Here is a 72,089-nt window from a genome sequence, read left to right as displayed (position 1 = left end):
ACAAAAAATCATTGTTGGAAGGGATTTAACATAAAAAAATCATATCAATTTGATATGGAACATTTTCTACCAAAAAATTCATATCAACGCAAAAGCATAAAAATCATCAAGCTTGTATGACAAAAAAGAAATAATAAAGAATAACGTCAGATGAAAAGGGCATTAAAGTTCAAGAGCCATAACTTCTTCGATTACATTTTCCATCACTTGTTTTTTATCATTTCTCCCGTCTACTCAACATTTATGTATCTCGTATATGCAGCAGCAGCAGCATAAAGAAAAATTGAAGGAAGAAGAAAACAAGAAAAGGGAAAAATGCGGAAGAGTGGCGGATGGAAAAAAGAAGAAAAATAAGACATTTTTTAGGGACAGTTTTACTACAAAATTGGCAGCTTAATAAAGCACTTTGTCTGGTCAGTCAATTAGGCTGTTAATAGAGACAGTAAAAGATTTGGTATTGGCAATTGACAAAGGACAACTAACTATGAAACCAGTTTTAGAATCAAACTGAGATATGCCATGAGTTACAGCCTGGATTAGGTTTAGCCTGTAAATTCGGTTAGTCAGTTGGTTGCCGTTAAATACTCGTTAACCAGACATCGTAGAAAGTCCAAAATAGTTTTGTTAGATGAGTTTTATTGAGTTATTGACGTATCACGCAGTCTTAAATCTTGAAATCATTCCTAAATTCGATAATTAATGATTTTAATTCCTATTTCATGTGTAAACATAACTGAAGTTGGCTGGGAATGAAAAATTTGAACTGGGAAATTTACCTGAAGTTGACTGAAATTGAAAATTTGAACAAGGGAATTTGAAATTCAAAAAACCGTTACAAATATGATTTTTGATTTGGAAGATTTTCAAAATTTTAAAAACCGCTACAAAATTTGAATTATCAAAAATCGTTAATATCTCAATTTCTGATAATTGAGACAAAAATGCGCATAAGTCCCTCGACAATACGAATTCTTTCAACATTATTTTTTAGTTTGTGTCCCTCGAAGGAATGCTGGAAGATAGAAAGAATCATAAAAAATATCTTTTATTTTTATGATTATGTATCATTATTATTGTCACACATGAATATCGTATTAGAATATGAAATGAATTTCTCTTGTTTGCCATCTCTCATCCTGTGACTTGATAGACATTTATGTACGTATGTATATTTTTATATTTTTTTATTGAGGGTGAATTTCATATTCTTATGCAATTTCTTGATTGTGCAAGCTCATTTATGATGATGATTTGTGATGGAGGGGTTGATTTATTTTCTGGCGATTTACTTTTGTCGTCCTGCAACTTTTTTAACTCACTCTGCAGGACACGATGTGTGTGTGTTTTTTATCATTTTGGATAAACGCATGCCAGAGATTATTGGTAGATTATGTCACATTTTTTCACTTCTTAACTTACATCCACGTTTATTTAAATGCCCTCAATTCCTCTAATATTTATATCCAAATGCTATCATAATGAGATGACATTTAAGACGGAAGTTAAATGGACATAAATTTTCCACAACATTTTTTCCTCCTTGTTTTTTTGTGAAAACGCCATAGGACATGCATGCGTGAGTGTGAGTAAATGTAACAATTATTATTAATTGACATATTTAGATGCGGCTGCCTCTCATTTGCCACCAACTCATACAAATAATAACGCATCATCACGATGTTGTTGTAGTGGGCTGCTTAATAGCCTTTTTTATTGTCCCTTAAGGATAGAATTGTCTACATAAGAACATATATGCAACCTTACTATCACTTCAAGTGTTGATCACATAAAAACATCAATACAAAAGAAGAGAAAATGTGAAATAATTTGAGTAGAAATGTTAAGACATTTGATGATAAGACGCATTTGAGGAAGAGGTAAAGGAGCTGTTCAGATTGACTTCTATAATTTAAATAATCCCAATATCTTGAGTTCTTGAACCATCCTCAAATAATTTTATGGTCTATTCAGTGTCACACAGCATAAGATTTTGGCACAGTCCTAGTAAACAGGATATTACCAACAGTTTAATGAAATAAGTCTCAAAAATTATTATTAAGTCCATAAAAGTTATAACATACATTTAAGATTTGAAAGTATTATTAAATTAACGGAAGTTCAAAATTCAAATTTTAAGTTCAAAAAACTGTTTGTGAATGATTGTAACCAAAACATAGAAAAAGGGATCTTCCTTAAATGATTGTTCCTCCGAACAGACCAACGTGTTTGCTAGAGCACCGCTACCTCACCGTACTTACAGCACGCAAATTTGTCCTGAAAGTTGATTTTGACTCATTTTAATGCCGTAAAATACGGTTTTTCGCATTGTGCTTCTCGGGTCCTATGAATAGAGTAAAACCAATGCTGGTACCTGTCCTGGTATCATCAAGAGACTCCAACTATATTCATTGATTTGTCTTTAAAGCAGCGATAAGAACAACATTTAAAACTTTGCAAATTTTGAAAAGTACGTCCTAGACTGCTTAGTCATATGAGTTCCAATGCTATTATGACATCAATGCACTTCCAAAAAACGTGATTCTAAGTATTAATCCATTCCTATAAGTTGGACAAATTGCCCCAAAAGTACAAAATATCACCAAAAATATAAAGACACAAGAAAACGCACGAAAAGAAAAAGAAAATGTGGAAATAAGTATGAGATGGAGGTAACAGCACTTCTAATGTACATTAATAGTGGGCAATTAAGTGTCTATATGTTTTTTTCTGGCCAAAGAGAGAATGAAGAAGGAGAAAAATCGTCTTTGAGATAAGAAGTCATAGAGTGTTATATTAACCAATTCTCAATGGGTCTATATATGGGCAGTAAGGGATGGAGGAAAAATTGTGGAAAACCTTGAAAATATTTCATGTTGATGATAACATGTAACGGTCATAGAGAGGTATAATCCAAAATATGAAATTGGAAAATCCTGGGAAATATGAGTTATGTATGGCAGCACAGAAAGCGCATATAAATTGCCGCATTTATTTCATTTTCGGGTCTACAAAGATAAATTTCGCAATCGCCTTTTCTCATGCTATTATTTCTCGACTCACTCTCATCTAAATTTATCCCTTGAGGATGCACGAAAAGGAAAATTTCAAAATAATTTTCCGCAATTTTTGGCTTTGGGATTCCTTCGGTGTAAATGGACAGGCACAGAGTGGAAAATGAAAATCTATGAATTTATGCCTGTGTATGACATAAATTATCGTATATTCCCTGAACAATATTTCAACATCAGTTGATGGTTTAAAGTCGAATAGCTGCTTGTAATTAACTGTCTATCCACAATCGATGGATGGACATTTAAACCATTTTGTCAAAGATGCGTTCACGTACTTTCTATTTTTTTATACTATTAATCCAATGAAAAACAAACATTGGGACAATGAATATGGTCACATAATGTGTATGTATGGCAATAGCAATAGCTGATTGTGGAGCGCGATATAAATAAAAATGAATTTTATTGGGAGAAGCTCTCTACAATTTTGCACGATTTATTGTGAAATAAATAAAAATTATGGCCGTTTCCTAATAATTCCGCTTGTGTAGAGGAAAAAAAAGGAGAAAATATGGCAACTAATAAATATATAACAATAATAATAATATTTATTCGAGGATTTGGTTAGCAAAATTTATTGTTCAGCACTCGGCTTGAGATAGGATTTTTTTTATTGGTCAATTGGAATTTTCATTTCCGAAAAGAGCGAAGGTCCAAATTTTTTTATATCTTTTTCTGTTTCGTGGGAGCTGCTTCCCTTCCTTCTCCTTACTCTTCATTTCAAATGACAGATACTTCCATCCACGCTTCTTATATTGATACATTTCGTGTATATGCGAAATTCTACCCTCGTCAACAAAAATTTTCTTCTTTTTTTACTTCCTTCGCTTTTTCTGCTGTTTAAATTTATTTCTTTAAAAGCGTAATTAATTAAATCGAATCTTGAAAGCATGCTAAAGTATTCAGTTCATTTCATTTCAAGGATTTCCTTCATCTCTTCTTCGTTTTTAACTAAGCGATAATTTCAATTATAGAATATTGCTTAGTTTGACTAAATGGTAGGCTGGGTATGTAGTTTGAGATTTTGGACTTCTTGTTTTGAAGGCCAATTCTGGTTACAGAGACCTAAAACAGACACAGAGAACGTTTTTAATCGTACTTCCAACTGGTATTAATGTACACTTGAAAGCATGCTATTTGTCTATTAGGAGACCATTCAGGATCAATTTCGACTCGTGTACCTTATTACTTGAGGTTTGAGAGGCTTAGGGAAGGAGATTACCCTAAAATCTTCTCTACATGCTCTTGTACATTGGATGAAATTCAAGTCAATGAGCTTCCTTTCACAATTGTTGAAATTGATTAATGCGCTATCCCAAAATCTAGGCTTAACACGAGACTTGATCTAAGCAAAAATTTGATTTCAAATCGGACAATGGTCAAAAGTCATTCTGGTCTCTGATTTGATTTTCCTTTCGACTAAACAATTTCACCTCCTGGGGATTTAAATTTAATTGGAATTTTAACCTGCCGTTCCATTCAAAAAAATTGAATAGCAGCAAAATGTGTTATGCACTTAACTATGGCTTCTAAAAGGTTTTACGCATTACTATTTGTCAAACATTTAGAATTATTAGAAGCACCTACAGTTGCAAACATGTTACAAAGATGAACATATCATACATCTCTATTTAATGTCTATTAGAGACGATGACTAATCATTTCTACATGTCATTAATCGTTTGAAAGATATTCGAAAGATAAATCATTAATAATTGTCCATTCAGGTCAATGTTCGAGTCGACTATCATTCATTCCATTAAATTGGACTTCTATTCTAGATCCACTCAAGTCCATTGTAAACGATTTTTGTGTTTCAATTTTAATTAATTTGATCCTTCAAGCGATTGTTGTAAAAATGCGCCATATTACCTTATCTATTACATGATTATCGAACAAAAATTTGCTTTCAAATAGGACGTACCGTCCATTTGTTACATTCTTCTCTATATTTTCCTTTCTAATTTAATTGGGGATCAATTCTGATTGGAATTTTAAATTTTCCGTTCCATTCAAAAAAATAAAATAGCAGCAAAATGTGCTTATCACACATAACATCGCTTCTAATGCCCTCGCTTACATGGCAAAATTTTAACAAAAAAAGATGAAAATTCTCATCTTTTTTTACGCAACATTGGACGTTCTTCCGTTTCCTTTTATTTGTGTTGTGATGAAATAATTTGAAAGATTTTAAATGTAAGAAAATTCTTTCAAGTTTGTATATGCTCGAGTCCATCATTCATCTCCATCAAATTGGCTTCTTTTTTACCCTCCAAGTGGATTGCTATTCTTCATACGATTTTTGTGTTTCAATTTTAATTAATTTGATCCTTCAAGCGTTCTCTCGACGATGAAAAAAGATAAAAAATAAAGTTGGAGGAACGAGAAAGAATTTCAATTTGATTAGATTCCTTCCTCTTTTTTATTTTGCTTATTTTCAAGTGTCCTTCTAAACGATTCTGCTTTTCCTATTTTTATACCTTCACAATATATATACATTCATCTACCATAAAATTGTGATCATGTGAAAATATTTTTTAATTAAATAAAGAAATTTTCTTCTATACTGAATATTGATTGTCAAATCATTGTTGATATTGAATGAAAAATATATCAACTTTACAAACATTTTTCCTCTACTTCTTTTTTACTTTTGGACGAAATTGAAAATGAAATGAAATCGGAGAATAGAAAATGAAAAATTTGAGTTGAATGACTGCTTACTGTTTTGGATTTAAATGACGCATTTGAAAGAGATTAAGACTAGGACAAGCTATAGGGGTTGTTATATTCTTGGATATTATGTTTCATTCAGTATGTTCATTTTATACTCAAAAATGTGTTACGTTAAGAGGCAGAAAGAATTCAACTATAATTTTTCGAGTTATTTAAATAAATCCAAATCCCTTACCTGCTAGACAATGGATTTTTTAAAATTTTCCTGCAAAAAAATTCCAGTTTTGGATTTTTCGAACGAAATTATAAATTAGGAATGTTGGCCGAAAATGTCTATTCAAAACGCTTCATTTTTTGACGGAAAAATTAGCAAAAAAATTCTCTGGACTGAAATTTGCAGGAACATTTTTATAACTCTGCCTTGTCATCTAGCTAAGAGCAAATTTTCGACTCACATATTCTTCCATAATTTTTTCCAAAATGATGCTAGAGTTGGTTGGTTGGATGACCCATGATTCATTGACCCTATAACCATTGGTTCGAAACTCACTATGAGCTGCAGATTCTTGACATTGAGCAATTTGCTTACCACATATCCATATGATTATGTCTATGATAAGTGATATTGCAACGCCAAAATGCAACCCGAAAGACACATGGCTTAAACCAGTTGGAACATACAATAGTTTATAGTTTCGAGTCGAATTCGGCAAAATTTAGTCTCAGGAAAGAATCACGATGGGTGTCTCATGTTGCTTATGTCTACAGAAAGTCTTGCACATATGTTGAAGATTATTTCCACAGTTAATCCTCTGTTAATTAATGGATGTTGATGAAATGCAATTGATGAACAGGTTTCTAGTAAACATTTGAATTTTTGTATTATGTCTGTATCCCTACATCTACATAAACTATTTCATAAGCCAAGAAATTTGTTGATGTATATCCCTGTAAAAATTCATAAATTAAATGTCTACAAAGACAAAGTGTGATGCATACGCACTTGAAAAACAAATCCAAATCCTCAAAATGATCACAAAATTTTTTGATTTTTTTTATTCATTGAAAAATGGCAACAGAAAATAATCTGAAAGTGAATAAAATTGAGTAGAAAATGAAAATAAAAAATTCATCCCTTTATTTTGTAATCAAATAACCATAACCACTCGAAATGGAGTGAGACGAAGAAGAATGAAATAGAAATATTGCAGAAAGGGGATTGAAGAAGTGATTTAAAAAAATGCCATGCGAAATAAAAAATTCACAACAATAGCAGTAAATTTATCACAGAAAAAATGCGACTGGAAATACATTATGATAATAAAAGGAACATAATTTGATTTGTGTATAGACAGAACAGAACAAAAAAAAATTGAGAGTAAAACTCAATTTAATGTTTTTCAATGGATGTCAAATGTTGCGTGGCTATAAAAAATTGTCGAGCAACGGACCGATACATGCGGATTTATTTACTCATGTTAGCAAAGTTGTAATTTTACAATGTTTATTTAAAAGGAATGATTTTTTAGGGAAATAACATATTTTTGGATTGGAAATTGTCATGTTTTTGTTACAAAATATTGCTTATGGCAGAACCTTTTGTATACATACATGTATTTGGGGTTGACATAAGAATCCCGTATATTATGAAAATTTAAGATAAATTCATCTTGTAGATGTATGTGCAAGTCTCGCTGATGATATATTCATTCATACATAATTTATGAGCAATATTTTCATCTGCAAAACTTTTCCATCTATGCATAACTTTCCCTGATGCTGTTTCTTCATCTTCTTGTTTTTCTGCTTCCATTCTCTATCGTCTCTAAGGTTGCAGTTGGCTTTATCACACTTGTCTGCTAATTTTATTCTTGAATATAGAATGAATATTTTTCGCTTATTCTTTCTATACGTGTATTCGTTCCTTCATATACATAAATATATATTTACATCTCCAGGTCTCACTCCTTCATAAAAGTGTAATTCTCAAATATCTCCTAGGTTATTTGTATGGAAAACATGAGTCTTCGTTTTTCTTTCTATAATACAAACATAAATATGAAAAACTTTTCTTTCATGCTATTTTTCCCATTCCATATCCATGCAAAAAAAAAACCATAAAAGAAGCGCAGACACACATGAAAATGGAAATATTCATTTCTATTCGGTGGCAGCAAAACTATTTTCAGTTGCATTAATGGAGAGAACATTGGGGATTAAATTCAATTATGGCTGACTGTGTCTGAATACGAGTTCGACATCAACTCGTAGTTGCTTCAAACAATAAAAATTTACATCTAAGATTTAATTTCAACTGCCATTTAAAATTCAAATTTTATTTTCTTAAGTTAATTGAAGTCAACTTCATGTTGAACGGTTTTTTTTAATCCGAACTCCAAGGAAAGTAAAGGTTTTAAGACATTTTACGTGATTTTTAATTAAATTTAATGCTCAAGATAATTTAAGGAAGCAAGACTAAGGCATAAAGGTCAAAGCAACGAGAAAAAGAATAAAATAACTAAGAAATTTGATGAAAAATGACAAAAACTGAGAATTTTCACTTCACTAATTGTCGGAATAAACTAAGATCCAGCGAAGAACTAAGGAATAAGTGAAATGTACAATAGGGCTGTTAAAAACTCAAATAAATTGAGGAGCTTAGACCTAAGTAACTTAAGTAAGGTGAGTTTTATTAATTTTCCATGTTCAAAGTGAAGAATTCCTGAGCTGATAAAATCTAAATTGTTAACTGTTTGACTATCACTATAAATAAGATCTCCGTCCTAAAACGTGAACCAACCTAATTGTAATAATAAGACTCTTAAGTTCTAATTTTATCCTCAATTTTTAATCCCCAATTAAATTCTCGACAAAGAAAATCGGACATCCGATTTCAGTGACTTTCCTACTCATTTTCATTCGATTCCTTTTCTAAATATGATAAAGGGAGAAGAAATCTCAACACATATGGACTGGAGGCATCATAATTGCTTTTTGTGTCCATACATTTATATATGCTGAATACTTTTTATGTGTACAAAAAGTACGATAGAATGAGTCGAAAGATCCATAAATAATAACTCTAGATAATGTGTAATATTATTTTTATGCAGCATTTATATATTCTTTCCTTCTCGTCTCTCTTTCTCTTTTTATTCAGCTGCGTATCTGCTACGACATGATAAGTTTTAATTTTATTCATCCACCCTCTCATTATACCATAAACTCACTCTTTAGTATCACACTCGCCTCATTCAATGGTATACATAGATATGTACTAAGGGATTGTTATTTTGGTGCCTGCATTCGAGATAAAAACGTGCAGAATCTTGACATGAAAGACACTTGAGACGGTCATTTTCATTTTTTCTAGTTGCAATATAATTCCACTTTTATAGTACTTGAGAGATACCTGAACATGCACATAAAAAGGCACATGGATGAAGAAAAAAATAAAAATCTTATCTAGAGGTGTTCAGCATAAGATATAATGAGCTGGGGAATATGAGATGAGTATGAGAAGTGAATTATTAAGAAATCCCTAAAAAAATTTATTCTATTCACTAATGTTTGTTGCTTATCTAATGCTCTAATGCCTCACAATGGCACCAATTTCCATTCAACGCTCATTTCATAAAAGATAAATAATAATTGCGAATTTCGAATAATAAACGTAAACATAAAAATCACTATTGCAATGGAAATGTGCTGTTGTTGTTTTGTTACTGTACATAATATAAAAATAGCTGTAAGGGGTTGAAACGGGTGAAAGGAGAAAAATTGCATTTATCATTCACAGAATGTATGCTACATCCGAACACTACGATATAATATTTGATTATTGTAAAAGAGGAAAAATGAGTAAAAGGGATAAAAATGATGATGATGATGTGCTTTATATTGTATAGGTATACGATAAATAGATAAAAACGAGGGACGAATACAATTGAAATGGAAGGGTGAATAACGGAATTGTGCGTGCGTTTAACTTTCCAATCATTTTCCATTTTTCATGTGCTTATAAAAAAAGTCTCCATTTTCCAGCATGATTTGAATAATTTTTTTGGGTTTGAGTTTTTTAAATTTAAATTTTCAAAATGGTGGTGAAAATGTGAAGATGTACAGGGTAGTGTGTGGTGAAAGATTTCAATGCTTTGTGTAGGTGGAAGTCGTGGATAGAGTTATTGAGGTGGTTTTGGAGACTTAATAAGGAATGTCACTTTTGGTGCATTCTTTTTTAAAAATTCCTATAATTTCACTTTGGTCGGCTAAGTATAAGGATGAGGTATAATATCTCAGCAACCTGATATTTTAAGGAGCTCGGATTTGAAGCATTAACTTCGTGACATCGAGTTACTTGCTATCGATTGAATTGACAGCTCAAATCCATTGTTAGATGCTTTAATTAATGGTTTTTCTGATTTAAGAAATTTGAATTTTCTCTACGAAATTATTGTGGACTTAGAACTGATTGGCATTCTACTGGATCTTATTTAGAAGGTTGAGGAACAGAATTGTATCTTGCATTAAAATATTTGAACTTGCTGATTGGATACTTATTTGTTGTTGGTCATTTTTAAATGACTTTTTACAAATATCCATAGACAAGCAGCATGCTTATGTGTACGCTCACGAAATTGAGTATACAACTTAACTTCGCTTTTTTAGGTGAGTAGGCTCACTGTCAGTTAAGGGATGCTAAGAAGTAAAATATTAATAGTCGATAAAAAAACCCAAAACCTCATCATTTTTAAAATTTTATTTTAGTCAATTGGACTCAATATCGAGAACAGGCAACATTCTACCATCCAATCATCCCACTACCTCAACATCAATTTTAGACTAAATAAATAATTTAAAAAAATATTCTTTAAATAATTTAAGAAGTACGCCTACACTAAGCACCTATACTAAACTTCCTGTTCTTGTTTTCATACATAAATGAAAATAAATGTCCATAAAGGAAGGGAAAAATCTGACAGTGAATGTTCCCTTTTTACATTAGAAATTGATGGACATTTTTCCAAATTTTTCTTAAGAATATGTACATTCTCCCCTCACAAACTTCATCTTCCTTTTATTTGATATTTTATTTTTACTTAATGCCTAAACCCATCAATGTTATGTTTTTATCGCATACAATTTTTTAAAGAAAAAACAAAAATTTAGCTATACAACCTCCCTGTCGAAAATGCTTATAGATAAAAAAGAAGCATAGAAGTAAAAAAACATTGAATAATTGATGAAAAAGGACACGAGTCGAAGAATGTATAATATAATGGTCATGAACTTTAAGACGATTTTCATGTTATTTTCTCATTTTTTTTGAATGATGTTTCGGTAGTAAATTTTTTTATCGTGGGGGAACCGGCTTAGAATTGAAATAAAAAAATGCGAAAATAAATTCTCTTTGAAAATAAGAATTGCAAAAAGTGTCAAATTATTTTTAAACCCCTCAACATTCCTACTTTAAACAAAAAATTATTTTCAAAGCACGTCAGCAAAGTTCGATGTACGCGACTATCCCTTTTATTCTGCACGAGCATGTAAAAAGAAGTGAAATAAAATGAAATAATAATGTGAAAAAAGAGAAAAATTTTTTTAAGGGTCAGCAAAATAAGTTGAAATTGTAAAAGAAAAAAAAAATCAAAAAAAGGCTCGCATTCGCCTTATCAACTTCGAAACATACATAATCTTGTGTATTGTATAAAATTTTCCTTTAAGCATCCTTATTTTATTGAGTTTGAGTTTTGAGATGATCTTTTTTAAAAACTTCAAATTGTCCACTAGGGTCATATTGATGGGTTTCTGATTGACTGTACTAGGGACTGTTCATACATCCATCATCTAGCGTTCAGATTTGAATTATGTTAAGATGATACTTTGGATTATTAGATCCTAAAGAAAAATCAGCAACAAAGTAGTGGTTAGAGCAGTGGTGTGCAACCTTTTATCTTTTCTGAACATCTTAATGGTAAGCCTGGACCGAAACCGCACACGACATACGGTTAATAGTATTTCCAAGAATTTTTGGCGGCACACTAGTGTGCTATGGCACAGGTTGCCCAATACTAGTTTAGAGTATCGGCCAATCAATCTTAACAACCCGAATTCAATTCCAGGAAAATTCAAGTTCAAGTCTAGTTGAATTTGGGTGGTTTTTCGATGTTCTAGCCACGTCTATTCGATTTGTGTACAAAAATTGTTGTTGGGCAAATTACATACTCTGGGTCATGTAAATTACAGAGTTGAGGATCCTATAATTACCTCTTATAGAGACCTATCGTCTTCTAAAATTGTTAAATCATGAAATACATAAATAAAGACTCATTTGTTGCTGTCTTTAAATCTATTTGTGATGATCTTTGCTCTCATAATTTCCCAAAATTGCAATCTTCATACCACAAAATGCGTCTTAGTCCATCAAATCATGATTAGTAATTTACTGAACTTTTTGCTATATTATATGAATTTCGAATGAACATTTTCAATTTCATTTAATTTGATGTGTATGTATGTACATATAAGCGTGTATACATGTGCGTATGTCGACTTCTTTATCAAGAAGAAAAAAAAAGATTTCATTTTTTAAATGTGGGTGGAAAGTTTTTCGTCCTCTTACTCCGCTTAGCTCTCGGCTTTTTTTATATTTTTTTTTTGAGTCGAATGTGTCCATTATTTAGTGAATAAAAAATTCTCCTTCCGATTATTTGTTCAATGTTAAAAAATTTCTGATGAGTTCAAGAAATGTTAGAATGAGAAAACATTTCAGTAACAATGTCTACATCTATATCCACAACACACAACGTCCTTAATTTCTGTTCACATTTGAGATAACAATAATAGACTACAAAATTGACATATACCAAATATCTGTGTGGATATTGAAAAATTTGCGATTTTTTTTTCATTTCATCAATGTATTTCAGTTGATTGAAAATCAAGGAAGTTAGGAAGAAGGAGAAATGGAAAATTTTTGCTTCAAGTCTGTTTCATATGAGATAAGAAAAGAATCTCGAATATATATCTTTGGAGATGAGGAAAGCCATCCATTTAATTTTGGAATTGAATAAACATTTTCCTCTCATTTTATTCACGAGCAAATAGCAAATATTGTCCATCTCAATATTATTTTCTCTTACATATGTACATAGTTCTGTATGTCCTTTTTTTGCTGTAATATTGAATGACTATATTCAATATTTGACGCAGCAAAAATAAAAATGAATTTTTTTTGTGATTCTTTTATGGAATGAAAATTTTTTGAAGACTTAAATTATTCACTTATGAATTTTTTGGGTAATTCACTCGTCCTACAGATCATGTCCTCCATTAAATGGCTTTGAAACTGGATCTTTTGCTGGTTGCAACTTGTCAATTTGCAATATCAAGTACAATACTGCCTCTATCAACAGCTTCTTTCCTAAAATATGCAAATTGACTTTCGATCCTTACTTTACTTCTTCTCAAGTTGTATTACCAGTTTCCAATGTCATTCGTGATACAAGATCATATTTCATACATGTTAATGTAAAGTAGACATTTCATTTGAGATAATAAAAAAATAAAATGTTTTCATATTTATAAATCAGATTTTTAAGTACTATAATTAAAAATTATATTATAGATATTTTCAATTCATATTTACTAAGTGTTTCACTTAACGATAGTCGTAAAATTAATTATGCTATGCTCATATAATATAATAAGTATTGACTGAATTCATTAAGATCATGAAATGTTAGAAATTCAATCCGGTGTTATTGCAAACTTAAACTAATTAATTGAATGAATAAAAGCTCATTGCAAATGTACGCATTTTTGAAATTTAAATAGCAATTTATGCCATAAATATTGTTTAAAAAAATGTCTAACTAAAATACAACAAAAAAGCCTTGAATTAAATGCTCAAAAACGTGTTTATCATTATAGAAAATTCATAATTAACACACAGTAACTTGTTTTTCCTCTCAGCTTTGTCTCCATCTCACTCCTCATTCGTGCATAAATTTTGTTTTTGTTCAATTTACATTTTGTCATTTATTGAAGGTTTGTAGCAATTGTGAATTCACAATCAGAGGAGAGAAGTCAGTTGTACATGTGAGAGTTGTATGCCCGAGCGACATAAATGAAGAAGGCTGTGCTGAGGAGATTTTAAGGATTTTGGTGTCCTTAAGGCTGCCTTAAGTATGCGGCTTCCATTTCGTATTAATAAAAGAGGATCAGTGGCACACTCCGCGGCAGAGACTTCTTAATTTATGTCGCTCGGGCACATAACTCTCATGTTTAACTCACTTGACTTGTCTGACTCTCATGTGGAGCCTTGTGTCGCTCGGGGTGTGATTCGATGTCGAAAAATAAAATTGCAAATTTTACAAATAACTTTCTGCTTGAATAGCATTTCTCAATGAAATGACAACATCAATGTCGATATATCTGACACAAAAAAAAATTGCAATATCTTCCCTACTCGGGATTCCAATTCTTGATACTATTGATGATATTTTTAGAGAAATTTTCCATTTTTTTCTGCTTCTTCTTTTCTCATCATCTTCTTGTAATGATTGCTATCTAAGAAATTCGAAATGTTATGTTTATACATATATAGATATTTTTGTAGTTAGATGTGGAAATAAAATCACAAATACAGGAAAATCCCGGATTGTTTCTATTTTCTTAATAAATGTGATACAATTGGCTTTTGTACATATGGAAACAGAAGCTCAATTTGAAAATTTCATGAATAAATTAAGATATTTTGAACTTTCATAAATCTTATTAACGAGATCAAGACAGTTATGAAGGAAGGGGGAATTATTGTAATTCTTACTAAAAATCAGAGTTTGAACCATAACTTGAAGTCGATTCAATTTTTATATGATGTCAACTTGAGTCGACATTTCCATAACTAATCGACAATTTTCATAACTAATCCAAGAATTTTCGTTTTGAGATCTTATGAACCTGGCATGATACACTCAGTAAACTCTCAGGATTCACCATTATATCAATTCGAAGGGTAATCTTGTAGATGTTGTTCCCATTTTTCCCTATATACGTCATGTTCCTGACCAGTTTCTCAACCCAACATTGCCCAGTGCTTCAATCAGTTGAAGTATCTAAACTTTTTAAAAATTTAAATTTGAAAATTGCATGATTCGAACCGACGACCTTTCTCAAAATTTGGTTAATACACCTTGTGACAAAGTCCTTGGCAAGACAACACCAGACCCGACCTTCAATAAACGCCTGGCGTTTGCATTAGATCTTCTTGCTTCCCTCAGTATACAATGAAAATTGAAAAATGCCTCAAAAAACTCACTCTAGCTGACGACATTTCACTGTGAATATTTTTGCTTCCTTCATTTCTGTACAATGTCTGGAAAAAATCCTTTTCTACAATATTCTTATATTTAGAACTATAATAATGAAAGCAGCAAAAAAAGAAAAATTTGAATGGTATAATTGAACGAAAAGTCAGAAGCATGAACGACATGATGAGAAGGACAACGACAAATTTTTGCTTTTCTTTTCCTCTATTGTTATTCAAGTTTTCTTAGTTTTTCTTCCATCTGCCTTCCTATAATAATATTATTTCACTCACTCTAGCATAGATATTTTTTTTTCATAAAAATAAAATTATTCTCAATTTTTGCTGACGTTAAGCAAAGTTTTTTTTGCAAAATGTTAAATGGGATCCCTTACAGAATGACATAGAGTGAGCACAAAAAAAAAGAAAAATCTCCATGATGGCAATTTTAATAAGATTGGAAAAATTTCTCATTTATATTTATTCAACGATTCAATAAATACAAATAATAACGACTCAATTTCATATTTTTTTTTGTCTTGCTCTTTTACTCTCATATATGTATTATGTATTAAATAAAACATAATATTACTCATAAATGAAAGAAAATTTTTTTATGTTGTATTGGAATAGATGGAATAAAAAGTAAATTTTTATTACGGCTAATGGTCAGCATAAATGGTATTAACTTTAAAATGATATCAGTTATGACTTCATTACATTATCAAGTAATCTAAGTCAGCATAAATGATAGAGGATTTACGTCTTTATAATTTTTTTCTAAGTTTCACTTACTTACTAACTTACTTCCTTGGCTGGGGCGCACGGGGGCTCATTGCCGCGTTTAGAGAACGTCTGTAGACAGCTCTATCTTTCGATAACTTCTGCCAGTTCGGGATATTGAGAGCCAGTTAGGGATGTGGTCGTCTGTCTCATGATCTTCCCATCTAAAGCGATTCATGTTTGACTTGTGGGATTTTGCTTAAAATTTGGTTCAAAATTGAATTAAACTTGAGGTGGAAATTTGAAGCATGATGAGCTGTGCTCTACCGACTAAAATGTGCTGCTTATGGGTTAGTGGGTGCTGCTATTATTAGGATATTTATATGTAAATTTGAAAACCTCTCCGGGAATTGACACTTGACTCAAATTCAGTACTCAATTTGTTCAATATCTTGTAAAGAATTTACTTGTTACTCAATTTTTAATACCAGAGCTTGACAACGACTCGAACTCCATATGAAATAGACTTGACTTAAGTCGATTTTTCAATACAAAATCTTATCGACTTCTAGCTTTGACGATAATTAGCTGATGTTAATAGTTTGATCATAATTAGTTGGCATGTTGAATATTGGTATCTAAATTAATTGGAATCTGGGGTATTAAGCCATATAAAAGCGAATCTGTATAGTATTCTCAAGTGGACAAAAACTCGTTATTGCCAGTTAGGGTTGACCGAAACCGCACACGAACCAGTTCATGTTTTTAATTGATGTACATTCAGAATCTCTATCTTTACTTATAAGATCTGATATGAAATCATTGAATCTCTATCTTCATTATTCATAAGATCTTTCAAAACTGGAAAACTTTACCCATCATTGTGTCGTCTTGACAACTTCGTATTTTACAGTTAATATGGCGATGTTGACCCGAACAAACAAGGAGCATCATGCAAATGAGAAGTTGTACTGTTCAAATTCAAATCCTGCAAAACTATTCAGAATTGCCCAGAAACCATCACTGTAATCGACATCAATTCTGATAAACCCAACATATCATCATCATTTTAATCCGCCTTTTTAAATCCTAATCTAATCACATGTCACATGGGAAAAATTTCAATGTAAAGATGCATGTTGTGTAGTTAATTTCTCAATTTAAAAATATTCTCCATGACAACATTTACGTAATAAATTTCAACCACATAAAACGATTTACACAACAAAATAAAGTTAAACGAGAAAATTGACAATAATCGGAGTCTACATTATATTATATCCAAAAGAATGAAAAATTTACCACACGAGAATAAAAATATAAATTTTTTTTTATAAACTTTTCATAATTCACAACCCTCCCGAAAATTGTGAATGCAGTGTAAAATCTTGTCTATCCCTCGTCTTCATCTTCCTACACAACAATTTCTCTTATTACTTTATACAATTTTTTTTTATCAATTTGACCTTTCTTTCCATCCATACATGTAATCAAGTTTATGCTGTAAATAAAAATAAAAATCATTTATCACTCGAAAAAGAGAAACTTGACTGGGGACGATGGTGGGACATAAAATGAAAAATTATATTTTTATTCAAGTCTTAAATCGCCTTTACACAAGATTTAAATTTTTGTTCTTATTCGTGCTTCTTTGAGATCAAGGATTTTCACTTCAAATCACTTTATGTCCATGCGGGTGAGTTGTGTAGATATTCTTGTCGTAATAACATAACGTATGTGAGTATAAAAAAAATTGCGAGGGTGAATGAGAGCAGCTACTATTACTTTTATGTTATAGAATGGCTATAATCGAATCACACATTTATAATCGAAGCATGACATGGAATTGTATGGTCATGTGTGTGTAGATGTGAGAGTGAAAATCTGGACATTTTCAAAAAATAAACGAGAAAAATGAATATTATGTGAGGGTGGTGATGCCGATGCTGTATAACGAAGGCAATTTTTAGGGAAATAATGTATTTTCATGCATGCGAGCTGAATAAATTAGCATTGAAATGCTTCATCGTGGTTATGGCAACGACATAAAAATTTACATAATGAATTGATTTTTACTTTGGCTGTTCCCTTGAATCGATTTTGGGAAGATTGATGTTTGGCGTCACTTAAATGCGTTATTAGACGGGAGACGAATACTAAATTATATAGACTCACTAGGACACATTTTGTAAAGTTTGGGTGCTATATCCGTTTCACCCGAATACCACAAGTCAATCAATCGATCTAATATTCGGCACCAAGTAGATATAACTCTGGTATGCTGTCGGATTTTAATCTGGGACTCTGACTGGATTCGGTTTAAATTTGAAACCATGACAGAGACACATACATAGGTCTGGTGCCGGATTTTGGATAGATTAATCGACTTATGCTTTTGAATCAGTACTGTTTTGATATTCCTAAATTTGAAAAGGCAAACTGTAAAAATAAGGGAAAATAATGAATCCGTGATAAAATTTGGTTCAACGACCCAGTCTCGCTGACCTGGCAATTTTATAGATGGTTGCTGATCTTACTTAAAAATTTATGATTAATTCAAACTACACTGTTTTGTAGACTTGAACTCAGATTAGGACAAGTGGATATAATTGGCGAGAGTCCCTACTGCTGATTACCTTTTGATGCCGGTCTCCACTTCCACAGGTTGTTGCCTTCTTCGAATGATTAAATAGCAAAACAAATCACTTGTTAACTCTGTTTGAACTCAATAAAACTAGGTTAACTTAAGTGTTGCTGAGTCATTTTGAACTACATTTCATGAAAAATTTGATTAAATTTTTATAATATACCTAAACCTCTCTAAACTATGGAAATTAAATGAAACTTTTTCTCTTCTTTTTTAGGGTGAAAAAAACTACAATAATCAGTGAAATAACACAGACTGTTTGGAAATTCTAATGATGCACAATGCAACAAAGAAAATATTTGAACAGCATATGAGGATATATTTTAGATATAATGAAAATATTGAATAAGCAAGAGAAGCAGAAGGAACCGAAATTAAATCGCAGATAAAATGCATTGCAATGTTCAATAAATAAAGAATAAATGCAATTTAAATAACAATCGAATGGCATGCACTTTATCACAATTTCTTGATTCAAAAGCCTCCCATAAGGGGCATAATTTGGGTAATTATTTTATCGATTTTGCACTTCTCGCACATTTTTACCTCATTCTCTTCTCGCCTTACCATCATTATTGCTGCGTTCTGCATTTGCATGTTGGTGAAACAATTTTTTTTTCTTTTATTTCTTTCTTTTGCCATATCAACATGTGAAATCAAAATTGGCCTTAAAAATGTAGAGAAAAAAAAGCAGCGACAGAATGAAATAACAAAAATTTATGTTTAAAAACGTAAAACAATGGCAATTGAATGCCTTTGCAGTTGTAAAAATTTTCAATATTTCACATAATTGATCTTATTGAAAATCTCATTCAGAAACTCCTGAATGCAGCCATATAGTCAGTAAACAAAAATATATATAAAATATAAGAATCGACAATCGCCACACGGCGAAACTCACCGAAGAGGAAACGGTCGAATAAATGTATTAAATGTATGAGGTAGTTTTTTTTGAACGGTTTATATTTAATTGCAATGGAAAGAAGGTGAGAAAACAAGATTTAATCTTTCTCTCGATATTTTTAGCAGCTTTTCCAGCAAAGCTTAAATGGATTAAAAATCAGGTTGTCTAGAATACTTTTTGAATTTGTTTATGAAAATCTGTTGAATTTATCTTCTGAATTCAGAGTTGGAATCTTGAAACTTAAAGAGAATTGAAACCATTTTATAGGTTTAAACTGATCTTTAATGCTAGTGTAAATTTACTTAGTCATCATACTCTTCGTGACACACTTAAAATCACTTAAATCTTTTGATGAAAATAAAAACTCTAAAATCCTAGATATTGTAATGATGATGAAAATGCGATCTGTTCCGCATTTTCATCTGATTTAAAGAGCCAAAGACACTGTGGTCCTAATGCATAGAATATATGGTACCATACACTGTAAACATACCTTGATAATATTAAGCAGAACTCAAATGCTACTAGAATTTTATATGAAATCCAGTAGATTTAAGTCAAATTTTCCATACTGAATCTTTCCCAAGATTTGAGTAAACTTCAACTTTTGATAGTCTGTAACTTGGAAACTGGACTTGGAACTGGTAGATTTGACAGGACTCAATTTTGCAACTCCCGAAGTCCTGTCAAGTCTCCCATGAGCTAGGATGTCAGAACAGTGATCAAGTAATCTTCTCATGAACCCCAACAAATAATAAATTCAAGAAAAAAACTTGTTTATATTATAATAATTTTTTTATTAATCAAAATCTAAATATTGTAGTGATTCTACAATTTGACTTGAACTTACGGATGTGGATGTTGTGCCCCAAAATTGTTATGGGGTACAAATCCTGATTTTAGTTCTGATTCTTTCAAAACTATTTTCAGCTGAACTAAATTGTTGTTATTTTCTTGATTCTTCAATAAGTTCCAAATATGTCCAAGTAAATCGTAAACCTCTATATTAGACTGTAATAAAATATTAAATATGTTAATTATAATTATCTCTTCAATGATCTTTTTTTTTAACTTACATGAAACTTTTCTTTTAAATTTCTCCAAATAAGAGGTTTCTTTCTCAATTTAATAGACTAAGATTACAGATCCTAAAATGAATAGCGAATTAGATTGTTATTTGAATTGTTTCAGGTTATCTAAGACTTACCAATCCTTAAATTCAGTATAAAATTCATGTTGTTATTGAAATCATGCTACTAATTTTTTCAACCCGGACCTGAATACAATAATACTTAGTTCCTAATCTATCGTCCCTTTTATCGTTACTCACAGAAATACACTTCCAGTGAAAATTCTTGCTCAATTGTCAACTTTAAAAATGCGGTTTTAACTAAAGCTACAAAATTAAACTCTATTAAGCTAATTTCTAAACATAATTATTGTTTACCCGTTTCTTACCTAATCAATAATCACATTTTCTCAAACAAATAGCTCGTAAATACTTAATATTATTAACTTTTCTTAAATCACAAAATATATATTTCTTTCCGAGATGATTAAATTTTTCTTTGGTGACATGATCATTTTCAAATTTTAGCTGACCGTTAAAATTTAAATCTAATTTTCTTAATAAGTAATAAAACCTAATAAAAATTCTAATAAATCACAATTTAGTGTCAAAAAGTTAATTCACCCAATATGTCTGTGTCTGTAAATCGATCGACGAAATAATTGTGCATTATTAGGCAAAGTTATGTCATAATTTATAAAATGTGCAACTTCTCCAATTCCAATGTTCATTTTTGATGAACTTATAACTAAAACATCATATTTTCCCTTATCAAATCCATTAACAGCACGTTGATTTTTCCTTTCTTTTCGACATCCAATCACTGGTGAAACGGTAGCTCCAATATTACTTAATTCATATGCCAAATATTTGGCATCTTCGTCTGTTGTTGTTAGAATTACTGTTCGTGCTAAATGTCCTTGTTTCTCCTCAATATCCAGTAAAATTCCAATCAAATCATCAAACTTGAGTGTTGGGAACTTAATGACTGTGTAGAATTTTGGGTTTAATCTGAACCCCATTGCTGCTGTAGCTTGACTTTCAAACTTGATTCTGAATAATTTGAATGGAAATTTCAGGTGTTATATATGAATTGAGATTCTCAAAAGTTGCCGACTTTATTGACAATTTGAGAAAAAGTTTGGCATTTTACAGGTTTAAAATTGACCTAAAATGTGCAAAAATATTGAAACTTTTTTGGAAGTTTCGCGAGATTTTGACAATTTTGGAGAGAATTCTTCAAGAATATTGAATGTAGAAGTTTAGCGGAGTTTATGCGCTAAAAATAGAAAGATCCAGTTCAAAACCATACTTGTTTTTCTTTCCTTTTAACTTCTTTACAACACAATATTCATGTTGATATGAATATGTATACACAATTTATATAAAAATGTACAATTTTTCAGAATAAAGGCCATTTAATAATAAAATATAATAAAAAAAGAATGAAAAATTTATGTTTTGGTGCTATTATGTTGTGATATATTTTAAGATATATACATTTAGTAAATAATAATAATAATTATAATAACTAGGCATATAATAACATTTCTACACTCTCTTTTTCAATACAAAATATAAAAAAAATATTTTTGTTAATTAAATTGAAACGATGAAAAAAGTTAATAGGAATGGTAAGGAAAGGCACACAGAAGTAGTTGAATGAAGTTTGATAGATGCCACTAAATTGATTGATAATTATTATAACGAGAATATAATTTTTATTTCCTCGATTTCTGTGAAAATTGAAATTCTATAATGAATTCAATGATTATAGAGTGAAAATTCATATTTATTAGATTTGTTAATTGGCAGTAAGCGGAGTCTTCCGGTGAAATAACAACACAAAAAAAATTGGGTGTAAAAGAGAATGTATGAAATGTGTAAAATGTGATTCTTATCTTATGAATTAAATGAATATTGTCGAAACAGTTAAGGCAAATGAACTAACTGGCAATTGCCAGTTTGAAATAAACTATATAGGAAATTCATGATTTCTTAATTGATTGTCAATTATTTCAATTACATGTTTCATTTCTCGATTGTTAATTTTTACTGTGTCTTGTAATTTTTTTTTGCTGTCGTGATGTTGTCGCTACACTTTTTTTCATGGGGTTATTACTCAGAACTTAAGGCTGGAATCATAAGTATAATTTCATGATAGTTAAGTTTATGTGTTTGGCATGCCTTCCTTTTGATTGACAAATTATTCAAATTTTTGCGATTAAAATTTTTTAATAAAAATAATGACGACTTATTTGGGTAATAACCTGTTGACAAATAGGGTTTTTATTATATACATGCTATTTGGTCATCATTGGTTTCATTAAGGACACACGCATTTTAAAGAGGCTTTGGGGTGGTATAACAGATCATCGATTGTAGTTCCGATTTTGGTCTTACTATTTGGATGATAATTTCACATTTGATGGAACCATATTTTTTGATATTGTTGATGTAATTTTTACCAACTTATACCAATCTACGGCTGTAAGAATGCGATCTCACAATGTACTGGAAATCTAAAATCGAATTCGAACAAGATTTTGAATGACTACTTATTTACTTACTTCTCTGGCCTAGCCATGGATATGCTCTCCCTCAAATTTCGACTAAAACAGGCTCTATCTCTGGCTCCTGTCAGCCAATTTCCAATACTAATTACAATAGACATGAAAATTAATACGGTCTTTATCAACAGCCTGCTTCAAAGAATTCTTTGGTCGTCCACTTGATGTTCTACTATCTAAAAGCTCGGATTTATAGAACATTATTTAAAGAAGTTCACTTCTCGGCTGGATTGGCTAAGATCAAACTGTGTGAGCTTCTGCTGGTCTTCTAATAACTAGCCAGTTCAATTTGACTCTTCGTCTAATGATTTGAATGGACTTTGAGTTCTTTTTAAAATTTATTGAAGACAGCTTAACATTTTCATCTGAAAAAAACGTTAAAATTCACTAAGCACTTACCACTTCGTCCAAGGTATTCTGTCCTGAGCAGTGCAAAATAGGCAAATGCATTAAGTTCATATAAACTCCGAACACCGTATAGCTTTAATTTGTGTGGCTCTGGTGATCATATGGGTGCTGTTATTGAATTACTTCTTTACTTCCTTGACTGGGGCGCACAAGACTCATTGTCGAGTTTATCTGTAGACAGCTCAACCTTTTGATAATTTCTGCCAATTAGTGTGATGTTAGAATATTAAAATTTCTCTCTAGATTGACGTCAATTAAAAATATTCAAAATTAACATTTTTTAATTCCTTAATAATTATATAGGACTTGCATCGGATATACAAATTAGTAGTCGCAATAAAATGGCCAAATAATAAAATCCTTTATAGACTTAAATCCAAGTTAGTAAATTGCATTTTCATAAACCATAAAAATTATTAATTTGATGCTAGGCTGAATGTAGCATTGACTATACTATCCACAACTGATGATCAAACCGAATCATAAGAAATATAAACATTAAAGTTCATATTTATAACTCCTAAATGACTATAATTATCGCATATTATTCTAACTCATATCAAAACATATTCGACTGAGCTGAGACTTTATCACTGACTGTCGTACATACCGAAACGGAATGCATGAGAATCATCACAACATGTAAATTGAAATTCCATGAAAATTGTACAATAAATCTGAAAAATTATTCATTAATTATAAGTGAGAAGGAGAATATGAATATCGGGAAAGAACAGAAGAACAGAGGGCAGATGAGTACTCATTAAACTATAAAATAGCATACATCATGTTGGGGAGGAGAATTTATTTTTTTTTTTCTGTTTCCATATATTCCATTAATATGGACTATAAAACATGTCTTCACATGCATAAAAATTGCATACACTTTTTTTTTATGTATATTTCTCAGAGATTCATATGCGATGGCAAATACCTTCATCATAATAATATTTCTCATACATTTGTTTCATTGCCAAAGATAATCGCGCGAGTAGTTTATATTTTTTTTTTTTGTTGTTTCGTGCTTCCATTTCATCCATTCATTTCTCAAATCATTTTATTATCAAAAAAAAAAATATTCTTTGATTTCTTTAAGTGTTGCTGTTTGTTGTATTTCCATCTCAAAACCTTCCTTTTTTCCATAGCCGAAACATGATAATCATGATGATTACTGCTTCACCTTTTTCGATTTATGCATCTTGATGATGCTTTGGCTGGGGTATATTTTTATGATATGGAAATAAATTAGTTTAATTTCAGCTTTCCTTCAATTTTAATATTTTTGCATGCCTTCTCTCGATTCTCGATGATGCATGCATGGGATATTCTTTTTTTTTTTATTTTTTCGACCAACCATTAAAGTTTATGGAAATAATTTTTGCATGAAACAAGATTAAATTATACAACGTGATCATTCAGCGAAGCTGACTCTCGACTTTGCGAGAATCGAGCAGCGTAGAATATTTCGCAAGATAAAGTTGATTTCATTTTGTATATGCGGTTTTAATATTAAATGCATAACAATTTTCTTCTTCCTATTGCCTTCCACTCAATCCATATCTTAAGATGAATACATAATAAAGCAAAATACACGAGTCATTATTAAGGGACCCAAGAAGGAAGATTATATATAATTTGAATATTCTTAATGCACTACATCAGCAGCATTTGCTTACAATTTCGTTTATTCTTCATTTCTCATTGTTTACTGCTTGCTCGTATTATTATTATTATTATTATTTATTGAAAAATGATGAATGAATGAATTTAGCCATTCTAGGCTTCTCAATGGATTTCGAAAAATGATGTTTTTAATATAATTTTTATGAAAAGGAATTGAAAGAAGATAGAAAAAAAAACTATGTAGAACCATATTATTATTATTATTCAGCGAATAATTGTACTATACGCTTTCTTTATGCTTGATCGTTTTGCCTTCCCTAACCATCCATCTATTCATTTATATATCTAGACTTCCACTTCATTAATGGTTCTCGATCAGACAATCATACACAACATTATTGGAGAGTTTTAGGGTTTTTGGAGTTCTTTTTGATGGATTTAAAATTTAATTAAGATTAATTTATTTAGGATATGGTAAGATTTTGTGATTTTTTAGGTTTTTGGGATATCAACTAGATATTTTACATCGATTTAATGTATTTGACTAAATGTGTTTAATGGCATAGAAAATGATGTTAAGCGGTTCCCATAAACAAAGTCCGATCATGTTGAACTATATACTGGGGCATCCTGTATGGATCTATATTCATGTCCAGCCCATCTAAAAAGATTTACTCGGAGAACTCTAATCGAAAATTACGTAACGCGAAAAACAGCATTTTTAGAACCAAATCCTCTTATGTAACGCTTTGTAACAAAATCATGAAAATTCAAGGTTCCGTCACAAGCTTTTAAAACCTGGCTCCTTCAGTACGAGTTACATAATTCCCCTTAGATGTATCGCTAAACCATGCCTTTCTTTATTCATGCCTTTCTGTCGCTCATACCTCCAGGTGTGCCGCGATGATGAGATACCAATTCAACATTAGATGTGTGTTTTTGTGGTTTCTGTGTCGCTCTTGAGGAAGTTTGGAAAACACTGACTTTAGACAATATTTCAGAAAATATTAGAAATGATAAGCCTTATTGGGATGGCACTTTTAAGAGCACCTGTTAAAGTATCAATAAAATGATTTTCTATACTGATCACAAGAAATTATGATGGAAATTAATGAATATGAAAGTAAACTACTGAAAAAGACACTTTAATTTGCAAATACCAACAGTCCCTTGCAAAAAATGAGCTAACTCACCTAATTACTAGCGTACTTATGAAAACTCAATCAATATAATTGAGTATGCTTAATTTTGTGAGTATAATCATCAGTACTCCTTGTCTGTTCAAGAATAGATCAAAATTAACACATTTGTTTTAACTATTAACGTTAATTTAAACATGACTTATACTTCATGCTATTTGACTGCACTAGGGTTCTGCATAACATATACTGTAAAACCTTATGAATACATTGTCTAAAGAAACAATTTGTAATTAGTCGACATTTAGTTCCACAAATCAATTTTAGAACTAGGCCTACGGTAGATTTAACTCAATCTGTTTCGCTCCATATTGCAACATTGAATAGCCAGCAAATAGCTATAGTAAAAAGTCAAACACCATGAATAAGTAATTCAAAATCTTGTTTCGTGTGGGCATCCAATAAAGAACTCCAACATTGATTAAACAAGCCAACCGAAAATTTCGGAGGCTGTTGCTGCCGTTTTTTAGTTGCTAGTTTTATTTTTATAGTCATATAAGTAAATACATACATATATGTATATGATAATTTAACTGATTTAACCTGCCGTAATAAACATTAGATCAAGCTAATGTAAAAATAATTGTTTGTTGAGGAGAAGAGCTGGAAAGAGTAGGTACAAAAAAATTTAAATTTTTCTATAGACTAAAAGTGAGTTATTATGATTGTTGTAGAAAAAAAAAATTGTTTTCAGCTAGACCAGATTTTTTTATTTTAAGAAAAGATAGTAATTTAAGGCCAATTTGCCGCGGTACATCCGAAAAAATAAAAAATTTCTTTATTAACCACGCAAATGAATATTATCATTATTTCTATGTTAATGTATATTACTCAATTATTATATATTCAACCTTCTCCACCGGCATCCAATTGATGAGATCCCATAACAGAATGAGATGAAATAAATGAGCAGCACACAAGCTTGAAATGTGGCGAAAATAAATTTTTGTTTAAAAATAATCCATTGTTATTATTATGTTACATTATATGCTGTATATAGACACTAATGTTGAATTTTTTATGATTGTTGCAAAATATTGTGTATCGTTATCTATTTGAAAATTGATGAAACCAGTAGCACAAAATTTATATTTAAACCCATTAGATGAGCGAGAGAAGTCATTTGTAAGGTAATAAAATACATCAGACTTGCCTCAAAAAATTGATGAAACTCCTTGGCAAACTTCCAACGTGTTGTTGAACAAATGATTTCGATTTCTCCATTTTTTTCCAGCATGTAAACGTATAGACGATGAAGAAAAACAATAAATTTATTGATATTGTCATATGAGCCATGAGGAAACCGTCAATTTTGTCAATTTTAAAATCGATTAGCGATCAACATTTTCACCCTCATATTTTTTTTAATTTTAATCAATCACATTTCATGTGTGCGCATTGATACCCTCGTTCGTTGAGTGAAAGTCAACCAACAAAAAAATTAAAAGCATGCTTCCAATAATTTTTTAAACCCTTTTTTTCTTTAGAATTTTTTTAAAAAAATGGCATCCGTTTCTTGTATATACAATGCTATTAATTACGCGATAAATATGATATGAAATCAGATATAATGACAATATCTATTAAATATCAATATATCACTTAGTAATGTATGGCACTAATAACCCTGCCCAAATTTCACAATCAAAATTAGTCAAGTTAAATGTTGTTTTAGGAAAGGATTTGTAAAGCGCATTCAGACATGTAGTTGAGTTTAGGGATATAGAATCAACAGAATGATTTTGAATGTCGTGTTTCTGATCCTTACTTATCTTAGTGGAACCAGGAATTTCTACATTACCGTCCAACTTACGTTGCTTTGCTTAAGATTCTATAGTAGGTATAAGTCGTAGTTGTGCCTTAATATACTCAACAAAAATTATCCCATGCGATGTAGAGATCCTTTTGGAAGCCATACAGAGTTCGTAGTCCATTTGGACATTGTTCGAATTAATTTTCCTACCCGAACAGACAAGAAGCATGCTCAACTATATTGAGTGAGTATATTAATGATCATGCTCATTTAGGTAAGTATGCTCATCGTCTGTTGTGTCGCTTGAATCTGTTTTGCTCTGTTCGAGATCTGTAAGGCAAATAAGAGACTATTCTTAGCTTTTATGATTTTTTTTTTGAATTTTAAAACAATTTGCATTGTCAGGAAGTAAAATGACGATTGAAGATTCCGTCGTGTACGTAAGCTGAATATTTTTCATATCGACATCAATCTATGCTATGGGTAAAAGATTCAATTCTAATGGGAATCGAACCCACTAGTTCTCACAAAATAGAAAGTTTCAGATTTCTGGTTTGTTGTCTAACCACTCGGCCTCAGATGCTATTAGATTCTAATCTCCTCCGACACCAAAATGTGGACAAAATGTAAACCTGATTCTATTTAAAATTGATAAAAAATGAACCATGATGGACAGATTTTTCCTATAGAATCAAAATCGCTTTCATAAATTTCCTATCAATTATCAGAAGGGGTAAAGTACATAAATCCATTTGTCCTATTACATATGGCTGAAAAATATATAAATAACATTTAATAAATAAAAAATTTCTATTTATAATTTTTAATTTTCTTTTATTATACGATTTTTTATTATTATTTATTTTGTATATTTTAAATTTTTTGTTTTATTTGTTTAATTTTTTTACACACAAATATTTTTTCTTTTATTTTTGTATACTTCATAATTAACCATAAACACATTTTATTAAATTTAAATTTTTTTAAATTTTTGTATCATTATCTATTCATTTGTGCAAAGTTTAGAGACGCATGTTCAACTTTTTTTCAAATATGTCAGTTTTCTCAGTGACTTTAATGCCTGATTTATGGAAAAACTTTAAAATTTGAAGTTTTATTTGGATTTTTGAATTTAAATCAACATTCAAAATTTTGGAAAAATTTTAATTTAAACTAAAATTTAAATTCTGAATTTTTAAAAGATTAGAATTTAAACTTTTAAAAAAGTTTTAATTTTTAAATTTAAACTTTAAAAAAATTTAAAGTTTTTAAGTATTTTAAAAAATTCAAAATAGAATTTAAAATTTAAAATTGAATTTAAAATTTTAAAAAAGTTTAAATTAAAATTTTAAATGTAAGTTAGAATTTAGAATTTTAAATTTATGAATTAAAGATTTAAATTTAAAAATTCAATTTTAATTTGATTTGAAATTTAACTTTTTTAGATTTAAAACTAAATTTGAATTTTAAAAAACGTTAATTTAAATCTTTAATCAGAAAATCGACTGACATTTATTGAATAATTTAACATGGTTTCCAAACTATCATATTAACATTTTCAATTGATTTTATCCTTAACTAATTTAATTTAATTTTTTAAAATTTTGTTTTTAAATTTTATTCATTGATATGAAAATCACAAATTTTGTTTAAAACTAAAAGGTTTAAAATGTTTGGAATGTGATCCCAGATATGAATTAAATAATTTTAATTGTAAATTAAAATAATAAAACATTTCAAAGGATTAATTAAGGAATTATTTAATATGAACTAAAGTTTCCAAAAGCCATTCCCGTTCTCAATTTCATAAACAATTTGAAAACTAATAAATTGAAGTAATTTAAAAGAAAATTCTTCATGTGTAAAAAAATTAAAATTTTCACCTAGCTTTGTATCTTTTTCAAATTCTATAACAAAAATTACACAAAGAAAATATATATATTTATTTTATAGATAGTTGTATATTTTTTAACTACTTACATTATAATGGTACAAAAAAAAAATTTAATGATAATGAAAACTTTACAACTGAGAATGAAACTAAACAGAACAAAAATATAATGTATATTTAATAGAAATAATATAAAAGGCTTATAAAACTACAGGTTGACAATTTTTCCTCATTTGTGCTATGATTTAAAATGCTTTCATTTCTTCATTACAGTATAGGAACCGTTACTTAATATCATCATTATGTAATTAAGTTATTTATCATTAGATGTTGTTCTCTGATGCTTGCTTTTTTTTTGTTTGTCATAAACTTTTTCTTCTGTTACAAATTTTATTTAGCTTTTTGGAAGACAACAAAATTTCTGTTTTGTGTATTTAATAAAAAATTAATTCAGGCATGAATCACCCAAGCAATCAAAAATTATGATTCTTTTTAATATTTTTTTATAACCTTAAAAATTAAATGAATTAAATCTAGAAACTGTAACTATTTTCTGTACTAGTGGTAGGCAAACTAGTGTGACACGACACTACACTAGTGTGTGTCGTTTAAAATTTTCAAGTGTGCTAACGTGTTGTACCGTGACACAAAAAAAGTTGCCCACTTGTAACTTGACTTTATAAGCTTTTTTTGGAGCGACAGAGTTCAAAGTCGAGTTGAATTTTATACCCCAGACCAGTGTTGCAGAACTTAAGAAGTCCGGACTTCAAGAGTACAAAAAAGCGTCTTTATATTGGAGTCCTGCGAACTCTGTCTCGAACGATACATTTAATTTGCCTTTTGGAAGTCTCATAAAGTTCGGATTCCTTATGGATTTCATTTAAATTCCTTTTTGATTAAAGTTAGATTCTCATCTGTTTCAGTTTTGTCTAAATTTTTGCTTTAAAACAAATTTGATACTAGTGTACCGTGGCACACAGTTTGGACAGCACTGGTCTATTTTATATCGTTCGACTCGAGTCGAATATTTTATACAAAATTAAAATCGACTTTGAGCTCTGCTTCAAGCAAGAAACCCGATAAGACTTATTCAGAATTTTTAATTAGTTTGGCAGTTGCTTAAATGTAACACATTAGTGTGTAGCGACGCGATTTCAGGTAAATTGCAAAAATTCACCAAAATGCAAAATAAGCTCAATTTTTTCTTAAATTTTAAACCTTTTTATAATTAAGACTGTCACCTTCAACAAGACTTAATACCCTCAGGAGATTAAGTCTAATAATCATAACTTATATCTCAATTTAAATTATTCCAACAGAAACTAACCACAATTATGCAATCTCAATAATTTTAAATCGCTCAGGTAGATCAAATTGTTGATGATTGTTCCATATTTTCTTATTGTTTTAAACAGAAAATTAAATTTTTTTGATAGCAAGCCTCTTTCACTTCTCGTTCGTTCGACATTAAGTATACTTTTTGTATTCATTTTTTTTAATAAAAACTTAGTAGAAAATAAAATTAATTTTTTTCATTTTTGGACTGTATTTTATTATTATTTCATCTACACAAAAGTTCTTGTCTGAATTTTTTATCGTCTTCAATAAAATAAAGATTCATCAACGCAGTCATGTTATTTTTTTGGTGATATAAAAATTAATCATCGTATTTTGTTTCATTTAATGAATTAATTATAACTAATTATCATTCTTCTTTATTCTCATTGATTTACAGATTTTTGTCTTGAAATCAAAATTCACTGGTTTGGTAATGATAGCAGTAATAATAATAATAATAATAAGAATCAGAATCAGAGATGATATGTTAACGACTTGTTTTGGGGGTCGTTCACTTATGAGGTTCAATAAAATTTCCAGTTAGGAAGTGGCACCGTGAATTATTAAATACAACCCCTACTTCCTCTAGGATGACTGTCTTCAGCCATCCATTACGTAGCCGCAAGGGCACCTCAAAGCAGAGGCGTTCACCCAAGCAAATTTAGGATTGTGGTGGAGTATTTGGGATTTTTCACAAAAATGAAGTATTGAACCCCAACCTTCCCTTCTACCTTTCTGAATAAGCCACTGTCTTATCACAATAATGAATTTTGTATAAATACCAAATGGCTGCCTTCGCATGTTTTATATTGCTTGGGGTAAATTTCTTAAATATTGGGTACTATCCCCATTTGCCCTATTCCGAGCAGCATGTTGGAACAATTTTATTTTTTGCCTTAAAAACTGACCAAAATCATCCATCATGTGGCCGATAAAGTGTCATTGCACACCCTAAATCAGAGGCGTACCCAGATATTTGCTCCAAAAATTAGAAGGAAGAGGCAGGAGTTGTTTGGTATTTGAAATATTTTTCATGAAAAGTCCAAGTAAATTGAACAATTTTGGCCAAAATGGACGTAATTTTAACAAACTAACCCCTTTCTATACACCCCGTGCCGTAACGGCACTGCCGTTCTAGTTCTGCCCTTAAAACTTACTGTCAATGCTATGACTTAGTCCCACAAACCACAATATACTGCTTAGTTACGTCATAAGTGAACGATCCCATAACTTAAATTGGAATTTCAACTGTGCAATTTACAACAAAAAAAAATGAAATGAATTTTTTCAATAAAATGTCTGAAAAATTCTTCAAATTTCTAAAATTCTATAGACAAAAAGTCACACCCGACATCAACATTAATTTAAATTGCCATCTCTGATAAAATAATTCATTCATTTATGCAACTTTTATAAATTCAACAAAAAAAAAAGAAAAAATCTCGAGTGGATTGTGTCTGACTGGTCGATTTAATTACGATGGCAAAAAGGAGTCAAAATCAAATAATATTTTATGGGTTTGGTCAATATCAATGACCCATTGAAATTGAATTTTTATGTTATAGTCTCTTTGAAAGTACTTTAGACATTGCAGTCACAATGCAAAAGTTAATTCCATAAAGTACTTTTAAAGAAAAAAGGATTTTTAAAAATTCAATTCCAAAAATATTGCAAAAATCATTTTTTTTTTGTGAATTAAATTCGATTCGATTTTTTTACATGATTACTTCCTATAGAAAAAATTGGAATGTACTGGAACTGTACATTGATATGAAATTTCTATTAATTTGTTACTTTACTTTGAATATGGACTGGATTGAGGTTGCAGAGATGAATTTAAGTCATTATTTGGTACTTTGTTGTCATTATATGATGAATTCCACTGAGAATCTTGATATTCAAGCTTCACGGATGGTGAAAAACTTGGTGATAATGAACTTATTCCAAATATCCCACCTGTACTGCTTAGCGATTCTGTTGGACTATCGGAATCAGTTGGATTAACACGTTTCTCTTTTTGTCTACGATTACAATACCAGACTCGAACTACTTCCTTTTCCATATATAAATTTTCAGCTAATGCCAATATTTCCTCACTTGTTGGTTTTGGATTCATCATGAATGCACGCTCAAGTGACACTCTGACATTTGTTTCTATTGATGTACGCTTCTTTCGCTTTCGTCCCATTTCAGGCGTTGATAGTTGATTTATTGAGCTATTTCCAAAAATTCTGTGGACATTCAATGAAAGTTCATAATTAGTTATCGAATAAGTTTTCTTTGAGGTTAGAATTTTTTTATTATGTTTCTTACGGAACGTACCCGCCACTGCCAGCTAATGTGCCATCAGCATCAAGCAGCCATTTCTGAAGGAGCGGTTTCAGTTTGCACATATTTTTGAAGCTTAAATTCAATGCCTCAAATCTTGATATGGTTGTTTGTGAAAAATCATTTCCATAAAGTTTTCCCATTGCAAGGCCAACATCACCTTGTGTAAATCCAAGCTTAATTCTACGTTGCTTGAATGTCTTTGCGAATTGCTCAAGCTCTTCTAAATCCATCGTCTCTTCGGGTGATGGTTCCATTGATCTAACTGTTTGTGAATTATTTGTAGACATTGATGACTTTTTCATTTGTGGTGTTAAAGTTCCAGAACTTGGTGTTGATGGTGTTAACATTCCTGATACAGACAATTGTGCTGTATTTGGTGGTGTTACATTATTATTTGATGGAATTGTTGTTTTTGGCGTATACTGATAATTGTTTGAGGGACTTTGTGGTGGACTATTTGGTGGACTTTTTGCACGCATTCCTTCATACATGCGATTATGTCGATTCATTTCCTCCTGTTGCTTTTGTAATGATTGAAGTTGTTGTGCAGCCTGTGCCATTGCTTGATGAACTTGACTTTGTATAAGAAGCTGTGCTGCTGCTTGTGCTTGAGCAGGTGATGTGCCTGAATTTGCACTTGCTTGTAGCAACATGTAATTCTGTAATTGTTGATGAAATTGTGCCTGCTGAGCTTGTATTGCTTGTTGTAATGTCTGAAGATCATCCTGAGACAAATTACCGAATGCACCCATTCCTAATTGATTCTGTAGTAGTAATGGCGCTAACGGAATCTGACTTTGAAGTGCTGCTAATGCCATATTCATTTGATTTGCTGAATTATTAATCGATGCAGGCGGTGACGGAGTGTGTCGTATTGAATCATTAATCTGTGTAGCAATTGAAAACGTAACGTAATCAGATATTCAGTTCAGGAAATATAAAATATAAAGATTAAATAAAATCGCGTTTAAGTTTCCTGTTTGATGTGCAAAAAAGATGTTCAACAGAAAGCTATACGTAGAAGGAGAAGTGTATTCAATATGAAAAAAACATAAATTCTTCTAGAATTGCCGGCACGCGCCCTTAGGCAAGATGAACATAAACAGGAGATTGTGTATTCCTTTTTTGATGCATGATCTTCACCCCTTTATGCTCAAAATATGTGTCGACGATGTCTTTTGAATTTGTTATTCAACCAGTCAAAATTCTTTTACTCTTTACACTTCCCTTCCCTTCCCTTCTCTTCTCTTTTTCAATTGTCGATGCCATACGCTTTAAAAACATTAAATTGGAAGGGTAATTGCGCAATAAAGCTTAGAAGAACTTACCAAATTCATTGCAGATGACTGAAATCTGTGCTGATTTGACTCCGACTTTATCTTCAATGGTGGACTAAAATTTGAATTCTCTCTGCTATCAATTGATTGATTACTTCCATCATCTGACATTTTATTATGAAATGAAAAAAGAGGCAAAAATAACAAGAAAATGTAATTAAAATTAGTGAAACTTAACTCTTCCACATAAAACAAAAAAATCCATTCCATCCATTCAGTCATTTACTCATTCATTTATTCATTAATTAAAACAAATGCGAAAGTCTTGTGAATCACAAAGCGACATCAGCATTAAGAAAGTCTCATACTATATGAAAATAAATATGTGTGTACATGAAGGAATAAGAAAAAGTGCGTATATCAATCACATCCGGACATAAAAGGCTTTTAATAGCAAATTCATCATATCATCGATAATAATTTTATCAACCCTTTCATTCATTGATTATGTTACTTAATGTGTTGATAGCATGAAATAATATTTTTTCTACTTATGCCTCTTAATGCTGTGTGAGAAAAAAAGGGTTGATATATACTTTTTTTTTGGGGAAAATTTTTTATTGCATTTTTCCCTAACGTTAAAAAACGAGAAAAAAATGTAAAGGAAATAAGTAACGGAAATATGTTTAAGTATGGAACGCATTTTTTATTATATTTCAATGCTACTTAGGGTTTCTTAGTACAGGGAACTAAGAGACTTAAATAAAGAAGGTTCCATATATCAAGGCTCAGTCTGATTATGTGACCATGACGCAGCATTGTATGAGACGTGACAGAGTCATTTTCATTCGGGTCCCAAAGTAAATAAGAGCACCGTTGCGACGGTGTCTTGAATGAAAACTATTAAAATGTCTTAAAGGCAGAACTCGACGTCGTTTGGATTATGTATGGAACAGTCAATTCGAATCAACTTGACTCCATACAAAAATTGAAATACGAGGTAGGTGCTTGAGTACATTTTAACAGCTAAAAATGTTACTTTCCTTTTAGGTCACGTTAAAAATTTTCAATTTTCGAGTATCGAGTCAAAATTAGTCAAATCTGAGAGTATCAGAGTATCTTCTATTTGACCGTTTAGATTAACATGAGTAAGCTAAAGTTCAACTCTCGATTTTAGAAAAATTAAGGTTCAATCCTATTAATTGGCCAGTAAACGCCACGAGCCTCTCTATAGAAGATCACAGATCACAATTGATCTGTACAATCAGTGAACCTTTAAAAAGTAGCATCGATTAAACTAATTTGTGCAATTCAGGTATGTAAGATTTAAAAAATAAATTTGAAAAATCTCAAATTTTAAAATGCAATCTTATTGAAATGCCTTAGTATCCAGTCCGTGTACGTCATTAAGAATATTATATCAGTCCATATGCATTCCCATTGGCTATAATCATACTATAAACGAACTTTACATCATTCATATTATTAGAGTGGATAATATAAAGTCAAAATCTGCAGCAAGACAAACTGAATAGCAACAAAATCTTTCCGTTGCCAAAAGTTGAACAAAACAAAAAATCAAAGAGTTGAAAAGAAATGATCATAAAAAAAGCATCATATCTATTCCATAATACTATTAACACATGTTATTACGATGTTACTGGTACATATTACAAGATACTTGAATGATAAATCTCTCAGGAATCAATTTTTTCGTGTATTTCCTTCAGTGAGATTTTGATTTATTATCGCTACTTTATAAATAGTTTTTCTTTTCTTTTCTTGTTCCTTCATCTCGCTTCATCGTGGTCAAAAAATTGTTCATAATTTTGTGAAGTCAATAATCGATAATATTTATTTTTTTAATATATAATATTTGGTGTGTGTGGCTATAAAAGACTTACCGTGAGAAGGTGCAGGTGATAATCGACTCAATGAAACGTCTGATGAAAAGAGAAAAGAGAAAAAAAGAAAGGAAATAATGAAATAATTAACTTGTGTGTTACTATAGCGCAACATTTTCATTCATCGAGATTCTCGCTCAATGATGAGTGTTTCGTTCATTTTTCTTCTTTATATCCAAGATGTAATTTGTGTTTAAGATTAGACTTTTATCTATTAAGTGTAGATTAATATCTTTGAATCACTTAATTGTTAACACTTAAGGGAAATAAAGACAACTTTTGGACTTATTCCTTCTTCTTTTAATTTTCCACCAATAAAACTATCAAAATACTATCCATTGTCTGTTATTGGATACGGAAACAGATAATTTTTTTAAGACATTGTCTATGTCTATGTCCAAATAAATTCTTTTGCACATTTTGCTACCTGGACATGGAACATTTTTTTTAATATCATTTATCGAGAATCTTCTTCCTTTCACAACAGCAAATTAAGGTCCAATTCACTTTAATTTCATTTTTTTATTTTTGGATAGTTTTCTTTAAGATTCTTAAATTTCAAAGTGATTCCAATTCCAAGAAGAAGAAGAAACTTTTTTTTATGGGCGATTTTATTACACAGACACAACATTTGAACATTTTTAGGGGTTGAAAGGTAATTTTTTGTGATTTCCTTCCACTGGACATAGCATTATAAAATATATTGCAGGTTGTGTATACTAATTGAATATCAGTCATGCAAAAGAAATGTGTTGAAATCAATTTTGTGGTCAAGAATTATGACGAGCTCATGAAAAATTCAATTTTAATCAAAATCAAGCTAGTCGCAATTGGGTGATGGCAAACAATTCCTCAAGCCTCGAGTAAGATTTGGATTTTGATTGAAAATGTCATGAAATTTTAATGAACTCATTTTCTATTCATTGCATTCATCATGTTTGAGCTGAAGTGAATGTAACTTATAGTTCATTTCTGAATAGCTTATTGTTATGTCGTGCTAATTATGTTTGTAATATTAATTCATCTATGTATTAAAAATTGAATAGTAAACCTACATCTGGGTGGTGTTCGTAGCAATTCATTCTTAACAGTATTATTGTTATCCTCACGTTCCTGATCACGTTCCGCTTTTGTAATAAATGACTGAACTTGCGACAGAACCATCTCGTTCGGCTCTTTTAATGCACTTTTGCCAGACGACAATAATAGCATCACATTTAATTTGGGTATTAATATGTTTTAAAGTCTTTTGTTATTCACTTGGATCTGACTTGAATGTCAAATTTATTCAACTTTTTTAATTTTTAAATTCACAAAATTTAATTCAAAATTTCAAAAGTTTTTGTTCAAAATTTAAATTCAAAAAATTCTTCAAAAAATTTGCGAAAATTTTCTATTTTTTCGTTAAATAAAATTAAAATATTCTAATTCACTCCTTGCGTCCTTAATGATGCGTTTATCCAAAATAACTAACAATCATTTTAATATTTCACTGTAAGCCAAACGGCACATTCAACAAAATAGAAAAAGGAATGAAGAAGAAGAAAAGAATTGCAGAGAGTCAAACATAATACTTTTTATTGTATGTAGCAAAACGGCATCATCATGTGAGTATTGCTCAATCGAGAGCTTTTTTTCCCCTACTTTTGCACCAATACATTAACAAAATTTCTTCATTCGTGTGTTTTTTTAATCTTTTATTCAGGATGTGAGATGTGAGAGCACAAAAAAAAAATTGAGAATGAGCGGGAATAGAAGTTCTTTTTTTATGTTTTCTTTAAAAAAACGAATATCCGTCGCTCAGCATAGTGAGTTGATATGAAAAATCATATAGAAATTACCTACGCTATATATATGTTTATATGAGTATAAAATTGTAATGAGATGTAAAAGGCGTGGTTATTTTACATTAAAAAATACGAATATAAATTTTTCTTTTTTTAAAAAAAAGCATCTCGAGGAATTTTTTATTCCTTCTTCTTTCTCCTCTTTTTTTTTATTCGCAATTCGAAGGTTATTTCTTTTTAGATCTTTTCTCATTTTTTTTTTGCTATTTCGCTGTCAGATGAACCGCGCGCTTTTTATATTCTTTTGATTATATCCGACTGTTTGAATTTCAGTAGCGAAATACACAAGAAATAAAAAAAAAAATATTCATTCTCAGTTGTTTCATAATTCTTTATTCTTTTATTTGCTGTGGCATACAGCAAAATATTTGCTTTTGACTTTAATGCTGTGCTGTTGAGAGTCTGATATGTCGGGAGATTTTTTTTTTGCTTTTCTTTTTTTCTTTCAGTGCATTTTTATGAGCATTAAATGTTGCTGTAATTTATTCACTATGGGTTGGTTCTTGAGTTGATAGTGTTTTATTTTACTGGATGTATGCTTAGTTTTAGGGATGACAGTTGTTGATTAAATGCGACTCGCAGTCACATCTTGTCGACACTAGTCATCCTTTGATTCTCAATAGATTCACAATCATATCTAGTTGAGATTAAGCCATACCTTGATATTAAATTGATTCGCAGTAAAATTCAGATGAGATTAGTCATTGCTAGAGCTAGACATGCAACTAGTCAAATAAAAACCTATCTACTCCGGGTTTAATGACATAACTTAGTTATGCAATATTAAATATTCATAATTCTAATAGATCTAAAGTGTCAAAACACAATTCCTTTAAAAATCATCATACTAAAAAATTATGATCGGTCAGAAATTGGGATTTGGGGTATATGAGTCGTGAAATTACAACACTTCTTAAGGAAGTGATTTTCTAAGTAAAATTAAAGATTAGTTGGAAGCATCCAACCTTCTTAACATTGACATTAAGTGCATTATTCAATTTATTTGTAGATTAATTAAGTTCCATAGTTTTATAGAATTGAGGTACACTAGTGAGGTATTGTGGTAAATCTGCCACCGATACCAACCCGAGCGACATAAAATAGACAAACGAACTCATAACCTGCCAGAGTAGGCAAAAATACGTTATAATAAGTTAGTGGCAAGTTAATGCTTAGTTAGTGACAAGTTCTAACGTATTTTAGTTCACTTTGGATGATTTAATTGACTCTGAACTCCGTGTAGCTTCTAAAGAGCTGCCTAATGTATCCTTTTGTCATCCGGGCAAAACTTAGTATTAAACCTAACAGTCAAAAACCATTTAACCATGCTATGTATCACTCAGCATCCTAGAGTGCCATATTAAAGATTTGACTTTTAAACTCTATCTAATCCATCCAAAACAACAGTAAAATCCAAAAAAATCACGAATAGAGTAAAAATTGCTTCCCTTTCGTTTCGCGTAATTCCATGATTTTGGAAATAACAATCTACTCCGAGAGCATGTACACATAACTGAGGGATTTTTCTTATATATTTTTTTTTCGTGTATCAAACTATGTTGAAATTATCGATTTTTCCTTAACGAATGTAGTTTATGGTTATTTGCTCGAATGTTTCACGGTTAGAATCATTAAAGCTGCCTTTCCGCTTCTTCGTCTTTCTCATTTTCTTCTCTCACTCACTCGACTCACATTCACATGTTGAGATGTGTTTAATGATTTTTACCGAAATAAGAGAAAAAAAATCAATCATCAAAGGAGATAAAAACTTTCATTTTCAATCATCAATGCTTTATTTTTATAAAGGAAGAATAAAAAAAAGGTATATTATTTAGTCGAAGATTTATCAATCCTAGATCGTGAGAAAAATTTTGTTGTGCAAAAAAAATCTCTTCATCCTTTGTTCGATATTTCAATAAATGCATAAAATTTCAGGATCCTTATTCAATTGTGCCCTAAAAAAATTTACTTTGTGCATTATTTACGCAAAAAAATCGTTTTTTTTTTTTAGGTAAGAAAAATTGCTTGGGATTTTTTAACAGATTTTTTCATGTAATTCCTTTTAATCGATAACTTGCGTAATATTTTATGTGTACACTAGAGATATACATGTACATGTATAAGGGGGATAGTTCACTTATTACGTTATGCATTGAATTGTCTTTTTGGTACTCAATCTTCTCCGTAACATAATAGAATATTATTAATATTCAAGGTATGTTAAAAATATGTTCTTTGTTTGAAGCAAGGGGGTATTGAGGGTCAAACCCGCTCCTTCCTCTTTTGGAAAATATTCTTCAATTTTCTTGAGTTTGTTGTGGAAAAGATCCCAAAAATCCCCTAAATATCATGCAATTTCCCCTGGTTTTGGCTACACACCTAATTTGGGGCAATTTCCCCCCTCCCGCGTTCTGACTACGTCTCAGGTTTCAGGCAATGTTCCTTTTAGTTTGAGACAATCCCCCTTAACTTTCTTGCCACGATTCTGTTTTGAGACAAAGAGCCCTTACTCCACTTTTTAGTTATGCTCTTGGTTTGAGGAAATGCTCCATCTCTTTCTTGCTGCGGTCCTGATTTAAGGCAATGCCATCTCCCCTTTCTGCCTATGTCTCTGGTTTGACAACGATTCCTATATTTTCTTGTTATGACCCTGGCTTGAGTTAATGTCCCCCCATACTCCCTTTTTGGATACGGTCCTTATATGAAGCAATGTACTAACCAAGACCCCGCTTTCTATCAAGGCCCTTGGTTTGAAGCATTTCATCCACTCTTAAGTGCATTACGTAATAAGTGAACAGCCCCAAAAGTAGAAAAGATATCTTTGACATAAATTTAGTGCCATTGCAATAGCAAAAAAAAAAACACAAAGAGAATAATAGAATGAAATCTAAATACCTGCTTTAGAGTATTGAGTAGGGCGACTAGCAATAAGAAGACATGCAAGAAGAATTCAAAAAATTCCAATGCATTGGTCACCTAACATACGTTAAGGGATGCTTGTATTGAGCAAAAAAGGATATATTTAAGAAAAAGGAAACAAAGGAAAAAAATGCAACAACACAAAAAAATTGTGCATAGAAAATAAAATAAGGAATAAATTCTGGACCTTAAAATTACCTGTTTTAATTTATTTAGAGATTTTGGTTATATTTTTTCTGAATTTCTTTTGTTAATTTTTACAATTTTTCTAAAAAAATAAAATAAATTGATGGTGCTTGATGACTAAATGAAGATTTGAATGTTGTGTCTGTATAATATGATTTGAGGGCTCCAGAGCATAGACATAAATCAATGATAGTGGAAAATGTCAAGAATTGCCGAAAGAGCGTAGGTAGAAGAATATAAATAAAATATGCTATAATTTTTAGTTATTCTTGTATTTAACAATAGGTAACAACTGCAATAGACTTGATTTGGGTTCTCATAAATTTTATTATTGAATTTTTGTGCTAGAAATAGAAATTATAGCGCGGAAACATCTATGCAATTCTTAGACTTGAATGTTTTATTACTATACATACATGCACAGTAGGTATTTCGAACGTTATACTTGCACAATTAATCACATTTGAAGCTGTTTAGAGAGTCAATTTTATAGTACGTTCCAATTTAAATGGGCTACTCTTGAACAGCACTAAGTGTTTGCTAGATCAGCGATAGTTCACCGTATTAACGGAAAGACATGAAGTTGCCCTGACAGTACGCACTGAATTGCCGGCATGACACTGGCATTAGGTCGGATTTAATCGAATTTAAACATGGGCCAGAATCACGCTAATCTGAGGCTGGATTTTCGGCCGATTTAAAGCCGTGGTTTGTTGAGCACAGTCTGATATTTGGGTATGAATGCTCATTGCTTATTCGGCCCACAAAATCGCTGTACTAAACATTCAATCAAGTCCTGTCTTAACCTTGCTTGTTTTAATTCATTAATACATATCCGTGCTGAATCTAAGTACTATCGAAGCTGAGACCAAAACGTTCGATAAAATTCATCGGAATCTAGACTTCGAATAAACCTGCATCTAATATAATTAGAACCCCATTAAAATCCAACGATTTTACAACCTTCGTGACTTTTCTTACTAAAAATAACAATTAGGTCCTAAAACTCTTAGAAAAATTCTGACTTCTTTCGCATTAGATTCTTAAAATATTCATTTATGACCCCCAATTTAACATTTACAATTTCTTGGTATTTTTGAGTATTTTTTACTCCTTAAAAAATGTTTTAAGCCATAAAAGTATACGCAACAGAATTCCTTTACCGAATCCTTTTTGCATAAGACATGAAAATTATGCACTGCATGCATACATTAACCATAAAACCATAAAGCAATAAAACTTTGACTTTCATCCTCAAGAATTTCTTGCATTTTTTTTTGTGTGTCTTTTAGCTTCTTACTTATGACAAAATGTGAATGGTAGCCACATGCAAAGTTAATTACAGTAAGAAAAATGGAAAGTCCTTAATATATTATTTTATTGCAGCAGGAGTGCGAGTAACTTTCTCCTTTCTTTCATTTACATTCGTAAGATTCTGTTGAAAAATTTTCTACACTTACAATTTCATTTAAATTATTTTTGTAGGGAGAGAAAGGCAGTAAAGAGAAAAAAAGGAGAAATTAAGTACACACATCAAAATTCAAATAATCTGCCATTTATTTCTTCATCTCGCATAAATGCAATGTATATATACTGCGCATTTTAATTAATTCCTCCCTTTTTTGTATTTTTCATGCATGTGTATTATATTTATTTTATTCATTCTATCTTGCTTGTTTTTGTTCTTTATCAAACTTTACTGTGTGTTTTTGCATGGGAGCAGAGAAATGAAGGAGAAGAATGGTATGGGTCGGGCAGTGAGTGTCAGAGGCGCATTTTATAGAACTAATTTATAAACTGTCTTTGGGTTATGTTTCACTAGAACCTAACCCAGAAGACACAGCCCTGGATGAAATTGTCAAAAATCTGACCTGAAGATGGCTTTTAATTTATCCTGGATACCCTGAGTAGATAAGGACTATCCTAGAAATTTCTACCTATCCTACCACTGGGTTACCCTATCCACATTATTCTAGATACCTATCGCACCCTTTCTTAGGTAAATCTCCCAGAGCAAACAGTCTTAAGAAATATCTTTTTGATACCAATAAGCTATGGGAAGTAGATAGCCCTGCCTTCCGTAACCATGGTTTAAGGTAGGGTATTAAGGCTAAGGTTAAGAAACTGATCCCATGGTTCAACGTGACTATTTAACCTGATGAGGAACAAATCGATGAAATACGAAAGGTAGGTAAAGGAGGCCTGGGTTCGGAATTTCGGTCATTTCTGTCGTATGTCTTCCAGGACAATAATAGCAAAACTAGGTGCTGCATTAACAAGCAGAGTTCCAAATCAACTTGAGTCGAGGCCAACTGATATTTTCAATATATCAAGTTCGAATCGATTATCAGACTTTGGTTGAGTTGATTAGAGTCAACTTCAAGTTCTGGTCTCAAACCAGAGAAAATTTCTTGTATAGATTCAAAACCTATCTTGAACACATAATTTTGAAACTAAAGAATAAGTAATTTAATTTAGGAATTAAGCATCATTAAGCATACCAAACTGAAGAGTGAACCCCAATTTGTAATGAAAAAATTGCACAAAAATTGTTGTTCATATGCCGATATTAAAATGATGAAATGCGAAAGAATAACAAAAAATCAATAGTTTCATTTCAGCTCATTTTTACCATATATACATATATTCACATTGCAGTTGAGTTAAGTCTTACGGTTATAGAGAGTAAAAGAAAGAAGGAAATCGAAGATGCATTTTTATATTATTTATTATGTTTGTATTAATCCTGAGACTCGTCTCGAATCACTCCGACTTTTTTTTTTTTCATACTTTCTTCTCTCTCATCGATAAGAATCGCATCATGCGCCCATGCTCACTCAACTGCACTGCACTGTATAGTGTATTAATTGTATTGAATTGAATTGCATGCAAGAAACAAATAAAAATTGAATTGAAATTAATTGAGGTTGATGCTCGCTCATAATATTTTCTTTGTGTTCCTTTTACTTCTCCTTCTCTCTCTCTCTCTTATTCACTCACTGTTATTTAGCAATAAATATTTATTTTATCCATCCATACATCCATACATCATCAATGCATATACATATAGTTCGAGGGACTTTTTTTATTTTATTTTATATATTACTGACTGCTCATGTCCAAAAAATTATTTTCAATTTTCTCATTTCTTCTTCATACTTATTTTTTAGTTGAATGAATTATGGCTTTTTAATTAATATGGTTGGAATGATAACAGAAATTTAATATCATTTAAAATGTAAATATGGGCGATACATTATAATTTGATAAATCGCTGCGGCAGCTGACTATAATTAGCCTCTTCACTTTAATTTAATTCAATTTAATTCTCTGTCCATAATTTTTATTATTTTCTTTTTTTCGGGGGTCTCATTGATGGCAAATTGAATTGCTTGTGGCTGCGATTAAATTGAATGAAATCGTTTGAGAAAAGTTTATCATTAATTTCTAGTTTGTTTTAAATTTACAACTTTCTATTTGATTTGGACAGTTTCATGGCTTTATAATCCCGATTGGCATAATTTTGCTGTACTGAACTGCATGGTTGCTCTAGGATAGAATCTCAATTCTGATGATCGGATTTATCAGTTGAATGGTGAGGTGTAGTAATAAGATTAATAGAAAGGAGGGTTAGGGACTCTATGAATAATGGTACCAATGACACTAAATTTTAGTACTTTTTGGGAGAACGCAAAACTAATTTCGAGATCAAGAAGCCTATATTGAAGTGTGATCGATTCCTAAAACTTTCTGACTCAGGTACAAAGTACAAAGACAAAATTCCATCCAGAACAATGGAATCTTTCATCCGAACAAAAGAAATGTCATCCGGATAAAACTCAGTGCCAACGCCATGCTCAGGTACGTTTTTCTTTACAAATCATGTGAAGACCTTTGGAACGGTTGACCAAAAGAATCATGCTAAGGAAATGTCAGAAATTACGTAGCAGTAAAAATAGGATTTTCAGACCCTCTCCTTCCACCTTAACGCTTTGAAGCCTTTTCGCTGTCAAAATTGAAGCCTTCCGTTCAAAATGACGTTCCGTTCCTTAATCCTAATTATTTGTAGATATCCGTACATTAAGCAGCCAAAGTATCTAAACTTACGAAATAGAACAAATTTGCGTATGACTGGATTTGAACTCATGACTTTCGGATTACTATACCAAATTTCTGCCAAACACTATACCTATTTGACCAGCAAGCCACTTAACTGCTAATTTTACAATTTTGATTATTTGCCATAACACAATAAATCACGAGCTCGTCCAAAGAATTCGTGGAGGGAAGCTGTTGACAGAGAAAGTGTTGCATTCGGAATTAAAAATTGGCAAGCGGAAACCAGTGGCAGAAACAAATTCAGGCGGCATCTAACGGATCCTACAAGACTGACCTGCTTCACCAAATCTAATCAACTCAAGTGTTGTTCAGTTAAGAAGGTCAAAAAACACTCTCTAGATTTAAAATTATCAATGTTATTAATTCGACCAATTTCATTAAATCCCCTTCTAAACACATTCTAAGTCCTCTATGAAGCAATAACAATCTCAACCGATTCATTGAAAAAATCAATACAACTTGACCTTCTTAGTATAAATTCTAATTTAATTTTGGATTAAAATGTAGGAAAAAATTTGTGTAATTAAGGAAAATTTTCATTAAACGAAGCTATAAAAAGAAAATTTCATCTTAAAAACTTTATCCTTAAAACTTCTTCATTTAAAATTGTGAAAATGACACAATCAATATTATATAGGATAATAATTGCACACAGATGTTGTTTTTCTTCGGAAAAAAAGTAGCAGCATACAGAATCGAAGAAGAAGTGTTGGCGGTAATGGAAAGATTTGAGTTCTTTTATTTTTATTTCTGAATTGAAAGCGCTTGACCCCAGTCCATTATGTCCTCTCACAGTTTTATTAATCATTGCCATGTGTCATTGTGTGTATCGAATTATAAAAATATATTGTAGGATAAAAATGGATAGAAAATTGTAACAAGAGCAGTGCCACAATAGTGAAACAGTAGGGGAGATTTCTTGCAAAATTGTATGTACATTTCTGACCAGAACAATCCTCCTGTACAGTATATGCAAAAAAGGAATTTAGCTATTGATTATTTTTCAAAACTTTCATTTTTCTCTCTGTTCTGTCTGCTGTATTATTCAAAAATCTTTTATTTTTATGAACTCACGTAGGTTGTAGCACATTGTAAATTGAGACATAAAATAGAATGAAAAAGGACACACAAAAAAAGGAGAAAATTGTAAATTAGAGTGATAAATGAACGAATTGTTCCTAGTAAATTTTTTATAAGGTGTTTAGGACTAACATCTTCAAAATAAATTGAAAAATATATTCTGTCCAAATGATCTCACACTTTCTACTTAATTTACTTGCATACATCCACTCGACAACGACTCGTACGGTCCATATCGAAATGTTCAAAAATCAGGGACATGAATGAGAAAAAAAAAAAAGAAGTAAAAAAAATTTAGAAAACTTTCTCAAGCGAGAAAACATTTTCAAATGTTCATCCATGAATGGATTTTCCATGTAGAATAGAATCAAGTAAAGTGTTGTATGCTCCCCTCAAATTGTTGTATGTAACCAAAAAAAAATAAAAACCCCCAATAAATGTATTAGAAAGAATTGAAGACGAAAATCTCCCCGACATTGCGACCAGCAAACAAGAAAGGGTTAAGCTTGTGAACATATAAAACATATGTGTGATGATAGATAACCTTTTTATTTTTTTATGAACTTTTATACTCTCTCACTCTATCGTTTCATTGTTGTAAAAGGCTTGAAGAGGAGTAGAATTTAATGGAAGTTAATGAAGGCAATAGCTTCTTATATGGCGCATTTTAAGGAGATAAACATAGAGATTTATGTTATGGGACAGTTCACTTATTATGTAACTCGAAAAATTGACTTTCTTGTCTTTTTCTTCTTCATTTCATCCCTTTGGGTCATTCACAAATGACGTCCAAAATTATTGGGTATTAAAACATTTGTGTACAATCCCGAAAGCACATGGTGTAGAAATGACACAATATTCAGCACAAGACTAGTGTGACTGTGGATTGGGACCTGATTCAACACGATCCGATCTTATACATCGGACTTATCTTATACTCAAACTTGAGTCACGCTGTTTTAGGCTAGATTGCTTCTTAATTTCCATACCGAGTTGTCTAACAGGTAAGGTGACATACAACATACCGATGGCTATAATATCGTGATCATTGTGTGTGAATGATTTAGAGATCGTTCTGTGGTAGGAATCGCACCCACGTACTTACAGATATTCTATGTGTTTCCTAGCGACTCTGCCACGAAGTCCTTACTCTCACATTGGCAGGTTCACCTATAATACCCCAGATTCCACTATGCTTAGACACCAAAATGGCAATAGCGAAGGAAGTAAGCCAGAGCTCAAAATTGACTTAAATACAAAATTCGAGTCAATTTAGAACTAATAAGTAAGTATACCCAACAACAGACAAAATGTCCATCTACCCATTTTCTCCGCAGAATTGCTAATAAAATTTACAGTCAATCGTAAGTACTTCAAGTGATTTTATTGGAATTAAATTGGTTTGCCTGTTGTTGATTTCTCTCCTTTCGATTTCCGCTTTTCCTTCTTCTTCTTCTTCTATTTTTTTTTTATTTGACCAGAATTCGTCTTCGTCTCTTTTTAAGAATGCCTGATGCTTATACAATTTGAATGCGTATGAGGGAGCTAATCGGATGTTTAGTTATTCAATTTATCTTTTCAATATTTATTTATTCAAACAAATGCTTCACAGATTTTCATTTTTTGTTGTGTTGTGTCTGAAATTGGGATTTTTTTCTGGAGGGTCATTCTATTTAAATGGATGATTAATTGAAGTTGTTCTTCATCCATCCATAATATGAGATGGAACTTGTGCGTTCAAGTGCGTTTCGAAAGTTGCTATTTTGGGACTGTGGAACAGCAAGAATGAAAATTGTTGATGAAAATGCCACTTGATGACAAGGACATGGAAAAATATTTCAAATGCCATTACATTAAGCATCAGCCATATTTTAAATTTCATCGTCATCCACCCACTATCGTGTCCCTACCTTAAATGATTTTTTTTTTGTAGAATGAAAATTGTCGAACAATAATCGGAGGGTATGCCGCATATAAAATCGCATTTTATCAGTTCGTAATCAAATCACATTAACTCGATTCATTTTACAGCTCAATTGATAAGGGTAAATATTTGTGTACGAAATTTTCTATTGGAACCCCTTTTTTCCCATTTTATTTTTATGTTTTTTATCCTTCTTTTAAATAACAACAATGCCGCCGTTATCAATGCTTCTGGCTTTGACCAGAATACATTTATACTATACCGGAGAAAATATAAAATGAGAATTGAAAATGACTTCAAAAGAAAAATTGAATTCAATTTCATTTTGAGATGAAAATACAATTTAAATAAAAGTGAATTTGATGGATATACTCTATAATGTAATGGAAGGGAAAGGAAGAAATCTATGAGAATCAAATCAGATTTGTGTGAAAATTTTACTTTTTTCCCATCTCTTTGATGATTCTATTTGATAATAAAGCGATGAATAATGGTGGAAAATTGAGAATCAAGGAATTGACAAGATGGCATGGGATATGATATTATAGGATATATTGGATGGACATGTATGATGTCTTGGTTAATCAGTGGTTAGTAACCTGTGTGATGAGGCTTTAAAGTGACATGAACCATATGCCGTGTTCGGACAGGGCTTTCCACTAAGGTGTGCCTCGAAAAACAACAGGTTGTCCACCACTGGTTTCTATCAAGAATCCTAATAACGGGTTAAATATTGCCATTTATTCGTATAGCCAAAAGCCTCTCATCTCACCTACAAATGTCACACTCCCCTATATAACACTCTACCTTAAAACCAAAATCCTTAAACACTCAATTAAATAAGCAAGTGCCTAATTTGACGAAAAAAAAAGAATCCCGATGATAAAGAAATTAAATCAGAAATCGCGCATGATGTCAACAGTGACTTGCAAGAAAAAGTATTTTCTCATTCAATTCATGACTGTTTTTTTTATATTATTTCGTCCAACTTACCTTTTACGGATCGCTGCTTTCGACTTGCCAATTCCTCTCGAACAGTCTTAGCGACATTGCTCGGTTCAAAATTCACGCGACTGCGAGCCAAACGTTCCTTACCGCGTTCATTCATACGCCGCAATCGATCAAGGTATTGCTGATTTTGTAACTTTTCTCTATGACTCATATTGATGAAAGATCCAAATGCTGCAGCCGCTGCTGCGTCATTCGATGATTGTGAATCACCAACATAATTGTATGGCGATTTCATACAATCGACCATAAGTGGCATACTCATATTTGCTAATGATAATGGTAATGTCGACGCTGATGAACATGTGTTGATGCTACTAATAGGTGCTAATTTTGGCATCTTAATGTCAGCATCCAAATCATTTTCACTTAATCGTCTCTTTTCAAAACGTTGCTGATGCCTCAACATCATATCTTGGAGTGTCAATAAGCTACTATTACTCGTTGGCGATGCCGTTTGAGGTGTGGATAGCATTAATTGCTTATGTTGTTCCGCACTTAATTGTAATTGTCGCCACGCCATCATTTCATTATCTGACAGTCCTTTTCCTGTTGTTGACATATAAAAAAAATGAAAGAAAATTAAGTTCTCATTTTGAAAATCATAAAAGCAATAAATATGATGGAGAGGAAGTGAACAAGTGTCTATTGCAGTATACAATGTCATTAATGTGTTAAGATGTGTCTAAATCAGTAATGGGAAACTTTTTATTAAGTCACGGCTGAAACTACACTTGGCATACCACTCATGGCTTTTCAAAAAAATTATGGTAGTACACTAATGAGCCGTGACACACAGGTTGAAGACAACTGGCCTAAATAGTGATTCGCGACTAAATTGTACTATATATAAGGCTAAAAAGCTGGAATGATCAGGCAAAGAGACCAAATTTAGGTACAGTGGTGATAATTGTGTACCATGGATGCATGCTCATTGCTTGACATCCCTCCCATGTCAATCTAAAATTGGAAAATTCCATTTCTAATCCAGTTCTGTCTGAGAATTTTCAGAATGTTGAATAATGCTCATAACATTCCATGTCCAGACTTCCATCACACTATAATACTTTAATATTCCTTCAATATCGTTCACTCAAGCTCATTCAAGTCATCGCATGCAAAAATTCATCAGAAATATGTTGAATAGTGTTAACTGTACGATAATATAATTGTGAGAACGAATGGTGGGAGGATTGATGACGAAAAAAATTATGTGATGACACAATAATAATGAAGACAAGCCTGCCTCCCCTTTTGTGGTAAAAGCAATCGCCATAAATTCGATTCCGAAAAAGTACAAAGCAAAAAAACACACAGAATATATGTGTGAATGGAGTATTTTCCATGCACAACAACATCATCACGATGCTCTATAAAGCCAATATTTGTAGCCAGCCAATGTACAATAATACTAATAACAACAATAATAATAAGAAGTAATAACAACAAAAATAAGAAGGAATACTCTATGTAGTATAAGAAAAAAAAAAGTGAACCATATCACATCACGATGATGGTCAAGTGAATGAGCCGGTTAAAGAGAATGAAAAGGAAAAACAACTTTAATGAAAGAAATCTTCTGTGGTGAGAAATAAAACGGAATGTTTTATGTGTCTGCTGCCGTCCTAAACAGATGATTGTTGTTTTTCGGACTATCCGGTGTGCACGCTCATGAGAATTGAATATGTGGTGTGTACATACAATGGAATTTCCCAAAAATTCTTCATGCCCACCTCCCTCATTCACCTCATCCTATTGAACGTAAAATTACGTCAAAATCAAATTCCGAAAATATAAATAGTAAATCCTTTGTATTTACTCTTTACCATGATAAGAATGGCTATCACATGTCTCATAGAGACAACAACAACAACAAAAAGTTTTCGTTTGTTCTTCTTTTCATGTTATCAAAAAAATGATGGTTAGTTTCGGACATTGTAATGAGCTTCTTTATCTGGTCATTGACACAGGAAAATTAGAGCGAGCTTTATGGAAAATAAGTGTGACATCATGAACACTTTGGCATGTAGCACCGGATTAATAAATTAATAAATTTGATAATTTATGAAAGGAAGTATCAAGTCATATAAATATATCCACAAAGTCATTTTAATGACATTTGATTTTTTTAAATTTATTGAATTACGTCAATTGATTAAAAGCGATTTCCTTATCCATATCAATGCAAAGCAACACAAAATTTTAATTATCAATTCTTGGTAACATGGTACAAGCTGTCCAAAAATATATTTTAAGGTAATTCCAAACGAAATTCGATTTTTTGTTATCTGTTTACATCAGTGGTGGCCAACTTTTTGTTTTTTATGGCACACCTTGGTGGTAAGCCTAGACTGAAGTTGGATATGGCATAGAATTTATTCGTTGCATTTCCAACAATTTTAGATGCCACACTAGTGTGTCGCGGCACAAAGGTTGTCCACCACTGCATAATATTGTTGATTCCTGTTGAAAATCACGTCCGAGTGTTTAATTATTTTCGAGTATTTCTATGAATATTATCAACTTGAGCTGTCAGTTTTCATAAAGGAAGTGAAATGGCTTTTATTAATCGAAATAAAATGGTCAATAATCAAATGGTTAAAGAAGCTAAAATATGCCTTGATAGGTCAGATGACAAGGTGTGGTTCTCGAAAATTGGTGATGAATTTGAACTTCCTCAGGTTCAAATCTCATAATGAGTCCAATGATTTTCAGAAGATTTAGCTACTTCAGCTTCTTACTGGGAAGCTCACGGTGCAGATTTTGATCGAAAATCCAGTCCAAAGCCGATTTGACTCTGGACTGGGGCAGGAATTTCATCGAATCTAGTCTGAATCATGTTGCCCTAATTCTGAATGTTCAGCCTTTTTACGCCATGTGTCTTTCTGATTCAGCTTAATAACTAAAGCTGAGAATTATACAATATGAGTCATGAATGATGAAGTTAGAATCAGAAGATACATGAGCTGTGCAATCATTATATAGGGCATATACATTAACAAATCTGGATGATTTATAACCTATTGAACAATTCTAGTACCGAAAATGAAGAATTTACCAATAATCGAGCTTTAATTGCCTTCAAAAGTGCTCCATAGGAAGAAATCAGAAGTATTTCAAGTTCTAGGCTAACAATCGGTCAAGAATCAACAGTAATCCTCACTGACTTCACAACTTGCTCAATACCGTTCTTCTTCATCTCATACTATTGATGTGATATTGTTTATATATTGATTAGTTTCTGTAGTACAGACAATATAGAGGAGAGATATCATGTCTTTATGCTTCTTAGACATGAAAATTTCTTTGCTTCACATTTTTTTTTGTTGTTATAAAAATAATAAGATTATGTAGAGGAACCAACTGTAATATTATTAACTTGCTCAATGCATTTACAATAATCAAGGGAAAGGAAAAGAAATTGACCAAGCTATAAGATTTTTCATGTTTCGCGAGACTTCTTATGCGAGCAACATCGCCTCTGCATGTTAAAAAAGAAGAGAAAAAAAAAATTGTATATTCTGTCTTTATTGAGCTCGTTTCACTATACCTTGTTGCCATACAGCATATTTCTATTGTTTCATTTTTACATAAATACACACTGCCTTGAATGCTGAATGCCATGCGCAAATTGAAAATTTTATCGATCGCATAAAACACATAAAAAGTATAAAACTCACGTATAACAAAAAAAAAAGAGGGAGGAAGAAGAAGAAAAGAAAGAATATTTTCATAATGTACACAGTTTGGTGGAGAGAGAGCAAAGTGGAGACTGAAAATGAATTTTTTTTTGCATGATGGAATTTCATGAGATAAACGATCCAATTAAAAGAAATTGAACATACTCAAAAAAAAGAGAGACTCTGATGCAGCACAATGTAATGAGATTTCATGTAAATTTATCCAAAAGGAGCGTCTTCTTATCAGCTATGCCACAACACTCCCTCACATTATTTTAAAATCTTTTTTGGGGGCAGTTTCAACGGACTTAAAAGTCTTTTTTTTTGTGTGTAAGTCATGAATGTGTGTTAAGGGATGCTTCCTTTTTTTTAAAAATATACATCGTATCCAGCATACGACGAAAAAGATTTTTTTTTATGTTTACAATTCACGCAGCGTTTGTGCTGGTGTGTAAATCAGTGCTGTGCGAAATGGAGATTCGTTGCCAGTACATTTCTCTCTCCCTCATCATATATTCATATTTGTTTCGGCTTTTTTTTATATGTTGCCGGGGCTCATGATTCTTTTTTCCTGCTACTGTTTGCTATTTTTTATACAGTTATGGGGATGGAGAAAAATTCGTATCAGAAGAGATTGGCTCGAAAATTTAAACCAATAAAATAGGGGGAGCAAAAATATGGGAAGTAGAAGAAAAAAAAAGAAAAGTTTTTCACCCAGGGACTTGTTTTGTGTATGTACATATACAGATTTTAAATGAGAAGCAAAAAAAAATTTTCCATGCCCGCATCTTCTTAGATGGAGATTGCTGTATGTATGTTTGAAGAATTTTTTTTTTTTTCTTCATAACTTTTTTTTTCCTGCTTACAATTTTTTTTTGTTCTGTTATACTTTATGTACATACATACATAAGTATGCTTGCTCATTTCTAACTCTGTATAGTGGCAAGCAACTATATTTTTGCTTATATGATTTATGTTTTCTTATGACTATATTGCAGAAGCGAGAAATTGCTTCGCTTCTAGCTTTTATGCTATGCTGATGTATGAAAAATGATGGAAATTTATGGTTTCTCTCAGGTTCTGTTCACTCTCTCTTGTACTTGTATACGTATGCGAATGTACATATTTTTATATTATATTTCCATTTTTAATGATGGGGATGCTCGGACTGAACCTTGTATTGTTGAGAAGGAGAATGTGGACAATTGTCATTTTGTCTTGAGATGAAGTTAGTGTTGTACTGAGATTGATTATGAGCTTTTAGAGATTTAGTCTAACTTGTTAAGATCTTATGAACACAAGAAAGGGTCTAAGTGGATCACGACCAGAATTCAGGGACAAAGTGAGGCTTTTAGCGAGTAAAATTTTAAAAATAGCAAAAAATAGACAAAAGCATAAAGAAGAGGTTGGTAGGAAGGGGTTTGGGTCAATTTTCTATCCCCTCCCAATGGCTGAATGCATGCTCAATTTCCTCATTACGATCCTAGGACGAATAATTTATTTTATCAAGAGGACCCCCTGTTACCCTCTTCTTGACATCTCTAGAAGGCTCTAGTCCTGACTTTATTAGACCACCTTCGCTAAATGCATCTACTATAAGTTAAGTCATGAGCGTTACCAAGTTAATCTAAGAGGTTAAGACACCAACAATTTGCTATCAAAGCGATATAAACCAGAATAACTTTAAAAGACACTAAACTACATTCTAAAGACATAAAAGTTACTCTGATTATAATATGCGCTTAATTATCAAACACCTTTTCTTGAAATAATCAGCAACAAGACGTTCTTTATTGCTTTTCTATGGAAAATAAAATAATTGCTTATGAGTGGTGGGTGGAATAGTTGAAATGATTATTATTCTCGTACGTCAGAGCATATATATGCTGCTTCTGCTGATGCCTCAATATCTCTATTATACCATTTTGCTTAATGAATGCCAACAATTTAACATTTAAAAGTAAAAAAAGAGACTCAAGTGTTTTTTAACGAATTGTAATTAATTTTTCCACTTTTTTCTTTTAAATTTCTCAGTTATGTTTCGTAAAATTTTAAAATAATTTCAATAAAAACACTTTGCGATGAAGGCTGAATTTTTATAATAATTTATAATAATAGCTAGTGTATAAAATATATTTCAAAATAAATAATGCTTGAAATGAAAAACGCATATTCAATTATACGAATTTCTTTCACAAAAAAACACTTTTTGGATAATTTTAAAATATATTTTAAATGTAGTTACAAAAGAAATAACACAAAAAAAATGTAATAAATTATTCATAAATGAATGTTACGTGTAAAAATATGTTAATACAATCAAAAAGGGTATTAAATGGTGAATGAGAAAGAGAAAGAAATTTTTTTCCCATCTTAATGAACTGACGAGAATTTTGTTAAGGAAAAATTTCGGATATTTTACGATCTTTTTTGGTTGACTTTTTGAATGGAAAATTTTATGAGATGTAAAATATTTCTGGTCTTTTTAAAAAGCACTTCATGGATCATGTACATGAACAGGTTGAAATATGACAGACTTTAAAGGCGCATTTAAGACTAATTTCACTAATTTTATAGCTTTATGCAGTTTAAATTGTAGTTAAAGTCTAAAAAATCTAATAACGGTTATTAGAAATTCAAATTTTATTGCATCATTGAGATTGAAGTCAACTTCAAGTTGATCGAAGATTTTAATCCGAACAGTTTTTCAAGTGAAAGCATTTTTAAGACTTTTTAAGTAAATTTAGTCAAAGTGAGAGCTAAAAGCAAGCTAAAGAATCTTAAAAGAAGGAATCTAAAGCACCAAGATCTAAGCTGAAAGGAAAAGAGTAAATATAAGCAAAGAAAATTGATAAAAGTGGAAAATTTGATTAATTTCAATATTTTCAAATTTGTTTTGATTCTAAGATCCAGGTAAGGATTGTATGAGCTGATTAAAGACTTTACTGACTTAAACTCATTTGATAATAAACTTAAAATTGTTTAAAACTTCCCAGTCCACTAGAAACAAGACAAAATGTCAAAGAACCTCAAATTTAATCCACAAAAACATGCTAAAAAGAAGAATTTTAGTGGATAAATTTGCTTAATTATAATGGAAGTGAAGAAAATAATAAAAATGTTATGTCTTTCAAGTAAAAGGTATCATAACTCTTCTTACATTTTCGGAATTATGTGTTAAAATTAGATTTCAAATAGACAAACGCAAAAGAAACATTACACAATCATCATCATTAGCATCAAAACAAGTAGCATAAATCATATCCAAAAAAAATCCAAAATACTTGGCTTAATAATAAAATATGTGATTACATGCGCTGAGCTTAATTAACGAAGGAAGTCATCACTATAAAAAAATATTATTTCTTCTTGATATGATGATTTTTGATGATTATTCATCAGTGCCTCTCGAATAATATTATTTCTCTAATATTTTGTTTTTTTCTGACCATCATTTATTTACCATCTTCAAGGTTTTACGGACTGATAAGCATTTGAATTGGTAATATTGACCATATAACACTTCCATAATCCATATAACTAAGGTGATCTTCATTATATCAACATGATAATCAACATTATATAAATTTACTAAACATCTCTTATAATAAATCTACATTACGATATGTAGCTATATAAATAAAATATAATTAATTAAATATTCGCAAACTACTTGATATGAAAATAAATGTGTGTCATAAGCTCCACATATAGAGATAAATTTATGAACTACTTAAATTGAGATTTCTAAATGCCAAACATTGAATATTCATTTCGTAACAAAAAATTGTTGTTTAGATTACGCGAAGGTGATTTATAAATTAAATTTTTTTATATTACATTACTTTATTTCTGATTACAAATGTTAAGCACATGATAATTATTATCATGTATTTCATTATTAAAGACGAATTACTTGATTTCAATGTTACGAAAACAATTTTTTAAAGTCTAATTGAGGGATATATCACTAATTAAGTTATTTGAGTTTTTGATAGTTTTGAGTATTAATTGCTTTGTATCATGACTAATTCCATTTCCTTTGGATATTGCGCAGATTAAGTACAGCTCAGTCTCAAGGGCAAAATATGATAAGCTTATCTAGAACAGTCAAACTTAACACTCAAAAAAAGTTGTTATCTTTATAATGTTGGGCTGTATTTAAGATTGCAAAATTCAGAATACTCTGCTTTAAACTCCTTCATTTTTACGATCTATAGCATATCTCTTATCAAGGGTGTAGTCAGGGGTTGAATTCTCTTGTGTGGTATGGTGCAATACCACTGGAACAGTGTAATGGTAGGCTCGGTAAAGAGGTACACCTGTACTGTACAGTACCAGCAAGAATGAAGCTATAGAAAGACATTGGAGGCTCGACTCTTTCTCCTCCTTCGAGAATTGCTGCTATTCGATTAGGTAATTGGAAAACTAGTAATTGTATATGATTTATGGCTTTGAATGGAACTAGATTTAAGATTTCAAAAAAAAACGTTGATAAGTAGAGATAAGATACATAGTAAAGTGATTGTCACCTCCCATTCCCTCTAAGAAATCACATTGACTGCTCTAAATACCACAATGAATTAAATCCATTAGCATATTACTAACAAGTGGCTAGACATGCTATTTACATAGTATTCAAAATTAATTCTCGCAAATAAAATACATCCAGAAGGTTAAATTTTAATAATACCCTCAAAAATAATTATAATCTTAACTCGAAAGATCCAATGACTCAGCAAACAAAGTCACTGAATTGATGCACATACATGATAAATTGTATCAAAAAATTCAAATTAATACATTTTTGCATTTAGACTTGGCAAAAGCACCACACACATTTGATTTATTTAATTATTTTCATGGAAACATTTAAGTGGTTAATTATAGCCTTTTCGTGTGCTTGCAAGTCCAAGACGAATTGTTCGTAAGTGGAAAGAAGCAAATATGCGATATGTAAAAATTTATTATTTAACTTATTTATTTTAATTGTTATGTTAATTTATCATTAAAATAGCAAGCAAATTGCATATACTAGACTGGTCGACCCGCTGAATTGGATATCTAAAATGCGAATATACATTGCCGTCAAGAAAGAATTTATATGAATGATGGGGATATTGCAAAGCACATGCGAAAAGGCATACAAACGAGTAATTAACAATTTTCCATAATGCGTTTGCCTTTAATTGTTGCTGCATTTTTTTGTGCAACTTCCAAGAAAAATTTACATTGCAAATATTTTTTTTTTTTTCAACCTTTTTTCTACGCAAATTTTTTTTTTCTTATTACTTTCCATTCACTCCGATAATAATTAACATGCAAAACTGTATTAAATACTTTGTAATTAAATTCTTTTTATCATTACTAAGTGGAATTGAATTCTGCAATTTAAATATAAATTATTCAGTAGAAATATAATTTTTTATTTCAGTTCCATTGCATATGATATGCAATTTTATTATTTTGTGTATAGCGAATAAAAAAAGTCAATCGATCAAGCACGTTCTGCTGTTGTTTTTTCATCTCTCTTACTCCTTTCATGTGCTCTGAATTGCTCCGTGATATTAATGCACAACATGAAGAGTTGAGAAACGAGTAGGATTTTTAAGTTTAGTGAAGATTAAGAGACGCTGTTCTTGGATGGGGTTTATTCACGAATGATGGGAATAAGGGTTTTCATTTCTTTGACCGAAACTAGGTCAAGATTAAAATTTAGTTTTATTTTATATGGAATAGAGTCGACATTGAAATCGTCAATTCTAAACAAATCAAGCCTCGTTTATTTGAAGCATTTAATCACATATCTATGTAAATTTTGTGTGTCGGCATACTTTTTGAATCATACTTTTTCTCGAGATTCAGAATTTTGAAGACAAACAAATCCGATTAGCACATCTGAGTTAGTTGAATAATTCATCCAAAATCTGACACTAAGCTTGCGTGACTCTGACCTGGTGTTGAATTCAAACCGAATCTGGCACCAAGTCAGAGTCATGCTTTCTGGAGCATATTTTTTTCTGTTCTCGTCCTAGTTAGACGTCCTAAAGGGGATTGAGAAGCCCAAGCCGAAGTTGAATAAATGTAAAATGTATACCTTTAGTATCCCCTGTTACCACTAAATGCACCGCGTTTAGTGGGATATGTGCTTGAAAGGATAAATTAAAAGCCTATCCAAACCTTTCCTGAAAGGTGACATCTCCACAATCAGGATAGAATGGTAAATTTACAGCCTACCATCTCCGAACTCAAAATGTACAAATACAACAACAGAACTCAAACAGGACCTAGTTAGACATCATTTATGATTGATTTCTTATTCTTTGACAAAATATCAAGAACATAAGGAATCATCAGATGTCAATCATAATCTGAAGTCGTCCAAACTGAGCATCAAAAAGCTCACACAGTGATTTAATCGTTTCACAAAAAAAATTAAATAAGAAGTGGATGAACGTTTGTTCCTTTACTGTGTATTATGAATAAGAAAAAAAATGAAAATGTATTGCATTGCATCGCGGTCATAAGAAGCCGTATAATGAAAAGAGTAAGCAAAAAAATATGCAATTGTTAAGTCAGGGTTGAAGAATTATTGGCGTTTGCCTCTGTAGACATCGAATGAGATTCTTTCTTCATGTTCTGTACACAGAAATTACCATAACGTTCATAATTTTTTTGTTGTTGTTGTTTTAATGACTTTTACCATTACGAAGAGAGAAGATGAAGGGGATGTATGGTGATACGTAAAGATGTAATTTATTTCACAGACTTACATTCCATCCAAACATACAAATTGAATTACTTGTTTGAATAAATTCATATTATCTTTAACATGCAAAATGAAATTCTTGATAATTTTACAAACAAAAATAAATGCACATAAGGAGCGTCCATAAAAAGTGAATTTACTCTACCCATACACGCTGGATGTGTACAAAACAAATTAAAAATGAAATCTTTTTCGATATTTTGTGTGCTGTACTTTGCTGAATTTTTTTTGTTAATGTAATGCATTCAACATAAAAGCGCAATCGATTTAGTGTGCTTCCCAGAATGTTCAGTTCCATCACATGAAGAAAGCAATGCAAAGAAGACACAAGAAGAAAAAAAAATCATAAGAAGCAAGCGAGACTGTAAAATCGAATAATAAATGATAATATGCGGTTATAAATAAATCGTGAAGGCTCTTTTTGATCTCCTCATTCAATCCACATACAATTCTAGTAGCTCCTCCCTCAAGCAATTTCGGCATTGCATATCAGCACTTATAAATCACTGTATCGAATATGCATGTTGATGGATTCATTCTAAAAGCAATAGCAAGTTTTATGCAAAAAAGAAGCGGAAACCTTATTTGTGCAACAAACTTTCATCCATCCTATTTCATGTCTAATGGTGATGATATAATTGGCTGCTTCTTATGCTGATACATGTAGATGTTTTAGATATTAGATACAATGTAGTACAATGACTAGATAGTTAAGCGATAGCTTCCATATGTTGTCTTATTTAACTCAAAAAAAATGTAAGAATCTTAATAGACAACATGATGAATTGCTTGCAATAAATGCTCATTGCATACTGGAATATAGAAGGAAAAATAATCTCATGACCTTGCCTCAAGTAATTACCGCGCACACATTTCTTCTTCTTGATCGTCTTCTTTATATTTCTCCTTATATTCTGTTTCATCTCTTTACTCGCTCTACTGTGTCCATTGTGAGCATTATCAGTTGATAATATCTCTCGTGACTAATGAGAAGAATTTTCATATGGAAAAGTGTAGCTAGTATTATAGCACGTTCGGTGCTTTATAATTTTTAATGTTTGTAATTCTCTCGGAATTGTCGAAAATTCTTGGAATTTAAACGTTTAAAAAATATTCAAATTTTACAGGTTTTTTTTAAATGCAAATCATGTTTTAAAATAATCGGCCAAACAACTTAAAATTAATTTTTTTTTGGCAATTTCTTTATGAAAATTGAAGAAACAATCACATCCCATAATCCACAGAACAAAATGCACCGAAAAAATACATCGCAGAATGATATGATTGTCCCGTAAACAATTTTGTCGTCCCTCACCTTCCGTTTTTGATTCACTTATAACTGGTGCAATATCCATCTATGGCGTAAAGTATGTTCCACAAATAGATATAGCAGGTAGCTCATGTGCACTAATTGTGCACTTTTTTTTCCTTCATTAAACTGGTTTTATGTCAGGTCCGTTTGTTATTATTGGCATGAGATGTAAACTATATAGCTTAATGTAATGTTCTGTGTACACTTTTTTATGCATTTTTAATATTATTAATGTTATGCATTTATGATGCATTTTTAAGAACAAGAATTATGAAAAAAAAAATTTCCCATCAGACTGACTGCGGATAAAGACTAAAAGGAAAAACTCATAAAGGTTGCTTGATCAGCATAAGTAAGAAAAAAAAAGAGAAAGAGAGGCTTGAGAGTCTGAATATTCATAAATTTCTGACCTTTACGCTCGTTTCAATGGGAATTGAGGCGTGCACCATGCACACAAAAATATATGGTTTTTTTGCATATACATAAGGAATTACTAAGATATCAGTTAATTGGATTTTTGCAGGTGAACATGCAGAAACAACATTCATCTTCTTATGCAGCGCAAATTGAGGCCTCTCTGATGCAAATTTTCGATTTTTTTTTCTGTTTCTTTACTTTACTTCTCTTGATGTGTTTCTTGCCTTTTTTGCATTTTTTTTTCTCTGTTTATGCGCTTTAGAATAAGGAGGGCGGGCGATATGATACAAGAACCTTCGAAGAAGCCGTGTGAAAAATATACAAATTCAACAGAATCAATTTTGTCTAAGACTTTGTTTCACTGCCTTCAAAAAATAATTTTTATATATTTCTTGCATCATCATCATTTGTATATGAGCGTACGAGATATACTTTTATGGTGATGATGATAATTATAAAGACTAAGTTTACAGCCCTTTTTTTTAGTTTTGCGCTACAGAAATTCTTATTAAATTTGCATCCAGCAATTATGCAAAAAAATTTAATAATTTTTCTTGTTCACATTTTGACAGGAAATCCAAAGCGTAAAAGACTGGCTTTGATGAATTGCAGACTAATGTAAATTTTTTAAAATTAATTTCATTAAACATTGTTGCCTTAATAAAATATCAATTATTGTTGAACTTGGGAGACCGAGACACAATCAAAAGTCACGCAATATGCAAGAATGTTGTAAGTTATAACGTTTTGTAAAGTCATTTGTGTACTAGGGGATTACATATAAAGAATTTGCATGAGTTGGAAACATTGGGAATTTTTTATGACATTTTTATGGGAATTAAGGGGTCGCATGAGCGACATGCTGTGGACAGTTTTGTTTTCGAAGTTAGCTTGGGGCAAACACACTTGGTGCTTTTCACTTATTATTACCATTGGAATGGCACGGTGCACCATTGTTGTGACACGGTGTACCATTGGTATGACATGTTGGTGCGGCACAGTGCACCATTGGTATAGAACGGTACACCATGTGACACGGTGCATCATTGATGTGGCACCGTATACCACTGATGTGGCACGGTGCACCAATCCAGCTTTATCGTACAACTATATGGAATCACCAGAACACCATTGGTACTGGACAGCTACTACCACATTACCATACTAAGTGTGCCATTGTAACGTACTAGTGTTGTGCAAATACCCTATCGTACCATACTACCACCGGAGAAGTCTGCCCCTGATCTGCCCCACCCCTTCCCTTTCAATTTAAAACTCCCAGCTTAAAAATTTCTCAAAAAAAAATTACAAATCACGGTTAGTTACTGTTAAAAAATTAACCAAATAATCAATATCAATAAATATCGTTAAGTATCATTAATACCTCCAAATAAGCCTTCAAATTATCAACACACAAAAAAAATGAGAATTTACAATCATGTGTAATACCGCCCAGTTTCCAACTCAACAATTTCCATCAAATTAATTTAATTTACCTTGCTCATCACATTCGCTACGGTCGGATGGAATGTCACTATTGTTGCCGAAGTATTGCTGATACAATGGATGCTTCATTGGTGATGATGGCTTAAATTTTGACATGGTAAAGTCAAGAGGCTGTTCACTTATATCACTACTTTCACAAATATTGTTCAAATTTTTTATTGCACTTTGTGCGACCATCAGTATTGGCATAATTTTATGACTACGTCAAATTGTTCTATATTTTTTTAGTTGATGCGGAGTTTATTTCAGTTCATACTTATCGAATGATATCAGTTTCTTATTTTAAACAGCACAATAATTCTCGTATTAACGTCAATTAAACTTGAAAATTTCCTTATCGCACTTGTATTTCACTTTACCACGAAAGATGAATGTTTTTCCTTTGAAATATAACAAAAAAATGGAAATTAATCAGACCTGATAACGGGCGCCTTAGCTTATCATAAATAGTCATTGCTCCACCTCACATCTAGTCGAGAGGTGACGAAATTTTGAATGATTTGGCAATATTTTCTTGACAACTAATACTTTTCATGTTGTTCTTATTTTTTTTTTTTTTTGGGTCGTAAATTTTTAGTATTTATTTCTGAAACTTTATATCCGCTGTTTTTCGTCCACTTTATATATCATTGGTATTTATTGATTTCAACTGTGGCTTAATGAGAGAATCACGGTGAAATTAAGAAAGAAATTTTGTGGGAACATTCAATTACTACGTTGCAGAGTACCGAACTATTCTCCTTCGCTGAATGTAATTAGTGAATTTTATAAGGTCCCTACAAAATTTTCTGAATGTTAAGATTAACTTTGACAAGACTTCTGGACATCCACGTGATCAGAGCTCGAAGTTGACTAGGATTTTGAATGCAGTTGAGTCAAATTTATTATACAAAATCTCAATCGACTTTGAGTTCTACACGAGACTCTAGAATGGAATTGATTTTGGGAGATTCGCCTTTTCAGGCAGGATCATAAACCCGAGCAACACAATACAGCGAAATGGATCAAAATAAGCCATTAAGAATTAGTCCTAACTTAGCATCTAAACATTAATAAAGAGACGTTGCAGAGCCCTACCGAATACGTTGTACTACTCGGGATAAGTATTAATTACTTCATAACAATTCCTGTCTAAAAATCTAACTTGCTACATGTCTGGATTCCAGCCGTATCCAGAATTTTTTGAGGGAGAAAGGGGATCGTAATAAGAGGATGATAAGGGTTACGATTTTTTCCGAAAAACCCTTGATTTGAAGATCTTTTCAAAAGAGGTGGAGAGAGGGGATTTAACAAAACTGACCCAATACGATTCTGGATCTCTTTAACCATTAGAAAATTCTTAGATAACAGCCCGAGCGACACAAGGCTCCATTTGGAAGTCTCATAAAGTTCATAGTCTATAAGAAATCTATAAGGATTATTTCCCCTAGTCTATGTCGCTCGGGCAGCCAATTAATTTGCCAATATTATCTCATGACTCCACCTAATTCTGACAATTTCTAGTCAATAACGTCAATAAGAATATTCAATTGGTGGCCTTTCATAATCATCGTTCAACTTGTCAGCGTGGTAAAATAAAAAAAATGAAAATTTTTCTGGTGCTAAGTTGCGGTACGTTTCACACGAGTTGTTTACATGTAATCGTGGCACTATTGAGATATTGCGCGGTATGATATTATAAATATGATTGAAACACAGAAAAAATTTTATTACCAAAAAAAATACATATTTTTATCATTATCAGTTACCATGAAGACTGACTTGTTGTTCGACTTAATATATTTTTCATGAGAGGACTTTTTAAAATATTTTCAATGTAAATATTTGTTCGATTTTAAAATAACTTCTATTTTTTTTTCATTTGATTTATCGAATGTGTACTTCTTTATCAATTTACATAAAATTCAATTTAAAGTAAAATGTTTGTCAATCTAGTTAACTTTCGTTCCTCTTATCAGTGTGATTGAAGTTCCCATTTAAAGGTAAAAAAATAGAGAATATTGTAAGTAAACAAGGTAGAAATTTGGTTTTTTGGCACAACAACGTATGTAGATCTGATTTGGAACTACACAGTTGAGAAAACATACAAATTATTTCTTCTTATCGTCCATAAATCACTTGTCAACATGAACAAGTTCTCAATATAATTTTCATTTACTTTTTTATGAAATAATATTGATTTACAAGTACTAGTTGTGAAGACAGGTTGGGTGATTTGGTTGATAAGGTTCAGGGTGTAGTGAGGGTTTATCTCAAACTATTTCGAGTAAAAAGTAGCAAATCACACATTCGAGTAGCACAACGTGTTTGCTAGAGCACTTCTATGTTGCAGTATTAACGGTTAAGTCTGACTGCACGTGAGCGTTAATCAAAACATCCAAATTCAAATTCAAGACACAAAGTAGTCCTGACGTTATTGAATATGCTTTCTCGATATTGGAGCCGGGAAAATCGAGAAAGTCCCGCCCCAAGTCTCGAACATCTTTCGGAACCGGGTTTTCTGGAAAGCCTAATTTTGATCCATTTTCCGGTGAGTGTGATTCGTCACATTAAGCCGCTCGAGATATGTTGCGTAATTTTGATCAGATATCTTCCTTTTTTGATATAGCGTAATATATTGGAGACATTATGGTACGTTGTAGATCATAGTCTGAAAAGCACTAGATTACGTAGCTGTAGCAAAACTAAATAAGCTTAATTCCCTGACTGAGGAAATTTTTGATACCAAATATTGTGATTTTATGAATTTAATTTACAGTCATTATCTTAAGAATCAATAATTAGCTTTTAGGCAGACATTGGCCCGAGCGGCACAACGTATCTCGAACATACAAAGGGCATGCTAATGAGTGTGCTCTCAATATTGAGCATGCTTAATTATATTGATTGAGAGTATAATTTAAACACGCTTATAAACACGCTTGTTAAGGTACATTTGTTCATTGGCTGTTAGGAGTAGTCGCTAGTGTACTGACGGTAAAACGCCGTAAGGTTTAACGAAAATGTAAATGTTGGCTGATTTCGACCCATTTTGCACACATCAAGTTACTCGGGCTAGTTTTCCTAAATTCACTATACTCTGGTCAAGAACCACATTATGTCACTGACATTGACATTGATTACTTTAATCCAAGTATATGAAAATTTCCAACTCCATCCCCTTCCCCATTTACAAGCTCATCCTGCCTCTGACTACACCGCTGTCATAAAAACAATAAAATGCTTAAATCAACACGTGGAGGCATGTTAGCCTGTTAACCCAAAAATAGAAATGTCTTCAATGAAATTTTTGCACTATTCGTTCTCACTCGTTCTCGTCAAAAAAAAAAAAGAAACAACAAGAGCCAAAGTAAGTAGCAGTAGCAAGCAGAAAAAAAATACTGCTCGTAAATCGTTCTGCTCGCTTTTACGCACAGACATCGTAGTGTGTTTTTTTTTTCTATTTAGTCTTATATGTCTGCCTCCTCTTCCCTGTGAATAGAGAAAGAGAGACGACGAGAAGGGAAAAAAAAAAAGAAATTCTACCATCTTAATAAAGCTTTTCGTAATTAAAGTTGTAGGGGGATGAATGGAAATGAATGAGAAGAAAATGAGAGGAGACGTTTGTTTGTGGCAGGCATTAGGCGAACTTTAATATTATCGATTTTTCCTTGTATTATTTCTTATTTTTTTTTTCGGCTGGATGCTGCATGTTCTTTATATACTTTTATTCTTGCCATTCAATTCTCGTCTAGATTCTCCCATACTCACATGTGGAGAGTGATGATTAGTAGAGCAATGACTATTTAATTAATTCTCAATGAATTTTTTTTTGTGTTCTATTGTGAATTAAATGGTTGGATGTTTGTGAATGAAACTTTTTTTTTGTGTAGACAGCGATGCTTAAGCTGTGTTGCTAAAGTCGTTAGTCTATTTATTGATTGGATTTATCATTTAGTGATTTTGTTATGTAAACTAATACAGCAAGTGGATCAGTGTTACTTAAAATGTGATTGACAAGCAAGGCTTAGACATACTGAGTGGACAAAAAAAGTTTTAGAACTAATCAACAACTAGATATTAACGTATTTCTGTTCACTCGGGTATTCATCTGAAACTGCACAATTTTAACAAAATTCTACAATTTTTGTTGATCGAAAATGAAATTTATACCCGTATTGCCCAAATTGGTTAATCGATCCAAAATCAAGCACCAGGGTGGCGTGACTGACAAGTTAGAGAAATAACTGTCTGGAGAACAATTAATCGCTAGAGTGAATAACCAGAGTCATGCCACCCTGGTGCTAGATTTTTGAAATAATTAACCGATTTGTGATATTCGGGAGTTTTATTTTACAATTTAAGAATAAGTGTCAGAGCCTTGATTATGTCATCGTAAAATCACAAATGTATCGTCAAAAATGTTTACAAATTTGCATTCAATAGCATAGCGTAAATCTATTCAGTAACTGTGATTTTCTTTTTACTTGCTGGAAACAAGCAATTGTGAACTTTCGACTAGCTTCAATAAATTTTTGACGGATTCAGTTACTATGTTCAAATGTTCAATTATGAAATCCCATCAATGTAATTAATATAATATCTCGCAAAATATCCCGAGCAACACAATGACATCATGCAACGCCTAAGTGACTAAATTGTGCTTTTCGGGAATATGGTTAAGGAACTACTTTACAGAATAACGAACTTTTTTCAAAAGTGCGCAGTGAAAATTTTCGGAAATTCTAATGTTAAATTATTCCCTCTCAATGATAGGCGCCTAACTAGTTAATTTCAGACTTCGAAGTCGACTCAGATTGTGTATGATTTGTAGTGAAATTCGAGTCGACTTCGAACTCTGATTAATTTAGATTATCGTAAATCGTAATAATTGCAGAATTGCTTAAGAGTTAAACTTTAAAACTTTGAAACTAAGAATTTAATTTAATTATTTAACAAAATTTTTTGTTTCAAATTTGAAATAAATTAAACTTACTGGAATTTTCAATTTGTCAAAATTTGAGAATATTTATAGCGATATTATGCATATTTGGATTTTATGGAAACAATAATCCTCAAAGCCGATTCAAGTTCTGTTTATTACTGTTTATTACATATTTGATGTTTATTGCTTAATATGATCAATAACAATTTCTACATGGATCCAATAATCTATAATTATGAATTCAATAGACTATAATTTACTATATTTCAAAGTTTCAAATTGAATTTAAAACCATTGAATTACAAAAATTTTGAAAGTCTAATATTCAAGCTAGTTTTTTGACGATACATCTCAAGATCAACTTATAAGCTCTTTTAAATATTTTTAAAATGTCACATTTAAATTTTAAAAAACCATAATTCACAACTAAAAGAAAATTTGCGCCAATAAAAAAAAATCACACTAAAATAATTAAATTACATTTAAATCAAGCTCCAATTCATCATTGTCCACAAATTATCCTCCTTATTCAGTTATTCACTTTCGCCACAAATAAACAAAATTATTGTCTTTTTTTAAAATTACTAATTAAATTGTTCACAAATTTGTTGTTCACTATTGTCTCAATATTGCATGGTAGACATACATAAATAACATAATGTCAATCAATTAATTTAAATTAATTAATTTAAATAGTCCAACAATCAACATCACACTTAATGGTTATGGATGATTGTAATTAACTTATTTTATTATTATTATTTTTTTTTATTTGTTATAATCTTTCACGCCTCTCGCAACAGTTTGTTCGATGCGTTTTCGACCGAACGGCAAGTTGAACTAAAACGCGCTCTACAAAGTATCGTATTGAAACTCCCGCTATAGGTATGTTTAAAAAAAAAAAAGTATAAAATAAAAGATAGCGAAGCATTTAAATAACATAAAAGTTACGTACCAATACAACGTTAAACGCGGTCCGCGTTCGGTTTCTGATATTAAACATCTTCTTTTATTTATTTTCGTTAAGGAACAGCGCTGTTGATAAAGAAAAATCACGAATAAATTTACAATTTCATCAATTTTTTTTTGCTGCCGTTAAACTTTAATTTTTAATGAATTTACATTTATGACTGTATCGGTATGGATACACAAACAATTTTTGGCCATAAATCGAGCACTGAACAGCAAAATTGTTGGTTTTTGCTTGCTATTCTTTGCGAAGCACTTGAGATGATATTTTTTTTATATTGGACACGACAACAACACAATGGCACATACGAATATGTATATTTACAGCTTCTCGCATGATAAATGATAAGACCGACATATACGACATTCATATGTGATTTTTATTTTTTATATTCACTCACATCACATGCTTGCCCGTTTTTTTTTTCTACTTTCAAGACATTTTTGCCATCAAGCATTTAAAATTATACACTTTTTTTTTCATATATTCGTGTGTAGTGGGGAGACACAATAAAAATATCCAATCAAATTTTATAATTTAATGTGCGCGATTTATGTGTGCGCACGTTTTTTTTTGTATTTCGGAACAAGAAAAAAAAATTATTCAAAAAAAAGGCACAACTACATGCGCATGCAATGGGAGCTTTGAGAGTTTTTCCACACACAGTTTTGAGTCTGCTTTTTACTTTTTTTTCTTCATTTTTTTTAAAAAAAGAAGAGAGTGAAAAAAGTTTTCGTTTGACGATTTATGTAATGTAAAGTGATGTGTTGTATGAATAAATGAAAAAGTTTATATTTTGTTGCTTTATGTGCTGGAGATAGCGTCGTCTAATATTTTTTTTATTCTCACTTAAATGTCATAAATTTTTAATTCTTTTGAAATGTTGCGATTAATTAAAAATTGATATTTTTTTTTTTTTTGGTACTTATCGCTATTTTACGTGAGGTAAGCCAAGAGACTCTTGGAGATAAAAATATTTAGCTCTAATGAGATTATTTCCTAATAAAATTGTTATAAAAATTACAATTTTGTTGAAATCAATTTTTGGGGAAAAAAATTATCAAGAAATATATTTGGTATCAAAAATTGGATTTTTTTAAAATTTTGATAATATAAATAAGCACTGCTTATTTTTGTGATTCTTAATAAGTCTTGAATAAGAATCAGTGCTTAAAATCGACACGGATTTTGTATGGAAAATGCTACTTGATTTCATATAAAATTCGAATCGACCTCGAGCTCTGCTAAGAACAAAGCTAGAATTTGTCAAAAAACCCGTAACTGGGGTTCTTTTCGAAAATATAAAATCAAGCCCGATGCAGCCGTAAATTTAGAAACAATCGGCTGTCAATTTGCAAATTTGGCGGTTTTCTCCTAGTGGATATCACTTGGTCCTAACTATGCTGCCGTCTATTACGCCTTGATGGCAATATTTCAATGTGTACCGACCTGGTAATAAGCAGCTTTGTCCCACAGTTAGCTTATAAATGCACCATTTCCACCTCCCTAAGGTAAGAAACCAATTTTCAAGCCATTTTAGTGAAGGGACAACGAAAGGACTTAAGTTTTTCTTGAAGTTTTTTTACCACTGGTCTAAATGACAAAAAATCTTGGATTTAAAGTTTTTCAACAGCTAGCAAATCGATGTATCTGATTTAACCTGTTATAGGTAACAGAATAAAGAGCATTTTTCAGAATGAAAAATGAGATTCACTTTCCTATACGTAATAAGAGAACGACCCCTTTCAAATCAGACAGTCAAATATAGTCAAAAAACTGCTCAGTCACCACTCAAAATTTAATTTTACCTTCATAAAAAAATATCCAAAGTACTTCACATCATACTAATCTCATTTTACCCACTAGACTAAGACGGTTTTGTGATAATTTAGTCGCTTCAAGTGAAAAACAAAAGATTTTCATTGAATTAATGAAGGCTTTAAAACCATAATTTTGCCTAACTTGCGCAACGAGTGCAAATTTTTTTTGTTTTATATTTCTTGATAAGGATTTCGTGCTTTTATGAATGGATTGATAACAAATTGACGAAAGGGGAATTAACATTGTATAGTTACAAAGAGATTAAGAAATTTTAAAATCGGATGTGATGACGGAATTTTTTATGGAATTAAATTTTGTTTTGATAAATATTGATTGTTGATTCAACTTTGTGAGACATTGAATGGAGGCTTAATGGCAGATAGTCAAATTAGGACCGAGGAGTGTTTATTCGGCAGTTAGAACTAAATGGTTGACCAGTGACTGTTAAGTAGATACTGTTTGTTTGTTTGTGATTATACTGTGGAGTATGATGCTATGCAGACATCGTCTCTCGCAGCACAATACGAAGAATCAATTTAGGATGGGGAATCAACATCAGCTGTCATGGTGCCGCCATCGCAGTGTCACGGTCCTCACGTGATGGTCTAGCAAATGCTGTTTGTTTGTGATTATTAATGTCAACTGTAGCACGGGATGGTACGGAGAATCAATTTAGCACGTCACGGTGTCACGGTGCCGACAGACCAACTTCGCATTCTTCGTGATAAGCTGACTAAGAGGTGCCCTAGCGTACACGATGTGTTGTTCGGGATTGAATCAAAATTGATAATTCAATGAGTTCTAAATCATAAAGTAAGGTTCTGTATCAAAAAAGCTAGTTTACTCACCTGTCACATTGATTTCTTAGTCATCATTAACAACTTTAGTCCAAAAAGTCCTTTCATTACTCTTT

At 31.3% G+C, this 72,089-nt stretch overlaps 1 protein-coding gene across 3 annotated transcripts; it reads right to left on the bottom strand.

Annotated features, from left to right (window-relative positions):
* Positions 1-30,484: 30,484 nt before the first annotated feature.
* Positions 30,485-71,328, bottom strand: LOC139087654 (protein nubbin-like). Of its 3 annotated transcripts, none has more exons than XM_070636525.1 (9): positions 71,164-71,328; positions 69,341-69,420; positions 68,866-69,264; positions 63,452-63,841; positions 49,763-50,326; positions 36,695-36,733; positions 34,842-34,954; positions 33,496-34,400; positions 30,485-33,413 (listed from the first exon to the last, which is right to left on the bottom strand). In XM_070636525.1, exons 4-9 carry the CDS (start codon positions 63,648-63,650, stop codon positions 32,978-32,980), a joined length of 2,256 nt encoding a protein of 751 aa, XP_070492626.1. In that variant the 5' UTR covers positions 63,651-63,841; positions 68,866-69,264; positions 69,341-69,420; positions 71,164-71,328; the 3' UTR covers positions 30,485-32,977. The 3 variants fall into 3 exon arrangements, with proteins under 3 accessions (XP_070492626.1, XP_070492629.1, XP_070492628.1); XM_070636528.1 differs by having other exon boundaries at positions 33,505-34,400; positions 71,164-71,327; XM_070636527.1 differs by lacking the exon at positions 71,164-71,328 and adding an exon at positions 69,508-69,796.
* Between the last annotated feature and the right edge of the window lie 761 nt (positions 71,329-72,089).

Source organism: Chironomus tepperi, unplaced genomic scaffold (genome assembly GCF_022539635.2).
Source record: "Chironomus tepperi strain 1889 unplaced genomic scaffold, CSIRO-AGI_Ctep_v1 contig_128, whole genome shotgun sequence".
NCBI classification, from domain to species: Eukaryota; Metazoa; Arthropoda; class Insecta; order Diptera; family Chironomidae; genus Chironomus; species Chironomus tepperi.
The sequence above is the reverse complement of the archived record's forward strand: the minus strand, read 5'-3'. Positions and strand labels throughout refer to the sequence as shown.

Coding starts and splice junctions, on each gene's coding strand:
- LOC139087654 (XM_070636525.1), bottom strand. CDS start 63,650: ATGCCAATACTGATGGTCGCACAAAGTGCAATAAAAAATTTGAACAAT. Junction 36,734..49,762: donor AAAGCAGCGATCCGTAAAAG/GTAAGTTGGACG, acceptor TCTTTTCATCAG/ACGTTTCATTGAGTCGATTA. Junction 34,955..36,694: donor ATCACCTGCACCTTCTCACG/GTAAGTCTTTTA, acceptor ATAAAATGTCAG/ATGATGGAAGTAATCAATCA.